We start from the raw sequence: 72089 nt of genomic DNA on the forward strand, positions 1-72089 counted from the left end.
GCGCCATACATCCCTATGGATGTATCCTCCTCTCCCGCTGCCATGTGACCGCCGTGCTACGGTATAGGAGGTCAACCGCAGTGTGCATGTAGCCTTAGGCTGTATTCACACACGTATGGGGGACGTATATACGTCCCCCATAGCAGGCGATTGGCGCACAGTGCCCTACGGGAACGGTACGGTGCAGCACAAGTGCTGTTCTGAAACACACACACACACACAGTGAAAAGATAGGACATGTCCTATCTTTCCCTGTAATACGGGGCCGTCCCCCATGTTCCTCTATGGAGAGGGGCAGGGGTGAGCAGCGCTCCCCTCCTCCTCTCCCCGGCACCGCCATGCTACAGTATGGCAGGCACACGTCAATGTGAACGCAGCCTAAGAAGGATCTGCGCTAAGCTTATTAGGGGCCAGGAAATGAACCCTTTATATAACAATGACAACTACATACGAGCAAAGAAAAGACGCACGGACAATCCACTTTCAAGTAGGGTTATATATATATATATATTTAGTTCAAAAAGCAGAAAATGGCCGGGGCAAAAACATTTGTTTCAGCCAAGAATGTACACAGTTGCTAGAAAACAAAAATGTCATTTAAAGAAAAGCTAAAAATTGCTTGGTGCGTAACAAACAAGCGGTAATAATAATAGATCCCGGAGTTTTATTGTTTTTGATAATTTATACAAATGTACAGCAGTCAGTGACTGAGATACAGCAGTCGTGTAGGATTGGCAGCAGATCTCCCTGTAACAGACTCCACGTCTCCTGTGGTTGTACTGATCCCACAGTCCGCCTTGCACATTATCTGGGTGTCCTGAGGTTAGGGTGGATGGATGGGATAAAGGTCCTAAAGAATGAGGACCCCTCCGCTGATCACTCATCCAGGAGTACGGTGCACAGAGCGTCCCCGCCGTCCATAGATATGGTCACAATCGCTCCGTCGTTGAATTCAAAAGATGTCCCGCCGTCCACCACCATACAAGCGTCCCAGCAGCGAGAGCGCACGGACACCCTGCAGAGCAAGAGGGGGCGGGTTATATACTCTATGGCGGCACTACATGTATTGGGGGGGGGGGGGGGGGGGGGGGGGATGCCAGGCAGTCACATGACTTACTTAGAGGTAAAACCTCGCTGACGGCTGCTGGAAAACACTCTATTGGCGATGGGCTCCCGGACACTGAAGAACATCCTCTGCTCCTCCGGGTTGAAGATTAGAGATTCGTTGTAGTCATTTGTCACTGCAAAATAGGAAATTATTAGTTACGATTGTCACCAATTGTCAAATTAATGAATTTTTGTCTGCTCAGCTCCTCTTATTCTATAACATGCTACCTGCAGATAGGACACTATGTACAATCTGCTCAGCACCTCCTGCTCTATAACATGCTGCCTGCAAATAGGACACTGTGTACAATCTATAAATACACACCGTTCAGTACAACTCTCACCTCTCTCTATTAGGCCTTCGTTTTGGGTCACGTTTGCAATTTTGTGACGTTTCACTGGTAAAAAAAAAAGAAAAAGAAGTAGATCTCATTCACATATAGACTAGGATCTAGGAAACAATGGCTGCATTTCAATGAGAATCAGTCCTGTCTTCAGGTATTAATTAGTTGCATTCTATATTGGGATGAATAATGTCTTATTGAATGGAGCTCACCCCCTCCACCATCATGACATCTACTACACAATCGCTGCCTGGTCAGATGTCAGGGTATGGAATGGCTATTGGTCAATTTCACCCTAACGGGTTGTCCAGTCATAGCAAGTTAGGACCTATCCTGTAGATGGGTTCTAACTTGCTGATCCGCGGGGGACTCAGGTGCGGGTCCTGTTACTATCACGAGAACAGGGGGATCCCTCCATTACACCTGAGAGGATTGGAGCAGCAAGTTGCGCATGTTCATTTCTGTGGAGGTGACAGAGACAGACTAGTGCTGCTCCACCATAGAGCTGAACAGCGTCATCACAGGTGCAACCGGGGTCCCATCACTGAGACCCCCATGAACATGGCTGTGGATAGGCCCTAACTTGCTATGACTGGAGCAGCCCCTTTAGCGGCCAGACTAGTCATTCTGCCCCATCTGAGCAGTCATTAGCTTCCTTTGTAATGATGAGGATATTCTGCAGAGGCCACTCATGGTTGAAGTCACCATTCCATCTAATGATTGGCTGTGGAGACATGTAGTAGAGGGTAAAGCATGTCATTCCCCCTGGCACAACTACTTGAAAAAAGTGACTCCACACTTACCATATTCCTATGGACAAGTGTAACACGTACCATCTCGGGCTATAAGATAACGACTTATAAGCACCCTCCGGACACAACGCCGACTCACCAATGTTCAGGATCTCCTCCACCGTCTGCGGAGCCATCTTGTTTATGTTGTAAGACCTAGAGAATAGAGTGGAGCAGTCACTAGGGTGCTGGGTGCTCACATAGCAGCTCCTGTAGGGTGTTCTCTTTGATGTAGTGTTTGCATCTGAGCCACATTGATGTCTTCAGAGATGTGAAGGTGGAGCCCCTGTAGTAAGGATTCACTCCGTGGGGGAGATTTATTATACGCCCAGCGCTCATGATAAATCAGATACATCAAGACGATTAGACCTTCTGATGTTTCCGGAGGGTCTCTGGGCCGGCAACCAAGACTACACCCGCTGCTAGCTGCTGTCATTTTGCACCTCTAACTATGAACTTTTGCATGGTCTATGAAGTGCGCAGGCCCTTTACTTGAAGGGTAATTACTTGAAAGTAATTGTGATTATTTCCGAGCTTCTACACCAGATTTCTGCCATACAAGCCCTGATACAAGGGTTTCGGGCCGTTTTGTTACAGCCGTGACTTGAATTCGCAGTAAAATAGTTGTGGGTCTGTAGCAATGTGCTAAGTGGCACAAATACGTGTTGTACGGCAAGACCACGAGAAAACCTTTACCGAGATTTCATGTATAGCTGCAGAATATCAAAACTGATAGCAAATGTTATATTTATTCATAGATTAGGGGATAAATGTATGAACTTGAAAGGGACTTGGACAGCGAATCCCCCTGACCACTACAAGCATAACTTCTGGGTTTCCAAATGAATGTAGAAGTCAATGGAGAGTTCTGGATTATATTAAAGGAAACCTACCATTTGATTTGATGCATTATGAAGCAAACATACCTTGAGACTGCTGTAGCTACACTGATGCAGGATCATATCTTAGTTAATTCCTGAGCTGAGTGGTTTTGCTGAAAAACAATTAGAAAATTCAGGACCTTGGGAAAGCTGGGTCAGGCTGGCTGCCTACACACGGAGCTGTTCATTACACATGGGGCTTAGTCAAGACATGACTAACCAACCTGAGCTGGATCACTCATTACACAGCAGCTGGGGGATGGTGCAGCAATTGATTATTCTGCCTTCAGACACAACACAGTGATTACATCACCCTGTGAACAGTGCATAACTAATGTGCTAGGAGAAGTGCTGAGCCAGCCATAGAAGCGAGACAGCTTCATTATCATATTTGTATAATTGTTTTATCAGCAAAACCACTCAGCTCAGGGATTAACCAATATATGATCCTGCATCAGTGTAGCTACAGCAGTCTCGGTGTATGTTTGCTTCATAATGTATCAAATCAGATGGTAGGTTTCTTTAAACCAAAATTCCCTAATAAGGTCTAGGACAATAGGTTTTAGAGCTTTGATGACCTCGAAATCCTACAATTCTCCCAAGACGCTGTAGTGACCCAGCTTTGTTCACACGCGAGTGAACCCAATTATAGAGGCAGAAGTTACCAGGCCTTAGATCCTGTCCCTGTGCAAACATTCAGTCCTGAGCTCTTCTGCTTCTCCCATGGCCCATCATCCACTGAGATCTCGTAATAGGACGCCCTATGAAGCGAGAAGGTAAAACGTGGTTTGCAGAATTTATAGTTCATCCTAAACAAGACAGAACATAAGTGTGTATCAGGGGCGCTAACCTCACAGCATGGGGGGGTCACACGGATATAACAAGTCAATGCAGGAGGCGGCCGAGCGATAGAAAGCACATGGAAAAATATTTGCTTAAGACGGCAACAGTGCGACATGATCCTGGAGATAATGGGGGTAATAGGGTAACGCAACACTCCAGATCCTTGTATACTCTAGTTCTAGCCCAGAAGGGGGTTATTTTTTGATGACACCCTTTAAAAAGATATTCCTGTAGATTAAAGGGGTTTTCCCGCGAACTAAAGTTAGACCCTATCCACAGGGGGTCTCAGTGATGAGATCGCGAAAATGAGGGGTCCGTCTGTCAGACTAATGGAGCAGACAGCAGTGCATGACCATTCTGATCCATTTATCTCTATGGAGCCGACAAATTGCTGAGCGCTGCGCTCACTGATTTCCATCAGCTCCATAAAGATTAATGGAGCATGCACGTCCGCATGCTCTATTAATCTGAAGGAGTGACGATGGGTCCGATGGACACCTTGTTCTCGTGATCCGTGGGGGTCTCAGCACTGACACCTCCACTGATCAGCAAGTTAGGTCCTATCCATGGGATAGGACCTAACTTTAGTTCGTAGGGAAACCTCTTTAAGATCAAACACCAATAATAGTGAAGTGGAGAATGAGGGTGATTGTGGCCTTTAATCTGCATAATAGCTGAAGCAGGTAAAGCATGGCGGAAAACAGAGGTTAGTGACAGAGCCACAGCATCATATTAGGGTGCAGAGCACAGTCAATATTGCACAGTATATACAGCTAAATGTCAGAAAACACTCGACTATAACCACCATCAGAGCCCGCTTACTACTGCTCCATGTATCTACAATGAAGAAGGAAGCAACTTTAAAACAATCTTTCTGTGCCTACAACTCATGGGCATGACTTATCTGTCTCCATGGTTACAGACTACAAAACAAGCCCCCCTGTGTAGTCAGAACCTGTAAAGGACGCCAACTTTTGTGTTAATTTTTCGTTCCCTGTGTAACAAATTGTGTTTTTTAGTGATGGAGTTATTATATGCATTGGGGACGCAGGGAAAAAAAAAATCCAAATGTCGTGAAAAAACGTATTTGCACTATTTTCTTGTGGGTTCAGTTTTTACACCTTTCACTTTACTAATAACACCTCTTTAATCTTTGATTTGGTACGATCACGGGGACACTAAATTAATATAGGTTTTATTGCTTTTTAATACATTTTTTTAAAAAAATGAAAACCTTGTCCCGTTTTTCTGTGATCGGTGCAAGTGGTGGGTGTCTGCTGCAATGTGCAGCAAACTCCAGGACTCTATGAAGCAAAGCTCACTCCTTGAGGAGCTCCTCTTCATATTTTTCTAATGGCAGAGCTTAAAGGGGTTATCCGGGTTTAATTTTTTTTTTTATGGCCGGGCTGGGGAGGGCTAGTTAAACATAATAAACATGGACTTACCTCCTCCGGCGCCGCCGATGTCCCGCGCCGCGGTCCCTTCTATCCGTGCCCCTGTAAACAAACAGGGGCACGGAAGCCGCACACAGGGAGCTTCCGGTCCGCGATGTGGACGGCTCCTCCCATGCGTCCCTATCTCTCAGCGTTGTAAGCGCTGGGAGATGGTGCGCATGGGAGCATCCGGCCGGCCGGAAGCTCCCTGTGCGCCGCTGTAATGAAACCGGCGCACGGAGAAGACGGGCCGCGGCGCGGGACATCGGCAGCACCGGAGGAGGTAAGTACATGTTTATTATGTTTAAATAGCCCTCCCCAGCCCGGCCATAAAAAAAATTTTAAACCCGGATAACCCCTTTAATCTGTGCCATATTTATAACCTATTAACCATATCTTGGCGGCAGATAAAGGGATGGATGACTGCAGAATCAGAATACAAAAGATTGTAGTCTGTTACCATGGAGATACATCGGCCTACACAGCTATTTCCTTGGTCATATTAACTTTTAAAAAGGGTTTTCTATACAGATCAGATACTTTTCACAGCTAAAAAGTCTGTTATAGACAATCCTCCGGACTGAGACATTGTAACAAAATCTGCAGTAGATAGATGAATGCTTCTGATCCTACAGCAATGCTTCATCTTGAGGGCCTATTGATGGTTAGGTCATCCATAGTGATTCCTGGAAAACCCCTTTCCTGGACAACTGCAAAAACCTCTGCAACAATCTGCTCTGTGTGAACATTGCTGCATGATCCATCTTATTGTCCCCAATGGAGATCATGGAGTAAGTGATCATACCTGGAGGACAGGGACTCCCCGATGAATACTTCATTTAATGCTCTTATCGGTAACAGATGGGGCCCCGAAATAGTGGCAGAAGCTGAAAAACACAAAGCAGAAGATCAATGCTGACAGTGCATTACATCACGGCTTACAGCTCCGGGATGCTATGGCTGGAGACACTGTAAGAGGCAAATCTGTAGTGTAGGGTTCAGTCTCTGGACCCCCAAACAATGAGACTGTAGTGTTGTGTAGTGAGGCGCCCCAGGCATCCACTAGGCAAGGAAATGCATCTCCAATCTTATGCATGAGGCTGCGCTGCATCTCCCCGAGTCTCAGGACCAGGGGTCAGTAGCACTTATCATACAGGTATAATAGAGACCTATTAAAGACTTGTGCACAAATAACATACCAAACAAACTTAAAATGTTAATAAACAGGTTGGCAATGTATACATATTCAGGCTCAAGAGACCATGTACCTCCAATAAGGGATAACACTTTTTTAAGGCATCTCAAAATGTCGGATGACACAGAGCCCCTTACAATCTGGAGTTGGACGAGTGCTGCCGTCTCCTCGCTGTAACTACTGTACAGTGGCAGTGCTTGGTATTGCAGCTCAGTCCTATTCCCTTGTCTGGGCCACTTTAGAACATGGCTAAAATGTGCTTTTTTCAATATTGTAAAAATACAAAACATGGCATGTGACCTTTCTAGGGTCTACGCAGTGTTACACATAGTGGGGTCTTCTTCACCTTACTTTGCTCTTGATGACCTCCGGCACTATGGGCCTTGCTGTGCTGCTCCAGGCTTAGCTGCTGCTCGTGTAGGTCTACAGGCGTCAGGTTTATCCCAGTCCCTTCCAGGAACAGTCTGATCCGCTGTCTCCACTGCCACCTGGTGATACAGGAGGAATAACAATTCTGAGATCTCCTTCTTAATACCAGACTAGGTAACACACTGCAACTAGTCCTGCTCTCAGCTGATGCTTTGTTACAACTGTATCCAGACAATGCTCTGCAAGCTAAACAGCCTGGACTCCCGACTGATTCATTGTAGAAAACCAGCAGAGAGATCTGTGCAGCTGCTGCTGATGTGTTTAGCTCACAGAGCATTGTCTAGACTGGATACAATTCAGAGGCTGTATTCAGTCTAGACAATGCTCTGTGAGCTAAACACACCAGCAGCAGCTGCAGTTTTGTTACAATGCATCAGTCTAAAGTCCACCTTACTAAACAGCGATTGCTGGAATCCTTCTCCTTTATACGTCAGGTCTGTTGGTCAGCAAGTCAAATGCACCTAAATCATTTAAACTGATCCTGATCCAGACCTCACTGCACGGTGTAAAAGAGAAACATCCTGGAGATCTCCACTAGGACCGCAACAAGAATCGTACCTGAACTCACCGCGATAAAGCTTGTGCAGAGCCTCTGGGAAGGAATGGGTGTAGCGCACCGGTAAGCAGAGGTGGCCTTCTGACCTGTGGAGGGGGAGGAAACGTAAAAAGTGAGTGTAATGGAAAGAAAAAGCCCAAAACTGATCATTGTAATAGAAGACACAACGTGTGGCTCTATTGGAGGCCGCTGTGGGGGCATTCTGCCTCATTAATGGGGTTTTCCAGGTTTTATAATGTTGGCCCATCCCATCTATAATCTTAGGGAAAATAGATGGGGGTCTTACACCTGGGACCCCTCTGCTCAGTACAGGGACCAGTCACATCACCAGACGCTGCGGGAAGACGTCAGGTTACCTTTCCGGATCAGTGTTCACTCCGATCACAGGCTTGGACTTGTCGAGAACTTTGCTGGCAGCGAGGAGCATCGTCCCGTCCCCTGTCAGGATTGAAAAAGAGGAAAATAAATTTCTATAAAATGGAATAAGGAATTTTCAGTGCATTCACCATTTCCTCTAAATGAAGACGTCTCCGGGCCCCGCCCCTCTAGTCTCTATGCCCCTATTCTCTCTACAACCCCACCTCTTCGTGCCCCCTTATATTAATTAGGAGATTGGGTGGGAGTACAAGGATGGCTTCTGGGAGCTGTACCTATGTTCTCACAGAACCTTCATCAAGCTTTTACACTCTTCCCCGTGGAACTGCAGCCAAAGAACAACCCTTAAAGAGGTTTTTCAGGTCCCATTCTCCCTCCTGTGACCACTAGTCTGAAAAACCCCTTTAATGTTTAAAGGGATGGACACACCTGATCATGGGATTTACAAAGGCTTACAGCCCAACTTCATCTACTTTAATGGAGCTATACAGCAACACCACACACACAGCCTGTGCCCAGGTGAAGCGCAAAGTAAAGCAACCATGTCTTTCAGTCCAGGACCTCCCCTTTAATGCACTTACAGGACCATGGGCCTTTAAAAAACTAAAAATGGCAGCCAGGGAATATATTCTACTCCAGGATTTGACTTTGTCCAGATTACAGCTCTCCTACATGATGTGAAATTCTGTGATACGTTACATATTGTGCAGATCAGAACAAGTTCAGGGACATCGCCAGTCATGTGACTCGTTTTGCAATACAAACCGTCCACAGATCCGAGGGGGGGGGGGGGTTTGATGAGATTTGGATCAAATTCAGAAAAAGAGAAAGAACACTAAACACTGACAAAGCTAGAAAGTGCAATACCGATCTGTACCTCCTGCAGAGATGATGGCGTCGGCCCACCGCACCGTCTCCTCATCGTAGTCTCTCCTCTTCACCACCCGCACATCAATCCCTTCATTCCTGAAGGAGAAGCAGAAAACAAGCGGCGCTGCAGTCAGTCACATAACCCCAGGCTGTTATATCAGGGGGTCCAGGAGGGGCAGGAGAGATGTGTTATCACACCTTTATGTATGATGTTAGGACTGTGGACCATATAGATATATATTCCAGTATTGTAGCTCCAAATGCAGCAGGGACATGTCCTCACACTGCTGTGCTCTGTGCTCTCTGCTGCCAGTGTTAGGTATTGTCTCTGGTGAGATGTGTAATCAGATCTCTGTGTATGTTGTTAGTAACAGCAGCACCGTGAAGTATGGATTTATATTCCAGCATTGTAGCTTCTCCAATTGTACTAGAGGTGTGTCCTAACACTGCTGTGCTCTGTGGCCTCTGCAGCCAGCATGAGGTACTGTGCCTGGAGAGATGTGTAATCAGACCTCTGTGTATGTTGTTAGTAGCAGCAGCGCCGTGAAGTATGGATTTATATTCCAGCTTCTCTAAGTGCACTACGGGGGTATCCTAACACTGCTGTGCTCTGTGGCCTCTGCAGCCAGCGTTAGGTAGTGTGCCTGGAGAGATGTGTAATCATACATTTGTGTCTGTTGTTGGTAGAAACAGCAGCAATACTGTGATGGATTTATATTCCAGGAATGAAGATTCTCCAAGTGCACTGAGTTTGGGGGGTGTCCTCACACTGCTGTGCTCTGTGCTCTCCATTCAGGTGCTCCACAGCCCCGCCCCCCTCTGCAATGAGTACAATCAGTGGCAGGTTTCTGTTTGAATACTACACAGTCTTTACCCAGGTGAGTGAATGAGGCTGTGGATTAGCTTTATGCAGAGTTCTGAGGTCCCAGTTCTGCCTTAACCCATCTTTACCGATAAAAAAAATACAAAAAAACCAGGTCGTTATCCTGTTCAGATTGATCAGCTGACACCCATAAACTCTGGCTCTTTGCTATTGATATATTACAAAGATGAATATGTGCGCTGTCAATGTTTGTATATTTATGCTGTGGATCTTGGGATTATAAGTACATTACATATATGTGATGTAGGATTATACTTGATACTTGTTTTGCATATTTGTGGGTGGCCTTATGTTAATCTGAGTACCTGGATTCTGGCGACTGGGATGAACATCTTGTTGCACCCCCTGCCTATATGCGAGTTACCACTAATTTGTCGGCTGACCGGATGCTGTTTCCACACATAAATTTGCGGACATCACAGTTCTGCTGCTACTAACAACATACAGAAAGACATCATCACAAGGATCTCCAGGCACAGTACCTGACCACTAGCAGCCGGCCGGTATAGTATACAGAGGACACAAGTCTCTTCTCATGGTGCATTGTAGGAGACGGGTGTCTGCAGAGGTTAAACACTACATCTCCCACAATGCAAGGCGGCAATCGCGCTCCCTACTGACATCTATAGGGCTGAACCCTGCTGGGAGGGGAGGCTACAGGACAATGTGATGTTCAATGATAGTGATTATGACCAGATATATAATACAACATCTCCCATGATGCACAGCGGCAGAGCAATGCACCAGACAGACATGAGCTCCCTGCCGAATACTGTGAAAGGGAAGCTAGAAGTTATCAGGATCTGCAGAGATCACCTTCCCCGGCAGCTATTCCTATAGGATAATGGATGTACACGGACACAGGACTGACCTCAGACTCTCCACCACGTGCTCCACGTTCTCCGAGTGGATGTTGTGTCGCTGTAATAGTCCATTGTAGCTGGAGCCTTTCAGTGCGAGCTGCAAAATAACAGAGAGTAGCGTCACCGGACCACCTGCAACCGCAGCATCACCGGACCACCTGCAACCGCAGCATCACCGGACCACCTGCAACCGCAGCATCACCGGACCACCTGCAACCGCAGCATCACCGGACCACCCGCAGCATCACCGGACCACCCGCAGCATCACCGGACCACCCGCAACCGCAGCATCACCGGACCACCCGCAACCGCAGCATCACCGGACCACCCGCAACATCACCGGACCAACCGCAACCGCAGCATCACCGGACCACCCGCAACCGCAGCATCACCGGACCGCCCGCAGCATCACTCATAGAGGAGTATGGGAATGATAAGAAGGGAAGATTTTCATATTCTGTAGTGTCCCTTTAAATGACTGATGTGTTGGTTATCCGGCCGGGATAAGCCGTGACTGACGGGGCTAAACATGGATGAATCGCACATAAGCCACGACTGTGCCGGCAATGTGCCTTTCAGGAGAGATTACCTGATGCACCACGCAGAGCGGCCACTGACACGAGGGGGCGCCTCCTGGAGGAGCTGAGGTCAAAGAGGCCAGGAGGAAGAATAGGGGAGGGGCGGCGGTGGCCGGCGTGGGGCACAGTAGGGCAGGGGAGGCACAGTTGGGGAGGGGCGGCGTGAGGGGAAAGTAGGGGAGGGGCGGCGGGGGGCACAGTAGGGGAGGGGCGGCGGGGGGGGGCACAGTAGGGGAGGGGCGGCGGGGGGGGCACAGTAGGGGAGGGGCGGCGGTGGCCGGCGCGGGGCACAGTAGGGCAGGGGAGGCACAGTTGGGGAGGGGCGGCGTGAGGGGAAAGTAGGGGAGGGGCGGCGGGGGGGCACAGTAGGGGAGGGGCGGCGGGGGGGGCACAGTAGGGGAGGGGCGGCGGGGGCCCGGCGTGGGGCACAGTAGGGGAGGGGCGGCGGGGGCCCGGCGTGGGGCACAGTAGGGGAGGGGCGGCGGGGGCCCGGCGTGGGGCACAGTAGGGGAGGGGCGGCGGGGGCCCGGCGTGGGGCACAGTAGGGGAGGGCCATCAGGGAGCACAGGACACGGCATGAGAGAACACTATAGCGCAGAGTATATGGATGGGCCTGTGTTGGTCAGGAGCTGAGACTATGCAGCAGTCCATCCCATATAGATAACACTATACACAATAGATGCTCTATCATCCTCTCCATCTCCTGGAGGGGTCGGAGCGGCTCCTCACATCTCCGGTCTCCTCCCGCTATCTGGACACAACCAGAACATTCAGTTCCCAGTACTTGGCTTCCTCCCCTCTCTCCTGGCACCGCTCCTGGCATCCCTACAGCAACATCTCTGACCAACACCGGGAATCTCCCACCAGAAGCCGGCCCATCCCCCTGTGGGAACATGCCTTTAAAAACTTGGCTTGCTGTCAGTGAATAAAAACCCCCAAGGAGACATATATCATCCAGGACCATACGTTGAGCACCAGACCCTAGGATGGTAGAAGGGGGTGCGTTGTTGCATATAGTACTGACACAGCAGGAGGGATTGTAAAGAAAACTGGAAATTCTTACAACAACATCCACAAGTCCTACATCACTGCCCTTGAACATAGGATGGAAACAGAGCATGTACCTGCTAAGGGTCTCTGCATCGATTGTGCTCCGAAATCTGGCTGATAATGCGGAGGAGTCTTGCTGATCAGGGTTAGGCTGTGTTCACATTACGTGTTTTTGTACATGCTCAGCGTGTAGATCAGGAAAGCTCCACACATTGACTATATGTAACACAAGTATATGACGCATCCGCTGAAAAGGGCAAGCTACGTCCTTCCATCTTGCTGAACGACGTATACGCTCAGCAGAGGCAATAGAGGCCTATGGGGAATGGATGCAGCGCATCACATCCCGGAGCCTGAGCGCATGCGTCGCTGAGCAGGAGGGAGGACACTGCTGATGTCACTGTCCACTTTATGTTTCCATTTTTCACTTTCCAGCTTCAAAAATCCAGAATGTTATGTTTCCATGTAGAGACCTGTGTGAGGGCTTGTTTTCTGCAGGACACTGAGCACTTTCTAGTGACAGCATTTAATATTCCATGCCGTGCACTGGGAAAGCTGGAAAAAATGGCAAATGAGGTAAAATTGACCCCCCTTTATTTACACCATTTTCTTGTGGCCTTTGTTTTTACTGTGCGCTACAAACGACACCTCTACTTTATTCCTAGGGTTGGTGCGATCCGGGAGATACCAAATTTATATAGGTTTTATTTTGTTTAAAAGATCAGAACCTTTTCTACAAAAAAAAAAAAAAAAAAAAGTTCTTCGTTTCGCCAATCTTCTGACGCCAGTAACTTTTTCAAACTTCGGAGCTGAGTAAGTTGTTTGTTTTTTTAGTGCTGCTATTATGTACGACCTTTTGATCACTTCTCATTCAATTTTGTGTGTTGCGAAATGCCAAAAAGTGACGTTTCGGACATTTGGGTGCAATTTTGGTGAATGGTTAATGGTGAATGAATTACCATTTTTAGATTTTGATAGACCAGGACTATTGGGAAGCAGTAATACCTGGCATGTTTAGGATTTTATTTATTTTTACCATGAACTTTTGTACCTTGAACTTTTCGATTTTTGTAATTTTTATGTTTTGGGCCCCCTAGGGTACTTGAACCCTAGGGGGTCTGATCACACATGTCATATACTTCGATACTATAGTATTGCAGTACATGGCAGTTTTTCTAGTGATCACTGCCATTTACCCATCTGTCTGAACAGCTTGGAGTCTGCTGCAGTCTCTGTGTTAAATCGTGAGGGTCTAACTCCACTGTCCACAAGCACAGGGGGTCCTGATCTCATTATTTGATGGAGCGGCAGGTCAAGCCAGTGTCCTGCTGCTCAATTCAATACTATTGGGTTGCTGGAAGCACAGCACACGGGTATCTCCAGCACTCACATTGACCGTCTATGAGAGCAACAGAGATAACCCAGCGCTGTGCTCTGCAACGTCAACCACACCAACAGCATTGAATGGATTTTTGTTACAGAAATATCCAAAATTTTTTCGGGTGATCAAATCTGATCACATTCACATTTCGATTTTGAAACACAATCCAGACGGAAGGTGTGAACGCAGCCTGATCGGAAGCGCTTACGTCTAAAGTGCTACGGGATCGGGAGTAGCTCCTCCCACTGCGTTCCAATTGCATTTCTAAACGGATCTTGGAAACCTTAAGGATCCTGCGACCTCTAATATCCGTAAGTGGATTTGTTGTTCGCGGCTTTGGATGCGTCTGAACCGGATCACGATATTAGGGTCACCATTATAATACACCTTATGACCCACCCCCCCATGACGGATCCCAATAACTTCCCAACTCACGTCCCATTGGTGACATATTTCCAAAGAAAAGTCACATGACCTACATTAGACGCTGAGAAAGCGGCGGGCGAAAAGGCACGTGCGTTGCCGGTTGTCACGATAACAATTACGATAACTTTTTTAATTAAAAATTACATTTTTAAGTTAGGAAGATGATAAAGTGATAAGTCCCCCCTCTCTCTATGGCGCCCCCTAGTGGCGTCTCCCGGTACTCACCAGCTCCCGGAGCTCGTCCTCGTTCACACCAGTGTAGCGGTACCGCTGCTGCTCGAACTCATAGCGGGTGGTCTTGGTCACCACGGCCACTCTCTCGGGTCTGAAGCCGCTGGGCCGCGTGGACACCCGCCTCGGGCGCAGGCAGGAGGAAGAGGGGGGCGCCCGGCGGGTGAGGAGGAGGCAGCGCCCGCACAGCAGCGCCCGGCACGAGCTCATGGCTCACCGCGGTCACACGGGCGGGTGACAGGAGGACGGGCGAGGGGTGACCCGGGGAGGGCGCTAGTGAGGAGATTATCCCTTCCTGCTGCTGGTGAGTGCTGGGGGCGGGGCATCTCCTCACCCTCTCCCTCCCTGTCCTCTGCACTAATCACCGCTAAAAATGTCTCCGCGCCGCCGCCATTTTCTTGTAGACCTTCAACGGCTTCTATGGAAAGCGAAAGTAGTCACCAGGTCGGTTGTTATGGTGATTGAGACACCTGTAAAATGACTTCTGTGGCTATAAATATACATTAACAGCTCTAAGACAGAGTCTTCTACACATCCATCTCCAGAGCTGCTGAAAGAGGGGCACAAGCTGAGGGGCACCCAAAATATTAAACTAAGGCCCCTTTCACACCTTGCGTTACATGTCAGGTCAGAGTGCAACGCGTAAAAAAACTGCTGTTTTAGCCTGCAGTTTTCATCTGTTTTTGATTTGATTCAGTTTTGCGTTTTTCACACGTGACTTGCAAAAGTAGAGGATGAGGAGAGCCTCACACATTAAAAACACACACGTGAGCGTGAAAAAAACACTGACAAAACCCATTGGATAAAACTTGTGTGTAAAACGCTAGTGTGAAAGGGGCCTAAAAGGACTCAGATCAGACCGCACAACAATAAACTAGCAGCCCCCTCAGGGAGGGATGTAATCGTAATGTCCTTTCTAGAATTCTCTCTTTTATATAAAATCTCAACCGTTTACCTCCTCCAAAGTCATGTGACAATGAGCAGAGAAGAGACAGATTTTACCTAAGAAGAGCCAAGGGGGAGAGTCACTTCAGACATTGGGGCACATTTACTTACCTGTTTGATAGAGTTCACCCAAAGTGCATTGCCCGCCGAGAATGCACTCTGCACTCTGCAATATTCACTAAGATCGTGACCCCCTAGCTTACTTGAACCCAGGGGGTCTTTTAGTTCATATCATATTGTCTCTCGGCTCACACTGGTACCAAAATTGTATCCACATGGCGAATGTGTGCGACTTTAAAGGGAGGATTTATGGGTTGTTGGAGAGAGATTGACTGCAGAGGTAGAGAGAGATTTACTGCAGAGGGGGAGACAACTTTACTGCAGAGGTGAATCGAGCTCGACTGTTGAGGTGGAGACAGTTTTACTGCAGAGGTAAAGAGAGCTTTACTGCCAATGTGAAGAGAGCTTGACTGCAGAGGTGAAGAGAGCTTTACTGCAGAGAAGGAGAGGGCTTGACTGTAATGGGGGACACAGCTTTACTGCATAGGTGGAGAGAGGTTTACTGCAGAAGTGGGGAGAGCTTGACTGCTGGATAAAAGGGGGGATAGAATTCGTTTTTTTACAATATGCAGCAGTGCTGAGCATTGACTTGAGAATTGATTGTAATCTGCTGAAAAGCTGGAGGCAGGGCAGTAGACACATTTTTACATTCTGTTTTACAGGAAGAGGTTTCCTTTTTGAGACTTGTCACCCCTCTCCCCTATTGACAAAACCCATCAAGAGCTTTTCCTCCCAATGACCCCCATACACATAGATTCTGGCCATGGTGAGTGTACTGATGCCCTTAATTGGGAGACGGAAAGAAAATATATATAGTCACCCACGTTGTCCATTGTGATGTACATTACACTATAAGAAGAAAAAATGTCCTTGTTTCCCTTATCAACCATCTGTGACACTTCCTTCATATTTCCAGGCGGTGATTTAGGGAGAGATTAGGGAGTCTCGCCTGACACAATGTCGCTGGGAGCAGAGGCCGTGATACATTTTTTCCAGCAGAGTAAGAATATTCCACTTGAGTATTTTTAGCCGAGGAGGAGGTAGGAATTTGTAGTTATGAAGAGAAATATGTTGCACACATAGGAGGCCGAGTATCACTGTACCCCTCTGCCTCACTGATATCTTCACACCTTGTGCCTAAGGGGCTGTAATGTAGGGAGTAAATAGTTTTAAGTGTAAAACATTTATAGGGGATGAGCTTTTTTGGCTTAAATCTGGATGTCCCTATTCTCTCCATACCCTATTCCAGTGATGGCAAATCTTTTAGACACCGAGTGCCCAAACTACAACCAAAACCCACATATTTTTCGGAAAATTGCCAATGTGACAGTTTAATCAGTAACTTATTACTCCCTGCTCTGTCACAGGTTTAAATTGTATAGGCACCTAAGGACACAAATACGGTAGAAAGAAGGAGAAGAAGCTTGGATTATCATAGTAGCTTCCTTCTAAGGTCCTGGGCTGCCTGGGACTGCAAGAGGCCTTGAGTCCTGTCTGGCGAACCCTGCCCTGGGGTAATGGCAAGGGTGCCCATATAGAGGGCTCCGAGTGCCACCACTGCCCTATTCTCTTCATATGTCCCTTCACTCTACGCCTGTATGTTCATTCCCCCCACACTTATAGGACTCCGACTAGTCTCTATATCACATTGTTGCCCCCTATTTCTTTCTGTATCCTCCCTCTCCCTAAGGGAAGATCAGCTGCCAGGAGCTGGATGGATGAGCTGCCAACTCCGTTTTTAGCCCCTACACACCATCAGTCTTCCCATATCTCTTAAAGAAAATCTACCATCAAAATCCATCATGATAAACCAGGGACATTACTCCTAGACCCAGGCACTGTGACTGTGGTAATCTTCTTATATTTGTTATCCACGGCCTCCTTCCTTCTAAAATCAACTTTTAAAATGATGCTAATGAGCCCCATGCTCTGTCTTCACAGGCACTTTTCCTTCCCACTGTGTGTGGTTACAGCAGGCAGAAGGAGGGGGAGACAGTGTAATAGCCTGTGAAGCTACAGACTGATAGGGCTCTGATAACGTCCCCTATGTGCTACGCAGTGGAGCAAGGTTATGCTTGACTAATAATGTCTATGGCCAGACATGTTGGCTACCAGCTTGTATGATTTATTACCTGCATAATCTTCTGTTGGTTAGAGGCTTCTGCAGCATTTTTCTTCTTATCAATAATTTGCTGCATGTCTCAGAGCAGTTGTTTCCCAAGACCTTGGTGAGCCAGGCAGGAGGAGCTCTTATAAAGAGTCCTTCAGGTATAATTGGAAGCTTGACAAATCAGTCATGAGGGGGCCAGATGAGGTCTATGTCTTGCAGACCCTTATTTCCAACATCTTGGCGAACCAGCCAATGGTTCCAATGGGACCTTAAAGTATTACCAGAAGTTTGGCAAGCCACTCATGAGAGTCTCAGATGAGGCCTACGTCCAGTAGATCCCTGATTTACAACATTTTGGTGAGCCAGCAAGGAGGAGATCTTGTAAACTGTCCTTCAAATATAACTTGAAGCTTGGCAAACTAGACATGGGGGTCTCGGATGTGGCCTACATACAGTAGACCCCCATCTACAACACCTTGGTGAGCCAGCCTGGAGGAGATCTTCTAAACGTTCCTTCAAATATTACTTGAAGTTTGGCAAACTAGTCATGAGTGCTCATGATAAGGACGAGGTCCTGTAGACCTTGATATCCAACACCTTGATGAGCCAGCCAGGAGGAGATCTTGTAATGGTCCTCCAAGCATAACCTAAATGCTTGGGAAGCCAGTCAGGAGGAGCTCTGATGTGGCCTAAGCCCACGATTTACAACATCTTGGCTATCAGTGTTGGACTGGCCCACCAGATTACAAGAAGATCCAATGGTAGGACCATACACTCATTCAATACTGGACCCTACCAAAAGAGGACAACCTAGTTGGGAGACTATTTGGGTCTATTTATAAGGGGTCGATGGAGGTTGATACCTCAAAATTGGGTTGGGCGATTCAAAAGTCCAACACTGATTTGTCCAGGAGAAACTATTTGCAGAGGAACCTGGACGAGCCATGCAGGACTTGCACAAAGTCCCTACATATTAACATAAGAAAACCAGAAGATTTCATAAATATAATGAAATTTTATTGCATTTCCTGTTGGAATAAAGTTAACTCCACCCCCCCAAGAATGGAACAAAAATGTGGAAAAAACAGGATTTTAAGAACTAGAGTCCAATGTATCCCAGTAATTATTACTGATCATTCCAGATTACTGGTGGGGGGGGGGGGGGGGTCATCTACATCCATGGCATGATGACAAGTACAAGATGCAAACAGAATATCTGTCACAATGGCGTCAGGCGCGACCCTGTTAAATTATCAATCTTATATATTACACTAAGAAATGACCTTCAATAAAATAGAAATATATAACTTTATGTATAGGACAATTTTAAATACACATAAGATTAGGATATACACATTATATATATATATATATATATATATATATAGTTTACAGTTAGCCAAAAAAATTAGCCCTAAAAACTTTTAAAGTGAAGCTCCACCTTCAAATCACATCAAATTTGGGGGTTTTGTTACTAGAAATTCTCTAATACTAGAGATGGTATCAATCTCTGATGATAAGCTGAATCGGCTGTGAAAAAACAGCAGCAAGTCTGCAGCGCCCCCGCAGGAGAAATAAAGTATTACACGGTTCTCTCGTCAATTTAATAGATGTCCTTTTAACTTGTGGTTGACATGCTGGGACCTTCAGACAGAGACACCCTCATAGCACGCTAATTGACGGAGGTAATAAACTTGCTAGAGGTCCCTTATTAGGGGAAGGGAAGTGAAGAGGGTCACATAATTTGCCATAAGGAGGATCCAGGGATGCATGTACTCAGATACAGCTAAAGTACTTACGGCCATGGCTACCATGATTTATTGATAGACTTACACTTAAGCTGATGGGGGGGGGGGGGACGGAAGCAAAATTTAAAGGGATTGTCCAGAATATTATAAAATGTTGCCCGAACACAGACACTTTTCCATTGTCATTGTGGTTCCATGAAAAGATATCTGGATGAACTACAACACCAATCACAACCTCTGGAGAGCGGTAGCAGTCATAGTAAACCTCTTTATAGGATAGGGAATGACTAGAATGGTAGAGATTAGGGAGTGGTAGCGGTCTTGAGGAAGTTATTAGTATTAGAGAATTGCTAGTAACATGGCTCTTAGGTAGAGTTCCCCTTTAACTGCTCTCAGCCGTAGCAGCCGAGCAATACACAACGTCAAATGTATCGTCCTATCTTATAATCAAACGTATAGCGACGCTTATAAAAAAGTAAACTCCATCCATCAATATGATGCACAGTTCTTGCTCAATCTGCGGATATTCTTGTAGAATTCACACTCATATGTACCATGAAGCGTGGGCGCATGGTCGCACTAGCGCCACCTGTTGGCAAGGTAAAAACGGATCTGGGGTGGACACCCGCTGACAATAGGAATGCTGAACAAATAGTAAGGTGCATTCAGAGTCGTAGTCCTTGAGGTATTTGTGTTGTCCCAATAACTTAGCAGTCTTGTCTCCGGTGTGGTAGATTATGATGCATGACCCTGGATGATGAAGTTGTCCCTGGTCTTAGTCCATAACTTGGATCCACGCAGCTTTGTAGAATGATGTATTTCCCGGACACGTACACAGTTGCTTTATGTGTCATAAAAGCACGGAGATGCGCGGCGGAGAAACGTGCGGAATGAAGGCTGACTGTCAGGAGTAGAGGACGGGCTGCTGACGGATCCACTGGTGATGGTCTGAAAGGGTTAATGGGTAAATTGTTAGAGAGGGAGAGTGAATCATATAGAGAGGGTGTTTAGGGCAGCACGAGCATGGTGTATAGAGTGGATGCTATATAAAGTTTATTGATGCAATAGGACTAAAATAGACAATATGTAATATAGGAGCGCAGTGTGGAGTGTGTATTTCATAGATGATCATGTCATAGACAATATGTCAAATAGGTGCATGGTGTGGAGAGCATATAACAAAGAGGGGATCATATAAATTAAACTGTAGCCAGCGCATCAAGCAGAGTGTATCACACAGTCACTATAGGAAATAATGTCAATACTGTATCTCGTAGAAAGTTTACTATACCAATGGTCCGGTCCACTGGTGATGGTCTGAAAGGGTTAGGGGGTAAATTGTTAGAGGGTGTATCTTGGAAAGAGCGGTATTAGGCACAGTGTGCATGATGTAGAGAGTGTATGATGTATAATAGACAATGGGGGCCATTTACTAAGGGCCCGATTCGCGTTTTTCCGATGTGTTACTCGAATGTTTCCGATTTGCGCCGATTTTGGCGCACGCGATCGGATTGTGGCGCATCGGCGCTGGCATGCACGCGACGGAAATCGGGGGCGTGGCCGAACGAAAACCCGACCAATTCGGAAAAACCGCCACATTAAAAAAAAAAAAGGTGTCGCGGGACTCGCGCTTACCTTCACCAGGAATAGGCCGGTGGACTTCAGAGCATTCTGGCGGGCCTCGGGGAACTTCAGCACAGCAGCGCCACCTGGTGGACGGCGGAGGAACTGCCTTAGTGAATCCTGGCCGGACCCGAATCCACCGAAGAGAATGCGCAACTGGATCGCGAAGGGACCGGGTAAGTAAATCTGCCCCAATATGTCAAATAGGTGCATAGTGTGGAGTGTCTATTACATAGAGGATCTTATCAGTAGGACTGTCATAGGCTATCATACACAATATATCAAATAGGTGCATAGTGTGGATAGTCTATTACATAGGGAGGGCACCATATAGAGAGAACTGTAGGGAGTGTAACATACAGTACTTACGGTTTAGTGTAGGAAGTTTACAATGCAAATGGTCACAGAGGGTAACAAAGTGTAACATATAAGATATCATGAGTCTATGGCGTAGAAAGTATCATCTAGACCAGCGTTCCTCAGTGTTAGGAAGCCAATTCCTAAAATGACCCCTCATCTCAGCATTAGTGTAAGCACCCCTATTAGACATGTTATGTACCCCCTTTTCTTGCATCTACCATGCTCTGAACACTTACCCGAGATCTTGCTGGGATACAGCATTGTCTCATCATCCTCCTCATCCTCACTGTCGCTGGTCAGTAGCTGTGTACTGGGGTCTTCCTCGGCTTGGGGTTTGGGGCAGGGCTGCTCTTGCTTCTGGACCCTTTGGCTTTTTAGCGCAATCAGACGGTGGTGAATGGCTGCATGTAGACGTCCCGCATCCTTTACGCCCGCCTGAAGGAGACAGCGTGGGGTTAGCAATATCTATAGCATTATGTGCGTTCTAAGGACCTAATGGTGGCCCGTTCGGTAGTGATGGGTGATGCCTTCTAAGGATAGATAGAATACGGCCACCACTCCTATACTAGTAGATCCATGACCCAGGTCCCCAGCCATGACTTATAGATGTCCGCGGGTCCTACCTGCACAAGGAATATCTTGACGCCGTCGTCCACCAGGTCGGTGGCGGTGATGCGCACACACTTGCGATTCGCCCTCTCTATTTTCATTCCATCAAAGATTTTACTGTTCAGGATCAGTTTCAGATTCCCGTGGTTTCTCATCACTAAACCAAAAACAGCACAAAAGACAAAACGCTTAGGGTTTACATAGAAGTTCAAAAATAGTTTAGAACAATTGTGTAATATGTAAAAAGGATACCAGAAGCCACATTCATGATACAGTCAAGTCCTACACATAAGATCGCTTGCCTCCATGATGCAGTGTGTGCAATACTACGACTAGGGGATAGAAGTGACCTGCACCCCACTAAAACACAAGGTCCTCATAGAGGAGGGCATGTTCTCTAGTTGAACTGTCCTGTCTGCAATACAACTCAGCTGGTCCAACTGTCCTGTCTGCAATACAACTCAGCTGGTCCAGCAAACAACATACATTTTCAATTGAGTTTCCTGTGTGTGGTAACAGGGGTTTATTGTCCCTTGTCCTAGGGCAGGAGGTGATATAAAATAGAGTAAAAATATAGTGGCCTAAAGGGGTACGTATAACGGGTAGGCATGTATAGCGTTCCTGTCCCTCAGAAATCAAGGGAATGGAAGCAAAGCCACTCCGAAAATTCATTATACTCATTAAAGTTCAAAACAAAAAAAAAACTTTTTGTATATAAATGTTTTTTTTTCTGCTAATTCATTCCCTCCTGATTCATGTAGGTTGGAGCAGGGAGACACAGGAATGTGCAAACAGAAGATAAGAAACCTACAGGAGGAAGAATGGCAAGATCATGGCCCAAGGACATGAAGCCAGGGGGCGACTGAGCAAAGAAGGTAAAGTCTAGATGAAAAAATGTAATAATAGAAATTGAAACCAGAGAATGGCACCAGTATATAGGCACCATACTATATGGCACTATACAAAGCAGTGTCATAGGTCAGTCCCGGCCGCTACAAGGACAATGGGTCAGCCCGGCAGTGAGGGGTGGGCCTGTCCACAAAATGTTGACTGACTCCAGTAACAACAAACAGAATTTTTACTGCTACTCGGATTTTGAAGACATGAAGAATGTATATTCCCCTTATATGTATAAAGTATGATATAGTCCATCCCAGGGAACTAGGAGCTAAACTAGTTTAGAGTAATGAGACATATGAGACAATGTCATATAACCCCATCAGAAGGATCTCCTTCGTTCCTTACATGCTAAGCCGTATGTACGTGTGGTGTATGTGTACCTCACCCTCATCATTGAACAATCCCGATCCCTCTGGGGTCCTGTGATGTCATGTAGGGCAGGGGCGTAACTACAGTGGTAGTAGCCATAGCAGCTGCTATGGGGCCCACTGTGTCAGGGGCCCCATCATCTGACCTGACAAACTAAAAAGTGGAGGATGTGCACCACTATATACATATTATGCTGCACATTTTACATATATGTGATGTATATATGCTGTATGAGTATGTATACGATGTATGGTGTGTAACTCACACAAGTAAGTATATTTTTGAAGTGGGAAGGGGGGCCCCATTCAGAAGCCTGCTATGGGGCTCTGCCTCTCCTAGTTACGCCGCTGATGTAGGGGGTATTCAGACTGCACTTTATGATTTTCCCCATGTGTTCAAAATAAAAAATGCCTTTTACCTCTCCCTTCGGGGCCGTCAACTTTTTGCTGCTACCTAGCAGGTGTTTTCTGCTGTCACAGAGCCCAAACTTCCCCACCAGGAGTCGAAATGTCTGGTACAGCAGGTCACTGGGAGGAAAAAGCCGACACAGCATTTAAAGAAGCATAAAGAGCATCATGGAGGCTTTGGGGTGCGCCGAATATAAAGATATCATACCGGGAAGAGATCTGAATGGGAAGGGCAGGGATGGAAGACGAATGGCTCCATGAACGGGTCAACATTGGTAGTTGTGCGCCTACTCTTGAATGAACCTTGTGTTCATTGAGTTTTTGTTGTTATTGCTATGATAACCAGGTCCTAATAAAAGTTGCGCATGCACCACCCCAAAGCCATAACATTAAAACCATGAGTGGTGGGATACGTTGGGAGAAAGAGAAAGGTTGGTTCTTGGTGATTTGTCGGAAGGAGGAATAACTGGGTCACAGTAACTCCATAAGGGCAGGTCTTGTAGGATTTCCCCTTTATGTTAGTACCTGTGAAATGGTAAAAGGACCACAGAGAAACCAGTAACCAGTGGATCATGGCTGCCCAAGGCTCATCGATGCACATGGGTAGCGAGTACCGATCCCTATCCATTTCTTTAGGGCCTACAATGGGCATGCAAGCATCGAATCCTTAAGCAAAGGAAGAAGGCAGTGAAGTCACGCGTGTGTGTGTCACCTACATGAGTATGAGATGGCACCGTGGTGTATTATGGGTAGTAAAGATGCCAAGTGGTGGCAGTGGTGCCCCCTAACGGGACTGTCCAGGACCATGTCAAAGTTCACTGTTGTAAGTGCATCTTAAATTCCTGGAGAAGTTGTAGGATATGCTTAAAGATTCCTCAAGATGCCTTTAAAGCCCTTGAGGGTGAAAGCCCAAATAAGGTATTAACCAGGTGGTTATAAGGTTATGGCTGGTTGGGCGCAACTAAAAATCACTGTTTTGGACTCTATAAAGAGTTGTACAGCCCCGATACGTACAGATCAGACAGTTATGGTGACACTACAGCTTTCATGGAGGCTACACCTACAGAATACACCGATGCTTACATTGGGGCACATTTACTAAGGGTCTGGACAGCACATTTTCGTCGTGTTTCGGGTTTATTTTGCGCTGAATTGCCACAGTTTTTTGGCACATGCGATCGGATTTTGCGTCACATGCGACACAAATCGGGGCCCGTGTTTTTTTGACTACCAGAATGATTTGGACAAACCGCGGTATTTAAAAAGCAAATTGTGTCACAAGACTTCCTCAGCGGGGAAGTGACACATGCAGGAAATCGGGCGCACGAATCGCGGCAGGTCTGAATCCTCGTTGGATAACGCACAGCGGGGATCGTGACAGGACAGGTAAGTAAATGTGCCCCATTGTGTTCACCCTTATGACTGTGAATGTGGCTCTGATAGTTTTAGCCCCTTTGATTCAATCCTCTACCTAATCGTGATCTGAAGGGGGCATTGATGCTGGTGGCCGTGTCATTGAGTCGAAGGTATCCATGTCCTCTCTCTGTCCACACTTGCTTCTCCTTGTTGAAAACGAACAGCTTGGCATTAACCTAAAATAGAAAATCATAACGTAAGCGACTCATAGAAAAGGGAAGAGGATGTAGTTTTATAGAAGGAGATTTCAACTCAAAAATGTTAAAAATAATAATAGTAGTTTAATGTATACACTCCAGATCTGTACAGGATAAGTAATGTCATGTATGTACACAGTGACTGCACCAGCAGCAGAATAGTGAGTGCAGCTCTGGAGTATAATACAGGATGTAACTCAGGATCAGTACAGGATAGGTAATGTCATGTATGTACACAGTGACTGCACCAGCAGCAGAATAGTGAGTGCAGCTCTGGAGTATAATACAGGATGTAACTCAGGATCAGTACAGGATAAGTAATGTCATGTATGTACACAGTGACTGCACCAGCAGCAGAATAGTGAGTGCAGCTCTGGAGTATAATACAGGATGTAACTCAGGATCAGTACAGGATAAGTAATGTCATGTATGTACACAGTGACTGCACCAGCAGCAGAATAGTGAGTGCAACTCTGGGGTATAATACAGGATGTAACTCAGGATCAGTACAGGATAAGTAATGTCATGTATGTACACAGTGACTGCACCACCAGCAGAATAGTGAGTGCAGCTCTGGAGTATAATACAGGATGTAACTCTGGATCAGTACAGGATAAGTAATGTCATGTATGTACACAGTGACTGCACCACCAGCAGCTGAATAGTGAGTGCAGCTCTGGAGTATAATACGGGATGTAACTCAGGATCAGTACAGGATAAGGTAATATACAATATTCTACTGTGAATCCTCGGGGTTGGTTTGGGCTGAATACAGATATTGTTCACCCTAAACCAGCAGTTATATTGTCTCACATGACAATCACAGAACTCTGGCCACTGGGTATCAGATACCGGAACATTTACTACAAGATCTGTTTCACTTTGGTCCCTGAATCGTACCTGAAATCGTATCTATTGAAGAAATACAGTGACTCACCTGCAGCACGTTGCGCTCAGCCTCCTCCCCTGTGACCACATCCACCTGGTCCAGTTCATACTTGAGCTTGGGCCTGGATGTGTACGCTGCAGCCGACTCCATAAGGCTTGTGTATGATCTGCGTCCTACAAACAACACAAGGCTATTAGATCAATGGATATCCTATGGCCTATGTACATCCCCATGTGATCATCTGCAACACCCTCGCCGATGCAATGGCGAGAGGGTGCTTGCGAATAAGCCCCATAACATGTCACCACATCACACAGCGGAAATTGCAGTGGTTAATCCTGCCTGGCAAGGCAGAAGTTAATTTGTGATGTAATAATGTCAACCAATGTCTGTGTTACATCCTGTCTCTGTGAACTGAGAGGTAATTGGAGGAGCAGCCACCACCTGACCAAAGGGAGGTAATAAAACCCCCTGGCCAGGAATGTTCTGGGTTCTTAGAGAGAAATCTCTCTCAGGAGAGAGACCGGTCCTAGTCAGGCCCTCTGGGTCTGCAGGACACAAGCAGTGAGTAGTTCGCTGAGCAGTGGCTTAGAGTCTCTAGCATACCAGACCAGTGCAGGAAGAGCCTAGCCCCTGCCTGAAGTGGAGCAATAAGACTAGAGTTAGTGTAGCGAGGAAAGGGGTATCATCCTACCTTCAAGGGTGATACCTGAAGAGATCCAGGACCGAGCTGAAGCATCCTCTAGGACACAGCTGCCTCCCAGCCTGCTCTTACATCCAGGCTGGTGATCTACATCCTGTGGCTCCCTCCAAATACCTCTCCAGTACTCCACCTGTTAAAGGCACGTTTTCTGCAGTTCCTGCCGGTTGCAATAAACGAACTGTAAGTTGTTTCCTTCAACTTCTGCCTCCGTCTGGTCCCTGCTACTACCCCTGCCTGCATCACCGGGCACCCTGTCCATCACCCAGAGACTCACACTCGGGACATTAAGGGGTTGCCCCAGGGAGATCCGCTATAGCAGCCTCTCCCTCATCATTTCTTGCCAACACCACCCTGCTGGAGACCTGCCAGGCTGTAGGACAGCCCTCCGGTTCCCCCGTACCAAGCACCGTGACAATAGCGTGCTTAGGCCGCAACCGCCAGCCACTCCGGTACCGCGGGCCCCGGCTGTCTCCAGGCCTCACCTCAAGGGCTAGGCCCCGGTGGGGGATGTTGCAAGTGGCGTCACAAACAGGATTGATACTTCTGTGCCTTATTACGGCATTAAAGACTTTCCTTTATTAAAAAGACTGTGCTGCCTAACCCTGCTGCCATCCGGGTTTAGGCCCAAGGACTTGTGTGTTTCTGGAATGAACTGTGTTATACTGCTGCCACGTGCTGTCGAGCGCCGCTCCCGCACTCCAGAGGTTAATCCTGGCAAGAACTGTACCAGCTCTGCTACATCCGGCGCTGCCGCGCCTGAAGATTTTTACCTCAGAAACTGTGGCGCAGCAAATAATTCAAGCCCGCCAAAACCTTCACTGGCGGGAAACCCAGATGACGCATCAAGCTCCACCCACGCGCGAAGGGCGCGAACCCCGCCTCCTGTGGCGCAGGAAAAATTAGAGCCCGCCACAGCTCTTGGCGGGAAGGACTTGGACTCCTCCCACTGGCTAGAGGCGGACTTCCTGCCCTGCCTCAGAGAAGCGCCAGAACTTGAGTGGACTTTGGACAGCGAGGACAACGCCATGTGGGGTCCTCAGCCTTTCCCTCCTGTGGAGCGTCCGGAGTTTTATGATGTCCTAGAGACTATGGTGGTGGTCTCTGCGCAGCCCGTCCGAAGACCCTCCGCTGGACATCGGCTGCACCGAGGATTGACTCGGGCCTTCGTCACCAGGACATGCTACCAAACGGTGACGCAATACCAAATCCCACCCGGGCGGTTCCTCGTCCCTATCCCGGCTACCATCCCGGTACCGCGGGTCCACGTGGAGGCGCCACGTGGGGAGGCCCGGACTCCTGCTGAGCCAACGCCTGGGCCTAGTGTTGCCGCTCCACCTGCTTCGAGGCCTACTACTCCTGCTGCGCGGCCTGCTAGCCCCGCTGTGGTGGTTCCTGCTCCTGTTCCGGCACCTACCTGTCGTCCAAGGAGATCCGAGCCTGAACCGGAACCACGAGCCCCAGCACCGAAACCTCCGCAGCCTCAAGGCCGAGGTGAGGCCGCCCGCCGGCGACTCCGAGACGCTGTCTCGGACAAGCGACGCCGAGAGAAGGAGGCCCAGCGGTATATGGCCGGCCGATCTACAGCTGGAGCTTGGGTCGAGAAGAACCGCACCACCGGCATGGTCCGGTTCTTCGACAAGCGGAAGGGCTATGGCTTCGCCACCCAGAACTACACCGGACGGGAAGTATTTATACCCCGCCGGTCCGTCAAGAGGCCTGATCTGCCAGAGAGCCTGCACAACCTGAAGCCGGGAGAGTGCATCGAGTTCTCCCTGCAGGAAGGACCTCGAGGACCCTGGGCGGCTGGCGTGATCCGGATCCCCGACTCCGATGAGGACCGTTACTTCCCGCAGGACGACTGGTATGAGGACGACGAGTGGCCGGAGTCCCCGAACACCTCTTCTTCCTCGGCTGCAAGTCCCCGGGCGGTGACCCACGTGAATGCCCCATCCACAGTAATTGTGAGTACGGGTCCCATTGCCATCCATGGGCCGGGCATGATACAGGGCGCCACCCCCACCGGCTCCCCTGCCGGGAGCATTGCCAGGTCCCACGGCTCTTCGGTGGGAGAAGACATCCCGGCTAGCGAACCTTGTCCGGAGGTTCCATCTAGGCCCCCATCTCCCCTGGCTGGTTACCAATGGGGTGATGACCCGGCCCCGGAAGAACCGGAGCTGGAAGGAGCCGCGGCACGGCCGCTGGGCTCTGTCTATTTCTTCATGGACCCCTCCGTGGTCCCTGGCTCAGTTGAGCCCCCGGCTGGAACAGCCGACACCCCGGGCGACAGCGCTCCTCCCCCTGAAGGTCCGGAGGATGTTGCTGCACCTGCAGTACCCACTGCTGCCACCGGGTGTCCCCAGCCGGCACCTATTCCCGCTGAGGATGCACAGGATTCCCTGCAGGAGCTGGACCCTGTCTTTGCTGAACCCAGCGATGCAGAGTAATCCTTGAAGGGCTGTAGCCCTCTCCAGGTACTATGTCCTTTGTACATATTGTGTGTATTTATCCCCCTATCCCTATAGAGCCAGAGACGTTCCTGAGACTCTTACCCTTATTTATCTCAGTCAAGAGACTCTCCTTGAACTGCCTACTGTCATGTGCTATGATAGCACCCTTCCTCTGCCACAGCAGAGATTTCTTCAAAGGACTCTGTCCCTTTACAAATAGAGGAGACCCTTTGCTTCTACTGCACTTTTCCCCCACATCAAGGGCTGTACCCAGAAGATGGACTTTGTTACTAGAGACCTTCTGAGAGACTTTTGCCAGATACTACCAGGGAAAAGTTGCTATGTCTATTGACTATTATTTTGCACTTAATGCCTTCCTTTTTAGGTACGGACATTCTGCTTGCACTGTTTTATGCCTTTTCTTTGCAGGAAAAGAGACATTTACTACCGTGCTACCCTGAGTAGCCTATCCACCTCTGTAACGTTATGTTATAAGATGTGTACCCATTAGGCTCCTAAGCCAATGTGATTTTTGCCAAATATTTGCACACTGTCATATCTGCCAGTAGTCTGCATTAACCCTTTTATAGGCTTTTCAGGTTGTAGTGTGGCTGTGTCGGACCGTCTTTCTTGTAAAACACTGACCGCTACCTGATCCCTCAAACTGAGGTTTGCACATGGGGGTAGTCCGTAAACTGCGGGTCTTTAGGGGACCGGGGGTGTTACACAGCTAGCACCTGGATGCCACCCATACATGGGTAAGGATGCCAGTCAGGAGGTACTCGTGTCGCATATGCTAACGCTATGCAGATAGACACCTTATATAATTGCCGCCAGGGAAGAAGCGTTGATCAAACAAATATACAGGCCTTGGTGCAAGGAGTGGATTACAGTACATGACACCACACCTTTCCTACTGTACAGTTCGGTTTAATGGCGTCAGCGACCAACTGTCAAACAGCTACATGTTTTGTCTTAGTCCGACACCAACCCAGGTGCCTGTCTCCAGGACCATGGGCGGTTTGTCCCTACACCTCACATAGCCTGCACTTCCCAGAAGTGCCCTTAGCCCCCTCTGTGCCCCAAAACATCTGTAGTCGAGCCGAGGGCGGCTCTTTCAATTGCCCCCGGGGTATGCAACACCCTCGCCGATGCAATGGCGAGAGGGTGCTTGCGAATAAGCCCCATAACATGTCACCACATCACACAGCGGAAATTGCAGTGGTTAATCCTGCCTGGCAAGGCAGAAGTTAATTTGTGATGTAATAATGTCAACCAATGTCTGTGTTACATCCTGTCTCTGTGAACTGAGAGGTAATTGGAGGAGCAGCCACCACCTGACCAAAGGGAGGTAATAAAACCCCCTGGCCAGGAATGTTCTGGGTTCTTAGAGAGAAATCTCTCTCAGGAGAGAGACCGGTCCTAGTCAGGCCCTCTGGGTCTGCAGGACACAAGCAGTGAGTAGTTCGCTGAGCAGTGGCTTAGAGTCTCTAGCATACCAGACCAGTGCAGGAAGAGCCTAGCCCCTGCCTGAAGTGGAGCAATAAGACTAGAGTTAGTGTAGCGAGGAAAGGGGTATCATCCTACCTTCAAGGGTGATACCTGAAGAGATCCAGGACCGAGCTGAAGCATCCTCTAGGACACAGCTGCCTCCCAGCCTGCTCTTACATCCAGGCTGGTGATCTACATCCTGTGGCTCCCTCCAAATACCTCTCCAGTACTCCACCTGTTAAAGGCACGTTTTCTGCAGTTCCTGCCGGTTGCAATAAACGAACTGTAAGTTGTTTCCTTCAACTTCTGCCTCCGTCTGGTCCCTGCTACTACCCCTGCCTGCATCACCGGGCACCCTGTCCATCACCCAGAGACTCACACTCGGGACATTAAGGGGTTGCCCCAGGGAGATCCGCTATAGCAGCCTCTCCCTCATCATTTCTTGCCAACACCACCCTGCTGGAGACCTGCCAGGCTGTAGGACAGCCCTCCGGTTCCCCCGTACCAAGCACCGTGACAATAGCGTGCTTAGGCCGCAACCGCCAGCCACTCCGGTACCGCGGGCCCCGGCTGTCTCCAGGCCTCACCTCAAGGGCTAGGCCCCGGTGGGGGATGTTGCACATTTATGCAGGCAGACATAAGTGCACACACACTTAGATCACCATGTGTATGTTAGTAGCAGCAGGACTGTGATACATGGATTTATATTCCAGGATTGTAGCTTCTTCAAGTGCACTGGGATTTCTCCAAACACTGCTGTGCTCTGTACTGTCAGCAGCCAGTGTTAGGTATTGTCCCTGGAGAAATGTGTAATCATACTTTTGTGAAGGTTGTTAGTAGCTGCAGGACTGTGAAATATGGATTTAAATTTCTAGATTGTATTCTCTCCAAGTACACTTGGGGCGTATCCTCACACTGCTGCGTTCTGTGCTCTCTGCATTGAACTGCTCCACAGCCCATCCCATCTACTATGAATAATAGTTGTAGCAGGCTCCTGAATAATGCTGGAGTAGCTCAGAGCTACAGCTTTTACAGATGAAAGGGGCTGTAGAACAGCTCAATGAAGAGCACTAAGGGAAAAGCAGTGTGAGGACACACCCTCAGTGCACTTGGAACAGCTACAATCCTGGAATATGAATCCATTTTTCACAGTCCTGCTGCCAACAACATACACAAAGTTATGATAACACATCAGGCACAATACGTAACACTGTCTGCAGTCTACATGGTTGCTGCTGCTGACAGGTTCCCTTTCAGAACAGAGTGTTTCCATGCAGAACCTATATAATACACACATAGATGGTATATAGTATATGGAGTATGTCTCACTTTGATAGGGCCAGGTCCTGTTACAGGATACTCTGCTGGGGAGGAATTCCCTCTTGGGTGCTCGGGTCTGTGACGCTGTCGGCCTCTTGGGGCTCTGGAAATAGAGAGAACAGTTTATCTTACAGCGGCTATAAATAAGTGGATATGCTCGGTGCTGTACAACGCTGTGTCCTTATTGGGTCGCCCCCATACAATGCAGATAAAAGGATTCACAACCAGCATGGCTGCCTCTGCGAGGGCTGCCGATTAACTTTCCCAGACCCCTGAATGGCAAATCACAAGAGCAATACAGCAGAGTGGTAATACACCTTCCCAAATGTAGTGAGGGGTGGGGGCCATCGTCACCCAGCTTTCCCAGAAGCAGATACAACTGGAAGGTGAGGACTTCTCAGAGCGGAAGGAGGGAAGGGAAAGGAAGGAAAAGGAGGATGATAAATGATAGATAGAAGTCAGATAGATAAAAAGATAAATTGATGAATACAAAAACAAATAACCGATAAATAAATACATCTATTTCTAAGAGCTGCAGTGTCGTCACAGTGTCTCAGCTCACATGCATCGTGTCTGCCATGTACTCACCATGACTCTCCTCTCCATGTTCTCTCCAAAAACAAAATCGGTGTTGTATTTTTGGGTCAGAAACATTTGTTCAAATGGCTGCATCCTGCATGAGGAGAAGATAACAGGGGATTAATATTTACTTCCTGGAATATCCCTTTAAGCACAACCATTAAAAGGGGAAGGAAGGGCAAAAAACAAGAACAAACTACTCAATCACTGCCCAGATTAAAGGTGCACACTAGCTTGTATGAATGTGCATGGATCAAAGCTCTTAAAGGAGCAGGGGTACCTTAAAGGGGTATTTCCAAAAGTGATTTTTATATGGGGAAAATTCTCCAGTAATAAATACATAATACAATGTGACCCAAGTCCATCCTATAGCATATGTCCTGTCTATTATAGAATGCCTTTGTGTGGTTATATGGAGGGCATGGGGCAGGTAATGGAGGGTTAAAGGGAACCTACCACCACGATTCTACCTATAAAGGTAAATTGAGTGGTAGGTGGATGAATGGGACGGGAGGAGAGCCCTTTTTTGGGCTAATCCTCACGTCCCGGCTATCTTTTGGAAATCTTTAATACCCTAATATGTTAATTTTCTTAAGCGGCTACTGGGGCGTGGAGTAGCTGGACATGAGGCTAGAAGTCGCGGCTACTCCACGCCACAGTAGCCTCCTTTCTCTGCATACCTCTGGATCTTCGGTGCCCAGCTCTTCGTGGTTGCGCAGATGCTGGGTACTCGGATGAGGGTGCGCAGCTACAAGGATCTGCGCGCCGAAGATGCAGTGGTAGGCAGAGAAAGGAGGCTACTGGGGCGTGGAGAAACCACTTAAGAAAATTAACATATTAGGGTATTAAAGTTTTCCAAAACTATCCTCACGTCCCATTCATCCACCTACCACCCGTTCTACCTTTATAGGTAGAATCGTGGTGATAGGTTCCCTTTAAGGTATATTCCTGTATAGACTGCTCAGATAGATCATCACTTTGTGTCTTCTTCCCCACCTTAAAGGGATCACTTGCTCTTCTTACCTTGTTTTAATGGTGGAGGTGCACGCAGATCCCAGGGCTGATTCCTTCTGATTGCCGACGCTTACCGGAGCGTGCGTTTCTTCTTTGTGCACCTGCCAAAAGTAAGATACGACAAACTGTAGTCACATTTATATGTGTGAACTGTGCTGTATATAGCGTCTTTGCAGTTTACATTCAGTGACAACAAGTAGTGGTCCTGACAATCCTCCATTACCTTATTTTCTGGATTGGCGGACACGTCGGCAGCCTCGGTTGTGTCCACATCCCTGTGGGTAGTTACTGGCGGAGGCTGCAGCGTTGCAGGTTTAATCACTGTCCAGGAGTGAACGTTTCCTGTAAAATATCAATAAGTTATCCTGCAATTCTCTCCTCCGCAGGGAACAGACGCTGACAGCGACAGAAAGATAATAAATACCCACAATTCTCATCTGTCCCCCAATGACAGGATTGGTTTGTCTAAAAGGAACCGGTCAACAGATTTTACCCCCATTCAACTAGCAGACCCCTACGATAGAGTAGAATTCCATCTTTTATGTGAATTTTCTTCCATTTACCTAAAAAAAAAAAAAATCTCCTCCAAATTTATATGAAATTGAGCTGAAAAGAGTCACTTTTTGCCTGAGACGAGTCACTTCAGCAGGAGGAGTGTCAGATCCCCCTATCTTGCACTGTATTGCATCTAGAAACATGCTGCTGGTGTCATATTAAGGATAAGAATCTCATCTTTCAGATCACATCAGGCTTGTAGTTCTGTGATCTACAGAACCGGAGATAAACAGCAGTTAAACAAAAAGGCGCAAATAAGATCTTTATTTGCAGTCCACATTCCAAGCTGTCTATAACAGTCTGTATCTCTTGTTCTGTAGATCACACAACCAAAAGATCTGAAAGATGAGATTTGTATCTTTACCATGACGCCAGCAGCATAATACTAGGTGCTATAGAAACCAAGATAAGGATGTCTGATGCTACACTACCCCAGCTTCCTCTAAATGTGACTCATCTCTGCTCATTGTCACATGACTTTGGAAGAGTTTTTCTTAAAAGGAGGTTATTCTAGAAATCCCATACCCTATCTGAGGGGGCTGGTAGTGTAATGGGGTAACATCTTATCTAATCTAAATCTAATACCATCAGCACACTGTTATAGGTTGCAGTTTCTCCAGAATCTGCTGATGGATAGTTCTAGACCAGTTCCATTCTTTTCCTTGGATAACATGTGGGTCAGGGTGGAAGATAAAGGTACAAACCTGCATCTGTGCTGCTCCCCTGCTCCTGCAGAAGTGTTGAAGGCAAAAATACATTGTTCTTTATCACTGCAATAACACAACAGGACAATAATGAGAATTGTTTTTGGTGAAAAAGATCCCAAAAATCAGACTGTCTTCAGCCATCAGCAGTGACTCCTCTGCTAAGCACAGCAGTGTGAGGACACACCCTCAGTGCACTTGGAGAAGCTACAATCCTGGAACATAAATCCATATTTCACAGTTCTGCTGCTACTAACACTGGAAACAAAGAGCACTTAGAGAAGCTACAATCCTTGAATATAAGTAAATATTCCACTGACCTGCTGCTACTAACAACATACACAGAGGTATGATTATACATCTCTCTACAATAACTAACAACTGTCTGCAGAAAACACAGCAGTGTGAGGACACACACTTAGTGCACTTGGAGGAGCTACAATCCTGGAATATAGATCCACATTTCACAGTTCTGCTGCTACTAACACTGGAAAAAAAGAGCACTTGGAGAAGCTACAATCCTGGAATATAAGTAAATATTCCACAGTCCTGCTGCTACTAACAACATACACAGAGGTATGATTACACATCTCTCCAAGTATGAGGTATGATTACACATCTCTCTACAATAACTAACAACTGTCTGCAGAAAACACAGCAGTGTGAGGATACACACCTAGTGCTCTTGGAGAAGCTACAAACCTGGAATATAAATCCATATATCACAGTCCTGCTGCTACTAACCACATACACAAAGGTCTGATTACACATCTCTGTAGGCACACTACCCAACACTGGCTGCAGAGAGCACAGGAGTGTGAGGACACAACCCTTAGTGCACTTGGACAAGATAAAATCAGGGAATATAAATCCATATTTCACAGTCCTGCTGCTACTACAACATATATAAAGGTCTGATTACACATGTCTCCATGGACAATACCTAACAACTGGCTGCAAAGAACACAGAGCACAGCAGTGTGAGGTCATACCCCGAACGCAAATGCCAGAGCTATACCCAACGTAATGCTTACCGGGCTGGTTTGGAGGGAAGCTCGTCAGAACGGTGAAGGAGGAGGAGCGGACACGTTTGTCCAAAACAATACGATCTGGACAGAGAAATATAGCATTGTATTATCAAGTAGGAAGGGAGGGAGGACCACAGCTGAGCATCATATGGGGGGAGGAGGAAGGGGGGGGGCATCATGACCTGCTCTACATTTAAGGATTATGGGGGAATATGTAACAGTTATTCAATGTTACAGAATTCAGCAAGGATCAATACATTGGGGGAAGTCACTATAAAGGGTCTTTGGAAAACTGGATACTTCTACATATTGCATCACACAGTATGATTTCAAAGGGAAATGTGTAATTCATCATTTCTCCTCTGGGGGTGCTGCAGGGTAATTAATCAAATGACACTTATCTAAGGTCTGTGTCTGACATTGCAGCTTGCAGATGGTAATAAGGTTGTGCTGCAATACCAGGCATGACCAGTATACATGTGTGGCGCTGTTTCAATAAAAATCGGAATTTCCCGTATTATAGTGGTCAAATAATTGTCTGATTGTCACATAGACATGAGTTCTGCTACTGGATGGAGCCTTACACAAGGTGGATGAGCTGTACCTGTAGAGGACTGGGTCGGCCTGAATGTGAATGAGGATGAACGGAGCCTCTTCTCAGGACACACACAGAGACCTGCAATGCAAAAGTACAGGTCAAATGTCATGAAAATGTATATAATTAATCCAGTCAGGTCATTCTTAAAGGGGTTGTCCCATGTAAAATCACTTTTTTCTGTTAGTTTAATCAATGGGATCCCAACATTGAGAACAGAGAACTAGTGGCTGTAAGTGACTGTTCACACTCGGGAAAAAGGGCGGCCATGCCTTCTTTATGAATAACATAATATTTACATGACGGCCATCTTGCTGCACCTCAAAGCTGAGAACGGCAGTTAGGGATTTGCTTTACAGCAGTCACATGAACCATGGGAGATCTCAACCAGAGGCCAATCTATACTGTGGGCGGGTGTTGTGGGCATGCTCAGTGGCGTGCAGGGGTAGAGACCGTCCTATATTGGTAATTGTGCCATCCCGTGGGTCAGTAAGTGGTTGTGTATCCTCATCATGTATGATTGGAATATCCCTTTAAGAAAACCATGTATTGCAGGAATCGTGTGCGTTACACTTGACGTTTCAAATAATTTCACTTTTGAAGAAATATTACTTACTATTTTCGGCATCTGCGGTGAGGTCTCCTGCGTGTCTCTATGTAAGAAGAGAAGAATAGAGAAATATTTATTACATTACAGCCCGATAAGACTTGTGATAACATTTAAAGGGGTACTCTGAGTGTTTATCAATATATGAACCTCCGAAAATGTTGATAAATCAAGAATGGAATAGGAAGCGGACAGCGCCGTTATCTGTGTAGTGGTCAGACCAGGTTATAGCAGATGGGTTCCAATGGGATCAGCATTGTAATTGCTTAGCTCGGCCAGAGAAGCAGAATGGCAGGTGTCAGACCCCCCCCCAATCTGATGATCCATCCTAAGGTTATGCTCTGCTCTGATTTGGGATCATTCAGATTTGGACACCTAGCAGGTCAATAACTTACCTTACATGGCCGATCCTTCTTCTCAAACACAAACACCGGCTGGGCGAGCACCGACTTCTCTGCAAAACAAGAGGCACGAGGCGTGTTACCTGCATGACTTGTTATAAAGGGCAAGTGGTAATTAGTCCAGGGCTGGTAATTAATGTTTACTGCAAGGAGGAATGAATTACACACAAAGCTTTATGTAACAACACATACATGGAAATAGAACGTCCCTTTAAGATGCTGCTGTAGAGCAGGTGCAAGCTTTAAGACTGGTCATACACATAAGACACCTTACATAGGAGCCTAGTACTATGTCCACCTATCATCCCCATACATATGAATGCTTGGCTGAGCGTGCATGTGTTCTGGAGATAGGAGAGAAAGCCGATGCCAGAGACCTCTGGAGGCGATTTGTTTCCCTTCAGAATATAAAGATTGGGCATGTCAAAATCTGCCTGTGCGATCCTTATCTCTCATCAGAATATCATTGCCCCATATACATTACATGGTCTCTCGTCCTGCTGAAATGAGCAAATTCAGGCAAGAAACAACTAAGGGCCAGTTCCCATCTGCGTCTCGGATTCCGCTTTGCAGTTTCCGGATCATAATTTAACAGATGTCTGTATGGAGAGAGTAATAGCAAAGTATCGGGTTCTTTAATGGATTCATTTAAAAAAAAAACGATACTTTGTTTTCCGTTAGTGTCAGTTAGTTTCCGATTTTTTTAAATTATTATTATTACAACTACCGGTATATGCTCAAATAATGGAACATCTAATGATACTAATGGACACCAAGTCTTATAAATGGGAATGAGATGGATCCGTTATTCACGTTCTTAAGTAGGGGACCGCCTGTATGTATGTATATATGTATATATATATATACCCCAGCTTAAAGGGATTTCTCTGTGGTTAAAAAAAGTTATGGGAAAGTAGCTAAAAACAAGAATAGAAGCAGACCCCACCCCTCAGACCCTCCTATTCCACCTTCAACTGGGTCCCCCACCAGTGTCTACCTCCCGATCCACTAAACATAAAGGAGGTGGCTGCTGAGCCAATAGCAGAAGGAGGCGGGCCATAGTGGACACAGTGATTGGCTGAGCAGTCACTTCCTGTGTGATCAGTGTGACTAGGATGTACTGAAGGGTTTCCCAGAAGATAATAGAATGAGTACAGCTGCAATGGAATTGGGGTCCAAGAGGTAAGTATTACCCTCCGACAACCCCAGTTAGAACTTTGGCCTAAACTCCAAACTGAAAAAAATAGAAAACTAAAGAGTTCTGGAAAAGTGCCAAATAGAATACCAAAATATATGTGCTCACATATGCGGTTGAACTATTTTTCCTTATTTTTAACCCTTTATTACTGGATTATAGAAAAATACTATTTTCTTTATTAAAAAAACTAAACTAGAAAACACCACCACATCTGTGCTGAGGTTATGAATAGTATAGCAGGTCATTCCTAGTCGGTTCATTAGAACAGACCTGCAATACCAGATGTGACCAGTAGACAGGGTGGCGCTGTTTTTGTTAGAAAAGCTGCCATGTTTTCCTCATACTATATGAAGACACTACTATGATTAGTCCATGGCCTGTGGTGACAGCCTCACAATAGCGCTGTGCATCATTGATGTAATTAGGCGGATTACTACTAGATAAACATCAGTGTGCGGTCGAGGGCAGGGCCGGGGCAGCGCTCACACCGGATCAGGCTGGGCTCGGCTGGTTTTTACGCTCTTGGCTGACGTATAACTGGAACAAATAACAGGATCAAGCGAGAGGATGAGACCTGCACTGTAACTGGCTGCAGAGCTGCACTCCTACCGCTGCCAGCCTCTACTTGACTCCTCGCCCAGTGAGCCGACTGCCAAGAGCGGACACAACTATACTGTAATCGTTCACTAAGCTGCCCGCGCTCTCACCGCAAACCCTGACTGTGCCCCGCCAGGAGGACGAACACATAATCACCCCGGACAGAGATAGTTATCTGGTCAAACACATAATCTTATTTATCATCTACAACTGGACATCGCTACACGTTACACATGAATAAGGAGCCATAGGCATTGCGGCTAGTAGTGTAATGTATACACTCCAGATCTGTACAGGAGAAGTAATGTCATGTATGTAAACAGTGACTGCACCAGCAGCAGAATAGTGAGTGCAGCTCTGGAGTATACAGGATGTAACTCAGGATCAGTACAGGATAAGTAATGTCATGTATGTAAGAGTGACTGCACCAGCAGCAGAATAGTGAGTGCAGCTCTGGAGTATAATACAGGATGTAACTCAGGATCAGTACAGGATAAGTAATGTCATGTATGTAAGAGTGACTGCACCAGCAGCAGAATAGTGAGTGCAGCTCTGGAGTATAATACAGGATGTAACTCAGGATCAGTACAGGATAAGTAATGTCATGTATGTACACAGTGACTGCACCAGCAGCAGAATAGTGAGTGCAGCTCTGGAGTATAATACAGGATGTAACTCAGCATCAGTAAAGGATAAGTAATGTCATGTATGTACACAGTGACTGCACCACCAGCAGAATAGTGAGTGCAGCTCTGGGGTATAATACAGGATGTAACTCAGGATCAGTACAGGATAAGTAATGTCATCTATGTACACAGTGACTCCACCAGCAGCAGAATAGTGAGTGCAGCTCTGGAGTATAATACAGGACATAACTCCAGACTAGTACCAGACATGTAATAGAGCGTGCAATATACAGAATTCTTCTGTGAGCCCTCGGGGTCGTCCTGGGCTGAATGCAGGTATTGTTCACCCTAAACCAGCAATTATATTGTCTTACATACTAATCACAGGAATCCTGCCACAGGGGATATAAGATCAGATACTGTTCACTACAATTCATGACTATGCGGCAGGTACATGAGTACATAGTGTAGGACCTGCGCTCTGCTGCTGACAGTGATTATTTTTGGATATAATCTCATAGCCTTGTAGTAAGTGTGCACAGAGCCCCTGGTGCCCGGCCAAGCACATAGCGTCCCCTGGCATACAGCAGGGAGACTGTACTGTCCAGACCGGTGCCAGGGGTTACCTTGTAGTATCAGTTTATTAGGATACACAACACTGTAGTATGTGCCTTATCCTACCTGCACATAATGCACTGCACAGCTTATCACCTCCTTATGTGTAAGGCCACAGGTATCTAGCGCTTGTGTTCTGCAAATCCAATTAGTGAAATTATAATGTGAACTCAGAATCTCATTGATAGGTAATACTTAGCTGTTCCCAGTGTCAAGAGGAAGTCTATAAAGCTGTGATAGATGGGTAATGGAACTTGTATTTCTGTTATTTCTTCCATCAGCTATGGTAAGCATAAATCCTAGTCTGCAATGCAACTACATGCTAAATTATACAAGTATTCCCTCCTCCGGCTCCGCGGGAACCATCCTCTCCCCAGAGCTGCAAGCGGAGCCACTGGTGGCGCCAGGACAATCAGCCCGGTCCCAGTACAGCAGTTATTACATATGCCAACTGGCAAGCAATATCTTTCCATGCAAATCTACTCCATTCTAAGTCCATTTTTAGCAAGTCATAACCCACATATTATCTTTCATTAGGAGGCCTTAAAGGGAACTCAGGAGATCACTTTATGCTATATATGCAACCACCACTAGGAGGAGCTCAGGAAATTACTACATACTGTATATACACCACCACTAGGAGGAGCTCAGGAGATCACTTTATGCTATATATGCAACCACCACTAGGAGGAGCTCAGGAGATTACTACATACTGTATATACACCACCACTAGGAGGAGCTCAGGAGATCACTTTATGCTATATATGCAACCACCACTAGGAGGAGCTCAGGAGATTACTACATACTGTATATACACCACCACTAGGGGGAGCTCAGGAGATTACTACTTACTGTATATACAGCCACCACTAGGGGGAGCTCAGGAGATTTACTACATACTGTATATACACCACCACTAGGGGGAGCTCAGGAGATTACTATATACTGTATATACAGCCACCACTAGGAGGAGCTCAGGAGATTACTACATACTGTACATACAGTCACCAATAGGAGGAGCTCAGGAGATTACTACATACTGTATATACACCACCACTAAGGGGAGCTCAGGAAATGCTACATACTGGAAATACATCCATCACTAGAGGGAGCCAAGGAAATTGCTACATTCTGTATATACGCGACCACTAGGAGGAGCTCAGGAGATTACTACACACTGTATATAAACCACCACTAGGGGGAGCTCTGGATATTTCTATATACTGTATACACAGCCACCACTAGGGGAAGCTAAGGAGATTACTACATACTCTATATACACCACCACTAGGAGGAGCTTAGGAGATTACTACATACGGTATGTACACCATCACTAGGAGGAGCTCGGGATATTACTTCATACTGTATTTACAGCCACCACTAGGAGGAGCTCAGGAGATTACTATATACTGTATATACAGCCACCACTAGGGGCAGCCCAGGAGATTATTTCATACTGTATATACAGCCACCACTAGGAGTAGCTCAGGAAATTACTACATACTGTATATACAGCCACCTCTAGGAGGAGCTCAGGAGATTACTACATACTGTATATACAGCCACCACTAGGGGGAGCTCAGGAGATTACTACATACTGTATATACAGCCACCACTAGGGGCAGCCCAGGAGATTATTTCATACTGTATATACAGCCACCACTAGGAGTAGCTCAGGAAATTACTACATACTGTATATACACCACCACTAGGGGGAGCTCAGGAGATTACTACATACTGTATATACACCACCACTAGGGGGAGCTCAGGAGATTACTACTTACTGTATATACAGCCACCACTAGGGGGAGCTCAGGAGATTTACTACATACTGTATATACACCACCACTAAGGGGAGCTCAGGAAATGCTACATACTGGAAATACATCCATCACTAGAGGGAGCCAAGGAAATTGCTACATTCTGTATATACGCGACCACTAGGAGGAGCTCAGGAGATTACTACACACTGTATATAAACCACCACTAGGGGGAGCTCTGGATATTTCTATATACTGTATACACAGCCACCACTAGGGGAAGCTAAGGAGATTACTACATACTGTATATACACCACCACTAGGAGGAGCTTAGGAGATTACTACATACGGTATGTACACCATCACTAGGAGGAGCTCAGGATATTACTTCATACTGTATTTACAGCCACCACTAGGAGGAGCTCAGGAGATTACTATATACTGTATATACAGCCACCACTAGGGGCAGCCCAGGAGATTATTTCATACTGTATATACAGCCACCACTAGGAGTAGCTCAGGAAATTACTACATACTGTATATACAGCCACCTCTAGGAGGAGCTCAGGAGATTACTACATACTGTATATACAGCCACCACTAGGGGCAGCCCAGGAGATTATTTCATACTGTATATACAGCCACCACTAGGAGTAGCTCAGGAAATTACTACATACTGTATATACAGCCACCTCTAGGAGGAGCTCAGGAGATTACTACATACTGTATATACAGCCACCACTAGGGGGAGCTCAGGAGATTACTACATACTGTATATACAGCCACCACTAGGGGCAGCCCAGGAGATTATTTCATACTGTATATACAGCCACCACTAGGAGTAGCTCAGGAAATTACTACATACTGTATATACAGCCACCTCTAGGAGGAGCTCAGGAGATTACTACATACTGTATATACAGCCACCACTAGAGGGAGCTCAGGAGATTACTACATACTGTATATACAGCCACCACTAGGGGGAGCTCAGGAGATTACTACATACTGTATATACCGCCGCTACTAGGAGGAGCTGAGGAGATTACTACATACAGTATATACACCACCACTAGGAGGAGCTCAGGAGATTACTACATACTGTATATACACCACCACTAGGGGAGCTCAGGAGATTACTACATACTGTATATACAGTCACCTCTAGGAGGAGCTCAGGAGATTACTACATACTGTATATACAGCCACCACTAGGGGGAGCTCAGGAGATTACTACATACTGTATATACAGTCACCTCTAGGAGGAGCTCAGGAGATTACTACATACTGTATATACAGCCACCACTAGGGGAGCTCAGGAGATTACTACATAATGTATATACAGTCACCTCTAGGAGGAGCTCAGGAGATTACTACATACTGTATATACAGCCACCTCTAGGGGAAGCTCAGTACTGCTATATAATAGCCACATAATAATATCACACAATTGTGTAATACTCAGAGTCTCTTTCTTGAGATGGCCCCTGGTGGGGGTAGGGGCTTGTCTATGGTGTAATTTATGTGCGGTGACCTTCCATAGGTCGGACCCCATCTATCAGGTAATGCTGGCAACTCTTCTCAGCTGGATAACTGCAACACAATGCACTAAACACAAACACAAATATTTGACCCCCCACCAATAGTCACCAGGAGTCAATATTTACCCCTGGATAAGCAGGTAACAATGTGGTTAATCCTTCAGCAATGACTTTATCTTCAGATGTCCCTGCAGCTATCTACGGTCACATTGTGGTTGTTACTTAGCTATTATTGTAACATCAGCAGCAGCTGCACAGATCTCTCTGTTGGTTTGCTACAATGTATCAGTCTGAAAACCAAGGCTGTTTAGCTCACAGAGCATTGTCTAGACTGGATACAATTGTCACCACTTCTCAGCTGAGAGCAGGACGAGCTATGTACAGGGTCACTGCTTCTGAATGGAGACAATTGTATCCAGTCTAGACAATGCTCTGTGAGCTGAGCACATCAGCAGCAGCTGCACAGATCTTTCTGCTGGTTTGTTACAGTGTATATCTTTATCTCCGTATTGTCCAGTAATGATACAATTGTCTGCATTCAGAGGTAGTAACCCTGTACATACCTAGTCCAGAGAAGTGGAGACAATTGTATCCAGTCTAGACAATGCTCTCTGAGCTAAACACATCAGCAGCAGCTGCACAGATCTTTCTACTGGTTTGTTACAGTGTATTTTAAGCTCAGCATTGTCCAGAAAGGATACAATAGACAATTGTATCCAGTCTAGACAATGCTCTGTGAGCTAAACAGCCTGCACTCCAGGCGGATCCATTATAACAAACCAGCAGAGAGATCTGTGCAACTGCTGTGTTTAGTTCAAAGAGCATTGTCTAGATTAGAGGCAATAACCCTGTATATAGAGAGGTGGAGACAATTGTATCCAGTCTAGACAATGCTCTGTGAGCTAAACACATCAGCAGCTGCCACTGGTTTGTTACATAAAGTCTATTAGAAAGTTGGAGAACTTTTCTTACGGCCCTCATGCATATGACTGTAAATGTGTGCTGTACAAGCCGCACAAACGCTGTGGGGCTCATTTACTAAGAACAGTGCAGTGGTATGTGCAGTTACCTGTGTAGTGCAGTGGTATGTGCAGTTACCCGTGTAGTGTGCAGGGGGCGCCTTTAACATGGGGCGTGCAACACATTTCTGTCTGACTTTGCATGATAAATCTGGCGCACGATCAGACAGAGCAGCGGACGTCTCCTTCAGGGCAGAAAACAGTTGCACGGCCTTTAGTGAATGTGCCCCTGTGCAAATTATACAATAGCGCCAATGTCCTAGTGGTCCTAAAATTGCATGCGGTTGTGTACATGAAGCCTTACACTTATTACGTAAAACTAGAGCCAGTAGAAAGCATCAGTTATTGCAGTATTGAGGCAAAGCTGCAATGCCATGCACAGCCTATGGAGAAAGGTGGCGCTATTTTATAGAACAACAGCACATCCTTCGTTTTTCTAACCCCCAGACAACTTTACACGGATGTGGGACAGACAACAAATCTGAAGGCGCCAAGTTATAATAGGAAAGTGTATGTGTGGCGGGGAGGCCTCCGCGCTGACCTTGTAATCTAACGCCATGTAGGTTAATGAGATGTACGGAGACATCATACTGTCAGCTGCCCGTAACCCAACTCCACCAGCTACAGCTTCATGATGACACCGCCAGCTGCCTCCATGTGGCCCCAGCAGGTTTATAGCACAGCCTCCGATCCTGCACGTGTGGAGGGAGATAAGAGATGAAGGAGCTGCCATGTCCTAGTGACACAGTGAACCATACAAGGTTATCATCCCATCTGCCTGGCACGTGAACATGGGAGTGCCCCAACCTCTGTACCAAATGGGGATATCTATAGTGATAGGGAACCTGTCAGCAGGTGACACCATGGACTGCAGCCAGTGCTAGGAGTTGTCCCTGGAGAGATGTGTAATCAGACCTTTGTGTATATTGTTAGTAGCAGCAGAACTGTGAAATATTAATTTATATTCCAGGATTGCAACTTCTCCAAGTGCACTGGAGGTGTGTCCTCACACTGCTGTGCTCTTTGTTCTGCAGACATTTTTAGCTATTGTCCCTGGAGAGATATGTAATAATACATTTGTGTATGTTGTTAGTAGCAGCAGAACTGTGAAATATTGATTTATATTCCAGGATTGCATCTTCTCCATGTGCACTGGAGGTGTGTCCTCACACTGCTGTGCTCTGTGTTCTGCAGACAGTTTAGCTATTGTCCCTGGAGAGATATGTAATCATAAATTTGTGTATGTTGTTAGTAGCAGCAGGACTGTGAAATATGGATATATATTCCAGGATTGTAGCTTTTCTAATTGTGCTGTACACTTGTGGCAGGCTGCTGGTTGGATATTACAGCAGTCAGAGTAGAGAGGATGGGGAACAGTTTAATGTAGAGTGAGGACACTTCCCACAGTGCATTTGAAAAACTACAGTACGGTACTGGAATATAAATCCATATTTCACAGTCCTGCTGCTACTAAAACAGTCATGATTACACATCTCTTCAGGGACAAAACAAGAACAGTGGCGGCAGAGAACACAGAGCACAGCAGTGTGAGGATATGGCCAGTGCACTTGAAAAAGATACAATCCAGGAATATAAATCCATATATCTGACAATATACACAAAGGTCTGATTACACATCTGTCCAGGGCCCATACTTAAAATTGGCTGCAGAGAGAGCACAGCAGTGTGAGAGGTTAGTGGAGGCCTTATGATTTCGGAACTTATGATTTTTATGTACTGCAGATACATAAGTAGGAGTCACACCCTGTCCCAGGGGACATCATGGGGGGTAAGGGGGGCACTTTGGCAGACCAGGACCCATTTAAAGATTTTGCATTGAGGCCCAGGGGCTTCAAGTTCCACCCCTGCCCAGACAGTAGCTCCCTTGTAGTTGCACTTGATGCAGACAATGGCACTTCTGACAAGCAAGAGCTCAAAGATTTTCATATTTGCAACTCCCACCCTCTCGCCTAATCATCACAAGCTGCTGTACAGGACACGGGGGGTCAGTACAGTCACGCGCCACCCGATGACATCACATCGTATGTAAATAAACTGTACATAAATCTGTGCTGTCCCTTTAAGAGAATCCGAAACTTTCTGCTCTATTGTATATGTTTATGGGAAAATCACTTCAATATGTGAGATAGAGGCGTCCCGGGGCCACGCTCATAGCTCAGATACCACATCCAGCTCCCGCATTCCTGCCATTGTAGGCAGTGGCGTAACAATAGCCGTAGCAGCCGTAGCGGTTGCTACGGGGCCCGGGCGGCACAGGGGCCCGGCAGTGGCGTAACAATAGCCGTAGCAGCCGTAGCGGTTGCTACGGGGCCCGGGCGGCACAGGGGCCCGGGATGAAAAGCTAAGATGGGACAGCCCTTGTACAGTCATACGGACCCCTGTGCCGTCCCTCTGTCCCTGTCTGCCCACCTTATCTGCAGGCCGCCGGACTTGGCCTGTAGTCACTCAGCCCGCCCACTTCTTTTGGCGCGACCGCCCCGACGACTCCAGCAGCCCGCCAGCCTAGTCCCCCTCGGTAGCCCGCCCCAGTCTGTTTTCGGCCGCTTGGCCTACTCCTTTTACGGCCGCCCGGCTAACTTGTCCATCTGTGCCCCAGTCGCTGCCCGGCCAGACCTGCAGCCTAATCCATCGGCGGCCGCCCGGCCGTACCGATGCTTCTGCGGCCTCCAGGCCGGCCTTGTCAATCCGCGGCCCAGCCTCGACACGGCCGCCTGGCCGGTCCATTTCCTCCACGGTTGCCCGGCCGGCCGACTCCGTCCGCGCCCGCCGAATGTAAGTCCCTATATATGTAAGATTGTATGTATGCTGTATGTAATATATGTTTGTGCTGTATGTAGGTATGTGCTGTTTGTATGTATGTGCAGTGTGTGCTGTATGTCCCTATGTGCTGTATGTGCAGTGTGTGCTGTATGTCCCTATGTGCTTTATGTGCCTATGTGCTGTATGTGCCTATGTGCTGTATGTCCCTATGTGCTGTATGTCCCTATGTGCTGTATGTGCCTATGTGCTGTATGTGCCTATATGCTGTATGTCCCTATGTGCCATATGTCCCTATGTGCTGTATGTGCAGTGTGTGCTGTATGTCCCTATGTGCTTTATGTGCCTATGTGCTGTATGTGCCTATGTGCTGTATGTGCCTATGTGCTGTATGTCCCTATGTGCTGTATGTCCCTATGTGCTGTATGTCCCTATGTGCTGTATGTCCCTATGTGCTGTATGTGCCTATGTGCTGTATGTCCCTATGTGCTGTATGTGCCTATGTGCTGTATGTGCCTATATGCTGTATGTCCCTATGTGCCATATGTCCCTATGTGCTGTATGTGCAGTGTGTGCTGTATGTCCCTATGTGCTTTATGTGCCTATGTGCTGTATGTGCCTATGTGCTGTATGTCCCTATGTGCTGTATGTCCCTATGTGCTGTATGTCCCTATGTGCTGTATGTGCCTATGTGCTGTATGTCCCTATGTGCTGTATGTGCCTATGTGCTGTATGTGCCTATATGCTGTATGTCCCTATGTGCCGTATGTCCCTATGTGCCGTATGTCCCTATGTGCCGTATGTCCCTATGTGCTGTATGTCCCTATGTGCTGTATGTCCCTATGTGCTGTATGTCCCTATGTGCTGTATGTCCCTATGTGCTGTATGTCCCTATATGCTGTATGTCCCTATGTGCCGTATGTCCCTATGTGCCGTATGTCCCTATGTGCCGTATGTCCCTATGTGCCGTATGTCCCTATGTGCCGTATGTCCCTATGTGCCGTATGTCCCTATGTGCCGTATGTCCCTATGTGCCGTATGTCCCTATGTGCCGTATGTCCCTATGTGCCGTATGTCCCTATGTGCCGTATGTGCCTATATGCCGTATGTGCCTATGTGCTGTATGTCCCTATGTGCTGTATGTCCCTATGTGCTGTATGTGCCTATGTGCTGTATGTGCCTATGTGCTGTATGTGCCTATGTGCTGTATGTGCCTATATGCTGTATGTCCCTATGTGCCATATGTCCCTATGTGCCGTATGTGCCGTATGTCCCTATGTGCCGTATGTCCCTATGTGCCGTATGTCCCTATGTGCCGTATGTGCCTATATGCTGTATGTCCCTATGTGCTGTATGTCCCTATGTGCTGTATGTCCCTATGTGCTGTATGTCCCTATGTGCTGTATGTGCCTATGTGCTGTATGTGCCTATGTGCTGTATGTCCCTATGTGCTGTATGTGCCTATGTGCTGTATGTGCCTATATGCTGTATGTCCCTATGTGCCGTATGTCCCTATGTGCCGTATGTCCCTATGTGCCGTATGTCCCTATGTGCCGTATGTCCCTATGTGCCGTATGTCCCTATGTGCCGTATGTCCCTATGTGCCGTATGTCCCTATGTGCCGTATGTCCCTATGTGCCGTATGTCCCTATGTGCCGTATGTGCCTATATGCCGTATGTCCCTATGTGCCGTATGTCCCTATGTGCTGTATGTCCCTATGTGCTGTATGTCCCTATGTGCTGTATGTCCCTATGTGCTGTATGTGCCTATGTGCTGTATGTCCCTATGTGCTGTATGTCCCTATGTGCTGTATGTGCCTATGTGCTGTATGTCCCTATGTGCTGTATGTGCCTATGTGCCGTATGTCCCTATGTGCCGTATGTCCCTATGTGCCGTATGTCCCTATGTGCCGTATGTCCCTATGTGCCGTATGTCCCTATGTGCCGTATGTGCCTATGTGCCGTATGTGCCTATATGCTGTATGTCCCTATGTGCTGTATGTCCCTATGTGCTGTATGTCCCTATGTGCCGTATGTCCCTATGTGCCGTATGTGCTTATGTGCCGTATGTCCCTATGTGCCGTATGTCCCTATGTGCCGTATGTCCCTATGTGCTGTATGTGCCTATGTGCTGTATGTGCCTATGTGCTGTATGTCCCTATGTGCCGTATGTGCCTATGTGCCGTATGTGCCTATGTGCTGTATGTCCCTATGTGCTGTATGTCCCTATGTGCTGTATGTCCCTATGTGCCGTATGTGCCTATGTGCCGTATGTCCCTATGTGCCGTATGTCCCTATGTGCCGTATGTCCCTATGTGCCGTATGCGCCTATGTGCCGTATGCGCCTATGTGCCGTATGCGCCTATGTGCCGTATGCGCCTATGTGCCGTATGCGCCTATGTGCCGTATGCGCCTATGTGCCGTATGTCCCTATGTGCCGTATGCCCCTATGTGCCGTATGCCCCTATGTGCCGTATGCCCCTATGTGCCGTATGCCCCTATGTGCCGTATGCCCCTATGTGCCGTATGCCCCTATGTGCCGTATGTCCCTATGTGCCGTATGTCCCTATGTGCCGTATGTCCCTATGTGCCGTATGTGCTTATGTGCCGTATGTCCCTATGTGCCGTATGTGCCTATGTGCCGTATGTCCCTATGTGCAGTATGTGCCTATGTGCCGTATGTGCCTATGTGCCGTATGTGCCTATGTGCCGTATGTCCCTATGTGCCGTATGTCCCTATGTGCCGTATGCGCCTATGTGCCGTATGCGCCTATGTGCCGTATGCGCCTATGTGCCGTATGCGCCTATGTGCCGTATGTCCCTATGTGCCGTATGTCCCTATGTGCCGTATGTCCCTATGTGCCGTATGTCCCTATGTGCCGTATGTCCCTATGTGCCGTATGTCCCTATGTGCCGTATGTCCCTATGTGCCGTATGTCCCTATGTGCCGTATGTCCCTATGTGCTGTATGTCCCTATGTGCTGTATGTCCCTATGTGCTGTATGCCCCTATGTGCTGTATGTCCCTATGTGCTGTATGTGCCTATGTGCTGTATGTGCCTATGTGCTGTATGTGCCTATGTGCTGTATGCCCCTATGTGCTGTATGTCCCTATGTGCTGTATGTCCCTATGTGCTGTATGTCCCTATGTGCTGTATGTGCGTATGTATGTGCTGTATTTATGTATATGCTGTAAAGTATATACTGTATGTGTGTGTATATACCATATGTATTTGTGTATATACTGCATGTATATGCAGTATGTGTATACTGTGTGTGTATATGCTGTATATAGTGTATGTGTGGTAATATGCTGTATGTAGACACATGCATTTAAATAAGTATATGTATATGGTGTATGTGTGTATATGCTGTATGTATATGCATTATGTATGTATACACTGTATATACTGTATGTATGTGTGTATGCTGTATATAGATTCAGTATGTGTATATGGTGTTTCTATAGTGCATGTATGTGTATACACAGTGGGTATATGTAAAAGAATGTGATGTATGTATATAAATAATATGTATGAAACTTTGATGCATATAAACTGTATGTATTAGTGTATAAATGTATATATGAGTACCTAAATGTGTGCATATGAGTGTATACGTATGTATGTGTGAATGAGTACATAAAAGTGAATGTAGAATGTTATGTGTGTGTCATTGTATAAACGTCTGTGTATGTATAAATATTTTTAAGAGGGAGGGGGGCCCCATGCAGAAATCTGCTATGGGGCCCTGCCTCTCCTAGTTACGCCACTGATTGTAGGTCACTGCTCCACAAAACATCTGAAGTTACATTTTTTTTTCCCCTGTCTGACAAGTTTCACTTCTTTCTGCCGTCCTCCTGGTTACACCCCCTGGCACAGATCACTAGCGTCCTCACCTAGGCCCAGCACAGGTGTGGTCTATAGGCACCAGCAGCCGCCAACTAGATGATTCCACAAATCGATACATTGTTGCAATTGAACAATCAGTCACATAACTGAGGGTTCTACTATAGAGAGCCTGAAGGGGGCGCTCTGTGATTTGTTGATTTCAGCAAAGGGGCCTAAATTTTCTTCATGCACAGGGCCCTGTAATTTATTTTCACTCCCCCCCCACCGATGGGATAAGGTATCCGGGTGTAAATTTATAGCAGATAGGTCGTCATTCTAGAACTTTCTCAGTGCTTCCTCATATCCGCTGTTATATATAGTACAGCTATATAGAGCTGGGACTTGTAGTCCTACTAGGCCTAACCTAACACTGCACATATAGATTATTCTACCCCGTGTAACCCATAGGGATCTTATACTTTAGGATCAACACCCATTGTGCAAAGTCAAATCCTGTTTGCGTTAAATCAACGCTTTCGGCGCATATTGGTCGCATTACACGTAAGTCGTATCGTGTGATTGGATCCCGTGTCACCACTGATTATGCGCCCCCTCCTCACTTGGGTTGGCCCTTCTTTCATTTTATCATATTACTTGACTAATTTTTGGGGTGCAAATTGCACAATAATTGACACAGTTTTTGCATTTATAGTAAAAATGTTGCTATTTTTTGGGGGTGATGGGATGTTACAAATGTATGGCATTTAGGGTTCGACAGGTAAGATCACAAGCCATCCGAACCCCCGAAAAATCCTGTATCCAAATTATTACTTTGTCAACCTTATCAGCTATAACAATACATTAAATTTGATGGTCGGCACAGCCTTATGGGTCCTAGTTGCGCACCCTTCGCCTTACGACAATCGTTCCTATATGTTATTCCAAAATCAATACACCCTTTGCAACGGCAGTCGCATTGCACGTTAGTCGCGTCCCATATAGGACCCCGCTGTTGTCACGCTCCTTTTCCCCATAAGGTTTTTTATATATTTAAATTTTTGGTTATAATTTGGACACTCAGCCTCAGCCTCAGGAAGCCTAAAGCAAACCCAATAGCCACAAAAAACTTTTCGAAACTTTTTGATAAATCGGATCAATCCATTCGGATATGGGTGCACTCACCTCGGTCTCGCAGGTTCTCTAAGCAGCGTTCATCGATTTGGACGCCCCCGACTTGCAGCGGGATGCACGTCGGCTGTCGTCGTCCGTTATTGATGATACACATCGCGGCTTTATCCGAATCGCTCTTTTCGGAACGCCTGGAAGTGGCCTCGGGGTCGTCGCACAGGGGCTCTATCTCTGGGTAGAAGACATTCTCTCTGATTGTAGGAGTTTTCTGGTTTCTCATACCGACCTATTCGGACCTTTTGGAGAAATCGAAGTTTTTGTTGCAGCAGAGACTATGGCGCGGTGAACGCAGAATAGCAGATTGCTTCCAAGCCTGCACAGGGACAAAGCAATCCAGTCTTCTGACTCATTCCCCTGCTCCGGTCACTAGTAATTCACCCCTGTAGGGTTAGCTACACTCAGCAGGCTACGTGCAGATCTAGTGAGTGGAGTCAGGCTGACGGAGAGCTAAACAAGAGTTGGTGTGTGGGCGGGGATATGCTAATGAGGCCCGCCTCCCCCGGATGCCGTCTGTAGGGATATCAGGTTACTGCAGCTCCTCAACCAGATCGTCCTGGTATTCCCCGGTCCCTTCTCCGCAGCACTGTCACAAGTCGTCATCACGGATCCAGGACTAATGCAAAAACATCCGTCGTATCATATCAAAAATATTAGGGCTTATTCAAACAACGGATTTTGATGTAGAATTTTTAACTAAAAAATCCCCCTCTAATTATTTTTTCTAGAAGGGAGATGGAAATGAACCCTCCCCGTGCAATAATGGCAGATGCATTTTTTTTAATAAGGATTGTTCGGTAAAATATCCATGGTCAGACCCCTCCCTGTCCCGGGGGTCTCCCCTATAAAGGTGGTGGTGTTCCATTCACATCTATGGGGCTGTGCGAGAACAATGATCAGTGAATGGAGCGCGGTCACGTGTGCGATTCATTGACAGGGAGGATTCAGGGGTCTTTCAGTCGCCAAATTCTATAATTATTATTATAATTATTATTTATTATTATTTTATTTGTTATTATTTTATTTATTATCTTCAAATCACCATAGTCTATTATTTTTTTTTAATGATTTATTATTATTATTATATTTTTCTTCGATCTTTTTCTTTCAATCGCCATATTCTATTATTTAATTATTATTATTATTTATCATTATTTTATTTGTTATTGTTGTATTTATTATCTTTCAGTCGCCATTCTATTATTATTTTTTTATTAAGTATTTATTATTATTGTTTATTATTATTTTATTTGTTATTATTTTAGTATCTTTCAATCGCCATATTCTATTATTATTTATTTATTATCTTTCAATCACCCTATTCTATTATTTTATATTTATAGTATTATATTATTGGATATTATTTTATTTATTATCTTTAATTTGCCGTATTCTATTATTTTATTATTATTATTATTTATTTTATGTATTTCATTTATTTTGTTATTTTACATTTATTTTATTTATTAAACTTATACGTCTCTATCCTATGGATAAGGGGATAAGCGTCTTTGGTGGGACAAACCCTTCCTCTCCAAATCACAGAAACATTGCCAGGGAAATCAGTGTCTGCAAAGTGTTGTAGAATAAGTGCAGACCCCCAGCTAAAGATCCCCCCCCCCCCCTTTGTTAACCAGAAACAGCCATACAAAGTCCAGATACAGCAGGACCTCTGCTAAATTGTTTTGCTAGGACTGTTTGTCATTTGCTGGAGAAACAGGGGAGAACCAGCAGCAAATGAGTCTCATCTAGTTCTAAACAAACACCAAGGTGACGGCAGAGTGAAGGGTGTAGTAGTGAATAGAAGGAATTGTAGCACCTAGTGGTGAACGGGGGCGTATAGAAGAGGGTGGGTCTACAACGGTGAATAGAGGAAAGGTAGTAAATGGGGTAGTAGCTAGTGGGGTCAATAGTACTGATTTGGGATATAGTATTGAATGGGTTGATGGAGTAGTGAAAGAGGGTGTACTAGTGAGTAAATGGGGTGGTGTAGGATTCAAAGGGGTATAGTAGTGTATGGGGAATTCAGTAGAGTATGGAGTTGTAGTCAATGAGGTGAAAAGTGGGGAATAGGGTCGGATGGCATGTGTGAATTAGTGAACTGGGGTGTAGCAATAAATGGGTTAATGAATTGTGTACAAGTAGCAAATGGGTCGGTGGTGAAATAAAAAGCAGGGGTGTAGTAATGATTGGGATTCTTGTAGCTAATGGTGGGGTGTAGTAGTTAAAGGGTTTCTGTAGTAGTAATTGGGGTAGCAGTAACAAAAGGGATGGCGGAATAGTGAATGTGGTGTTGTAGCAGTAGAATGGGTGTATAGTAATGAAATGGGTGAATAGTAGTGAATGGGGAGTGTATAGTAGTGAAATGGGTGAATATTAGTGAATGGGGGGTATATAGTAGTGAAATGGGTATCGAGTAGTGAATGGGGAGTGTATAGTGGTGAAATGGGTGAATAGTAGTGAAATGGGTGAATAGTAGAGAATGGTGAGTGTATAGTAGTGAAATGGGGGTATAGTGGTTAATGGGGAGTGTATAGTAGTGAAATGCGTGTATAGTAGTGAATGGGGGGTGTATAGTAGTGAAATGTGTGTATAGTAGTGAATGGGGAGAGTATAGTACTGACATTGGTGTATAGTGGTTAATGGGGAGTGTATAGTAGTGAATGGGTAGTGTATAGTAGTGAATAGGGGTGTATAATAGTGAATGGGGAGTGTATAGTAGTGAATGGGGAGTGTATAGTAGTGAATGGGGAGTGTATAGTAGTGAATGGGTAGTGTATAGTAGTGAATAGGGGTGTATAATAGTGAATGGGGAGTGTATAGTAGTGAATGGGGGTGTATAGGAGTGAATGGGGGGTTTATAGCAGAGAAATGGGTGTATAGTAGTGAATGGGGAGTGTATAGTAGTGAATGGGAAGTGTTCTAGTGAATTGGGTGTATAGCAGTGAAATGGGTGAAAAGTAGTGAATGGGAAGTGTATAGCAGTGAATGGGGGATGTATAGTAGTGAAATGGGTGTATAGGAGTGAATGGGGAGCGTATAGCAGTGAAATGGGTGTATAGTAGGGAATGGGGGTGTATAGTAGTGAATGGGGAGTATATAGTAGTGAATGGGGGTGTATACTAGTGAATGGGGAGTGTATAGTAGTGAATGGGGGTGTATAGTAGTGAATGGGGGTGTATAGTAGTGAATGGGGGTGTATAATAGTGAATGGGGAGTGTATAGTAGTGAATGGGGGGTGTATAGTAGTGAATGGGTGTATAGTAGTGAATGGGGGGTGTATAGTAGTGAATGGGTGTATAGTAGTGAATGGGGGGTGTATAGCAGTGAATGGGGGGTGTATAGTAGTGAATCGGGGGTGTATAGTAGTGAATGGGGGGTGTATAGTAGTGAATGGGGAGTGTATAGTAGTGAATGGGGGTGTATAGTAGTGAATGGGGGGTGTATAGTAGTGAATGGGGAGTGTATAGTAGTGAATGGGGAGTGTATAGTAGTGAATGGGGGTGTATAGTAGTGAATGGGGAGTGTATAGTAGTGAATGGGGGGTGTATAGTAGTGAATCGGGGCTGTATAGTAGTGAATGGGGGGTGTATAGTAGTGAATCGGGGGTGTATAGTAGTGATTGGGGGGTGTATAGTAGTGAATGGGGAGTGTATAGTAGTGAATGGGGGGTGTATAGTAGTGAATGGGGGGTGTATAGTAGTGAATGGGGGGTGTATAGTAGTGAATGAGGGGTGTATAGGAGTGAATCGGAGTGTATAGGAGTGAATGGGGGGGTGTATAGTAGTGAATGGGGGGTGTATAGTGAATCGGGGGTGTATAGTAGTGAATCGGGGGTGTATAGTAGTGAATGGGGAGTGTATAGTAGTGAATGGGGAGTGTATAGTAGTGAATGGGGGTGTATAGTAGTGAATGGGGAGTGTATAGTAGTGAATGGGGGTGTATAGTAGTGAATGGGGGTATATAGTAATGAATGGGGGTGTATAGTAGTGAATGGGGGGTGTATAGTAGTGAATCGGGAGTGTATAGTAGTGAATGGGGAGTGTATAGTAGTGAATGGGGAGTGTATAGTAGTGAATGGGGAGTGTATAGTAGTGAATGGGGGTGTATAGTAGTGAATGGGGAGTGTATAGTAGTGAATCGGGGGTGTATAGTAGTGAAAGGGGAGTGTATAGTAGTGAATGGGGGTGTATAGTAGTGAATGGGGAGTGTATAGTAGTGAATGGGGAGTGTATAGTAGTGAATGGGGGTGTATAGTAGTGAATGGGGGGTGTATAGTAGTGAATGGGGGTGTATAGTAGTGAATGGGGGGTGTATAGTAGTGAATCGGGAGTGTATAGTAGTGAATCGGGAGTGTATAGTAGTGAATGGGGAGTGTATAGTAGTGAATGGGGGTGTATAGTAATGAATGGGGGTGTATAGTAGTGAATGGGGCGTGTATAGTAGTGAATCGGGAGTGTATAGTAGTGAATGGGGAGTGTATAGTAGTGAATGGGGGGTGTATAGTAGTGAATGGGGAGTGTATAGTAGTGAATGGGGGGTGTATAGTAGTGAATGGGGAGTGTATAGTAGTGAATGGGGGTGTATAGTAGTGAATGGGGAGTGTATAGTAGTGAATCGGGGGTGTATAGTAGTGAATGGGGAGTGTATAGTAGTGAATGGGGGGTGTATAGTAGTAAATGGGGGGTGTATAGTAGTGAATGGGGAGTGTATAGTAGTGAATGGGGAGTGTATAGTAGTGAATGGGGGTGTATAGTAGTGAATGGGGGTGTATAGTAGTGAATGGGGAGTGTATAGTAGTGAATGGGGGGTGTATAGTAGTGAATGGGGGGTGTATAGTAGTGAATGGGGGGTGTATAGTAGTGAATGGGGAGTGTATAGTAGTGAATGGGGAGTGTATAGTAGTGAATGGGGAGTGTATAGTAGTGAATGGGGGGTGTATAGTAGTGAATGGGGGGTGTATAGTAGTGAATGGGGGGTGTATAGTAGTGAATGGGGAGTGTATAGTAGTGAATGGGGGTGTATAGTAGTGAATGGGGGTGTATAGTAGTGAATCGGGGGGTGTATAGTAGTGAATGGGGGGTGTATAGTAGTGAATGAGGGGTGTATAGTAGTGAATGGGGAGTGTATAGTAGTGAATGGGGGGTGTATAGTAGTGAATGGGGGGTGTATAGTAGTGAATGGGGGATGTATAGTAGTGAATCGGAGTGTATAGTAGTGAATCGGAGTGTATAGGAGTGAATGGGGGGTGTATAGTAGTGAATGGGGGGTGTATAGTAGTGAATGGGGGGTGTATAGTAGTGAATGGGGAGTGTATAGTAGTGAATAGGGGGTGTATAGTAGTGAATGGGGAGTGTATAGTAGTGAATGGGGGTGTATAGTAGTGAATGGGGAGTGTATAGTAGTGAATCGGGGGTGTATAGTAGTGAATGGGGAGTGTATAGTAGTGAATGGGGAGTGTATAGTAGTGAATGGGGGGTGTATAGTAGTGAATGGGGGGTGTATAGTAGTGAATGGGGGGTGTATAGTAGTGAATGGGGGGTGTATAGTAGTGAATGGGGAGTGTATAGTAGTGAATGGGGGTGTATAGTAGTGAATGGGGGGTGTATAGTAGTGAATGGGGGTGTATAGTAGTGAATGGGGAGTGTATAGTAGTGAATGGGGGGTGTATAGTAGTGAATGGGGGGTGTATAGTAGTGAATGGGGAGTGTATAGTAGTGAATGGGGGGTGTATAGTAGTGAATGGGGAGTGTATAGTAGTGAATGGGGGGTGTATAGTAGTGAATGGGGGGTGTATAGTAGTGAATGGGGAGTGTATAGTAGTGAATGGGGAGTGTATAGTAGTGAATGGGGAGTGTATAGTAGTGAATGGGGGGTGTATAGTAGTGAATGGGGAGTGTATAGTAGTGAATGGGGAGTGTATAGTAGTGAATGGGGAGTGTATAGTAGTGAATGGGGGTGTATAGTAGTGAATCGGGGGGTGTATAGTAGTGAATCGGGGGGTGTATAGTAGTGAATCGAGGGGTGTATAGTAGTGAATGGGGAGTGTATAGTAGTGAATGGGGAGTGTATAGTAGTGAATCGGAGTGTATAGGAGTGAATGGGGGGTGTATAGTAGTGAATGGGGGGTGTATAGTAGTGAATGGGGGGTGTATAGTAGTGAATGGGGGTGTATAGTAGTGAATGGGGGTGTATAGTAGTGAATGGGGGGTGTATAGTAGTGAATGGGGGGTGTATAGTAGTGAATGGGGGGTGTATAGTAGTGAATGGGGGTGTATAGTAGTGAATGGGGGGTGTATAGTAGTGAATGGGGGTGTATAGTAGTGAATGGGGGTGTATAGTAGTGAATGGGGGGTTTATAGTAGTGAATGGGGGTGTATAGTAGTGAATCGGGGGTGTATAGTAGTGAATCGGGGGTGTATAGTAGTGAATCGGGGGTGTATAGTGGTGAATAGCGGGTGTGTAGTAGACAATGGTCTACGTATTAGTGAATAGGGTGTGTAGTGGTAAAAGGAGTGAATAGTAGAGAATGAGGTGTATCGTAGTGAATATGTGGTGGTAGTTTATGGGGTCTAAAGTAGTGAATGAGGCCTTCTGTAGTATGGAGGGAGTGTAGTAGTGTGTGGGGTGTTTTGTAGAGATTGGGGAGCAGTAGCTGATGATGTGTGTAGTATTGGCCCCATATGTCCTGAGCACAGGTGTACACAGGGCCCCGGCTCATGTTCACATATACATAACACTTGTAAAAGTTATAATAAGTTCCTACATTAACCAGTTATGTGTCGCTATATATATACCACCATATGCAGCCATACAGTCTGTAATCCTCCCTGTGTGTACATTACACGGGGTCTGCTCAGGACTTTGTTATATTACACCCATATTACTACCGGCTCGTTAAGACACAGCAGTCTTCCCCTTTAATAAGTCTCTCCCTTCATATCACATATTTGACAATGAATATAACACAATACAGGTTTATTATATAAAAAGACATAGCCGTATATGATATTTTTCTCACTGAACTGAAATCAGAATAATGACGGAGATTTTTAAAGGCATTTTTATGACTGTCTGCAAAGTCAAAAGTTTACATGCACTAAGATTACTATGCCTTTAAATAATTTGGGACAGCCATGATGTCTTTGGAAGCTTTTGATTGATGGGTATTTGAAGACACAACCTAAAACACACACTGCTGCTTTGTGTAATATCACAGGAAAGTTTAAAAAAATCAGCCAAAATATTAGGAAGAGACTTGTGGATCTATCTATCTATCTATCTATCTATCTATCTATCTATCTATCTATCTATCGATCTATCTATCATCTATCGATCTATCTCATATCTATCTATCTCATATCTATCTATCTATCTATCTATCTCATATCTATCTATCTCATATCTATCTATCTCATATCTATCTATCTATCTATCTATCTCATATCTATCTATCTATCTCATATCTATCTATCATCTATCTATCTATCTATCTATCTATCTATCTCATATCTATCTATCTCATATCTATCTATCTCATATCTATCTATCTATCTATCTCATATCTATCTATCTAATATCTATCTATCTAATATCTATCTATCTCATATCTATCTATCTATCTATCTATCTATCTCATATCTATCTATCTCATATCTATCTATCTATCTCATATCTATATATCTATCTATCTATTTCATATCTACCTACCTCATATATATCTGTTCATATACACCTGAAACCTCCCCAAGTTTATAGCCTCCTGGTACCAGCAGATTCCTTCTATTATTCCGCCCATGCCGCGCTCGTATTGTCAGCCAGGTGACAGGAGGAGACACAGGACAGACTTCCACCTGTAGCTATAAATTACCTGCCAGGAAGTCAGTAGATTTCCATTCCCCTGTGATGCAGCCGTGTCGTAACTCATATCTATCTATCTATCTATCTATCTATCTATCTATCTCCTATCTATCTATCTATCTCATATCTATCTATCTATCTATCTCATATCTATCTATCTATCTATCTATCTATCTAATATCTATCTCATATCTATCTATCTATCTAATATCTATCTCATATCTATCTATCTATCTAATATCTATCTCATATCTATCTATCTATCTAATATCTATCTCATATCTATCTATCTATCTATCTATCTAATATCTATCTATCTAATATCTATCTATCTAATATCTATCTATCTCATATCTATCTATCTATCTATCTATCTAATATCTATCTATCTATCTCCTATCTATCTATCTCATATCTATCTATCTCCTATCTATCTATCTCATATCTATCTATCTCCTATCTATCTATCTCATATCTATCTATCTCACATCTCATATCTATCTATCTATCTATCTCATATCTATCTATCTATCTATCTATCTAATATCTATCTATCTCCTATCTATCTATCTCCTATCTATCTATCTCATATCTATCTATCTCATATCTATCTATCTATCTATCTCATATCTATCTATCTATCTAATATCTATCTATCTATCTCATATCTATCTCATATCTATCTATCTATCTAATATCTATGTATCTCCTATCTATCTATCTATCTATCTAGTATAAAGAAAGCGGGCAGCACTCCGTTGTAGATAAAAGTAAAAAAGTGTCTTTATTCCATAGTGAGCAACTGTGACAGCGACGTTTCGGCTCTGCAAGAGCCTTTCTCAAGCCATTCAAACAGTGAAATGGTGGCCATATTTAAATACAACAGGTGATCACATGACAAATTGGGATACTCCCACCATTTTTGTATAACTGTGATATAATGCTTATTACATAGTCAAATTACATATCGTGAACATTAAACATAGTGCACAATGTAAAATACATGTATATGTATGTGATAGACATTAAAATTGTGTTATATATAACAAACAGCTTTATTAGTGACACAGATTAGTCCAGCCATTGGTCTTGTCTGTGTAAAGGTGCTCAAGTGCTTCTGTGTTGACAGCAATGCTTCCCAGTTGTTTCCACGTGTCGACCTTCCCTGATCAGCAACAATGTTCTCCGATACATGTAAAAAAAATTTTTTTGAAAAAAGAAAAAAAGGAAGAAAAATGCTACATGGAACGCAAGCTGAGCGCCAAAATGTGCGCATAAAAAATATGTCGCATGGTGGGACACACACTATGCGCCTGGTTCTGCGCATGTGTATTATGCCCCAGCAAGAGCGTCTGGTGCTATGGAAACCAAAAATGAAAATTTATCAGATAAAACATAGATGATTCTGGAATGCAGTATTCATGCAATTTACATAAAGGAAAAGTCCACGATGTGTCAGCCATAAATCAGGACCAATTGGCTGTGATAACAACCATGTTGGATGCACGTTGATATTGATTCACCAACGATTGTATAACTCGCAAATATAAGGGACGACCTTGCTGAATATACCCCTAATAATAAACGGGGCAGACGGCATCATCAATCCCCTAAGTTTTTGACTGTACTTGTATAAAAGACAGTGTGGTCCCTGGCTAGACACACCAACCGTAACCTATGAAAGAACAACAATATGCAAAATATAGGGCAATGGATGTAAATACGTTTACCATAGCACTTGACAATTGCATGAACGGCGCATCAATTTGCGCTCTTGAAGCACCAAATGACAAAAGAATATTTTGGGAGTTGTGTAGGGAGGCTTCCACGAGGAGACATCTGGGATAGGCTCATATTCTAAAAGAAAAAAAAGACATATAATGTCAAAATTATTATATCACAGAAAGTTACTCATTGCTACTCTGATGATGGACTATAGAAAGGGAACTACAGCTGGATCAACAGGATCATAGGGACCAAAGTTTAAAATCCACATTGAGACCCTGTGGTCTCAGTGTGTCAAGGGTATAGATCCAATGTAACTCACGCTTTTTTAAAATAGCTACTCTATCACCACCACGTATAGGAGGTGGCACGTGATCAATGAGACGGAAACTGAGATGTTTCTCTAGATGTCCAGCTTCTGAAAAGTGTTTCGATACCGGGAGATCTTTGCGGTTGGATCGTATCGTATATCTGTGTTGGTTGAGGCGCGTCTTAAATTCAAGTGTCGTTTCTCCCACATATAATAGCCCACATCCATTTATTACGCTTGGTAAGTTCTTGTTCAGATTTGCCAGTTTTCACATGCGTCTGAACCGTAGCAAAAAAACGTTATACTCATCTGTGGTCAAAATCGACTTCAATTGTGTGTCCATCTCAGGAAGATTAGTTTCCAATGCAGTGATCTCCTTAATGTGATGAGATGCAACTGTAAGCTGGTGAGTCTTTTGGATTCATTTTCAAATTTACGTATGAGTTCAGCCGTTCCAGGCGTAGTGAGGAAAGTGGAATCACCTGTTAGACCATGTAGAATCCTTTCGCCGTCGGCATCAGTGTAAGCAAAACTCTGGAATCCATAGCTGTGGGTAGACTGTTCCATTGTGATGAAACCGAAGAAAACAAAGAAAAAAGTTCTAGGGTGCACGCTTTTAGTAGCCAAAAAATACAAAAAGAAAGTCCAAGCAGCACAAACCTTCAGAGAAAAAGAAAATTGGGTGCAGGCAACCTAGGACCGGGCCTCAGGTCCTCCAGTAATAGTATAAAGAAAGCGGGCAGCACTCCGTTGTAGATAAAAGTAAAAAAGTGTCTTTATTCCATAGTGAGCAACTGTGACAGCGACGTTTCGGCTCTGCAAGAGCCTTTCTCAAGCCATTCAAACAGTGAAATGGTGGCCATATTTAAATACAACAGGTGATCACATGACAAATTGGGATACTCCCACCATTTTTGTATAACTGTGATATAATGCTTATTACATAGTCAAATTACATATCGTGAACATTAAACATAGTGCACAATGTAAAATACATGTATATGTATGTGATAGACATTAAAATTGTGTTATATATAACAAACAGCTTTATTAGTGACACAGATTAGTCCAGCCATTGGTCTTGTCTGTGTAAAGGTGCTCAAGTGCTTCTGTGTTGACAGCAATGCTTCCCAGTTGTTTCCACGTGTCGACCTTCCCTGATCAGCAACAATGTTCTCCGATACATGTAAAAAAATTTTTTTGAAAAAAGAAAAAAAGGAAGAAAAATGCTACATGGAACGCAAGCTGAGCGCCAAAATGTGCGCATAAAAAATATGTCGCATGGTGGGACACACACTATGCGCCTGGTTCTGCGCATGTGTATTATGCCCCAGCAAGAGCGTCTGGTGCTATGGAAACCAAAAATGAAAATTTATCAGATAAAACATAGATGATTCTGGAATGCAGTATTCATGCAATTTACATAAAGGAAAAGTCCACGATGTGTCAGCCATAAATCAGGACCAATTGGCTGTGATAACAACCATGTTGGATGCACGTTGATATTGATTCACCAACGATTGTATAACTCGCAAATATAAGGGACGACCTTGCTGAATATACCCCTACACAACTCCCAAAATATTCTTTTGTCATTTGGTGCTTCAAGAGCGCAAATTGATGCGCCGTTCATGCAATTGTCAAGTGCTATGGTAAACGTATTTACATCCATTGCCCTATATTTTGCATATTGTTGTTCTTTCATAGGTTACGGTTGGTGTGTCTAGCCAGGGACCACACTGTCTTTTATACAAGTACAGTCAAAAACTTAGGGGATTGATGATGCCGTCTGCCCCGTTTATTATTAGGGGTATATTCAGCAAGGTCGTCCCTTATATTTGCGAGTTATACAATCGTTGGTGAATCAATATCAACGTGCATCCAACATGGTTGTTATCACAGCCAATTGGTCCTGATTTATGGCTGACACATCGTGGACTTTTCCTTTATGTAAATTGCATGAATACTGCATTCCAGAATCATCTATGTTTTATCTGATAAATTTTCATTTTTGGTTTCCATAGCACCAGACGCTCTTGCTGGGGCATAATACACATGCGCAGAACCAGGCGCATAGTGTGTGTCCCACCATGCGACATATTTTTTATGCGCACATTTTGGCGCTCAGCTTGCGTTCCATGTAGCATTTTTCTTCCTTTTTTTCTTTTTTCAAAAAAATTTTTTTTACATGTATCGGAGAACATTGTTGCTGATCAGGGAAGGTCGACACGTGGAAACAACTGGGAAGCATTGCTGTCAACACAGAAGCACTTGAGCACCTTTACACAGACAAGACCAATGGCTGGACTAATCTGTGTCACTAATAAAGCTGTTTGTTATATATAACACAATTTTAATGTCTATCACATACATATACATGTATTTTACATTGTGCACTATGTTTAATGTTCACGATATGTAATTTGACTATGTAATAAGCATTATATCACAGTTATACAAAAATGGTGGGAGTATCCCAATTTGTCATGTGATCACCTGTTGTATTTAAATATGGCCACCATTTCACTGTTTGAATGGCTTGAGAAAGGCTCTTGCAGAGCCGAAACGTCGCTGTCACAGTTGCTCACTATGGAATAAAGACACTTTTTTACTTTTATCTACAACGGAGTGCTGCCCGCTTTCTTTATACTATTACTGGAGGACCTGAGGCCCGGTCCTAGGTTGCCTGCACCCAATTTTCTTTTTCTCTGAAGGTTTGTGCTGCTTGGACTTTCTTTTTGTATCTATCTATCTATCTATCTCCTATCTATCTATCTATCTATCTATCTATCTATCTATGTATCTCCTATCTATCTATCTATCTATCTATCTATCTATCTATCTATCTCCTATCTATCTATCTAATATCTATCTAATATCTATCTATCTATCTATCTATCTATCTATCTCATATCTATCTCATATCTATCTATCTCCTATCTATCTATCTCCTATCTATCTATCTCCTATCTATCTATCTCCTATCTATCTATCTATCTATCTATCTATCTATCTATCTATCTATCTCATATCTATCTCATATCTATCTATCTCCTATCTATCTATCTCATATCTATCTATCTCCTATCTATCTATCTATCTATCTATCTATCTATCTCATATCTATCTCATATCTATCTATCTCCTATCTATCTATCTCCTATCTATCTATCTCCTATCTATCTATCTCCTATCTATCTATCTATCTATCTATCTATCTATCTATCTATCTATCTATCTCCTATCTATCTATCTATCTATCTATCTATCTATCTATCTATCTATCTCATATCTATCTATCTATCTATCTCCTCTATCTATCTATCTATCTCATCTATCTATCTCATATCTATCTATCTCATATCTATCTATCTCATATCTATCTATCTCATATCTATCTATCTATCTATCTATCTATCTCCTATCTATCTATCTATCTATCTCATATCTATCTATCTATCTATCTATCTATCTCATATCTATCTATCTATCTATCTATCTATCTCATATCTATCTATCTCATATCTATCTATCTATCTATCTATCTATCTATCTATCTATCTATCTCATATCTATGAGTCCAAAACAAAATCAAAGTTGAAATTGTAGGCATTTTATTTGCAGTTCTACGCCAGGCCGGACCTGGTGTAGCGCACAAGCCTCCATTTTCAAGGAATAAAGGTTTTACTGTGATTTGATTTGGACCCTGGAGTGCGGTCTCTTCTGTGATTCTATACTTACTGGGTTTGTGTGAAGAACCTTATGGATTGGCGCCCACCTTGAAGAGGGTTTATGCAGCAGATCTCAGACACCTCCGATAGATTTACATGAAATTCTCTAATTTGAGTCCTTATAAGACCTCAGTGAGATTGTGAAATGTTCTGCCCTGCAGTGGAATTCTCTCTTCTCCAGGTCTCACTGCAGCGCGAATATTATCACTACATCTACCCCGAAATAATGGCGTAACCTGCCCCCAGATACATGTAACACCTCATAGAGGAAGCAGAGAGATGTCTATCTATCTATCTATCTATCTATCTATCTCCTATCTATCTCATATCTATCTATCTCATATCTATCTATCTATCTCATATCTATCTATCTATCTATCTATCTATCTATCTCATATCTATCTATCTATCTATCTATCTATCTATATCCTATCTATCTATCTATCTATCTCATATCTATCTATCTATCTCATATCTATCTATCTATCTATCTATCTATCTATCTATCTATCTCTCATATCTATCTATCTATCTATCTATCTATCTCATATCTATCTATCTATCTATCTATCTATCTATCTATCTATCTATCTCATATCTATCTATCTATCTATCTATCTATCTAATATCTATCTATCTATCTCATATCTATCTATCTCATATCTATCTATCTATCTATCTCATATCTATCTATCTATCTCATATCTATATCTATCTATCTCATATCTATCTATCTATCTATCTATCTATCTATCTATCTATCTTTCTATCTATCTCATATCTATCTATCTATCTATCTATCTATCTATCTATCTCATATCTTTATCTATCTATCTATCTATCTATCTATCTATCTATCTATCTGCCCTCTGCTCTCCTGTGTTGTGTTCTCGGTTCTTTGACATGTCAGATTAGAACATTTTCTGGATTACTGGATGTCAGATTATCGGGCTGTGTCCCCCGGCAGTTCCCATCCTCCTGGTACCAGCAGATTCCTTCTATTATTCCGCCCATGGTGTGCGCTCGGATCGGTGACAGGAGGAGCCGTAGGACAGACTTCCACCTGCAGTAGATTTCCATTCCCGTGACGCTACGTGTCCCCTGGCTCTTATCTGTGAGCGCCATCACTCGGCTCTCTCTGCGCTCTCACATCTATAGGATGATGGTAGCAATTACACCAAATACTTCACCTCATTCACACACAGAGGATCACAATAGGTGCGATTCCAACTCATTTTTTTGATACGGAGCACCAAATCCTCTGCTCAGACAAGTAATGACATCATAAAGTCCGACCACTACTAGAGGGAGCCCAGAAGGTTACTGCATACTGCCCTAATAAATGGGAGCGCCCCCTAGTGGTGGCTGCAGGTAGACAGAATTTTATAATTAAAAGGAAACAGTTATCAGATGCAGCCAGTGTCAGGTATTGTCCCTGGTGAGATGTATAACCATACCTTTGTGTATGTTAGCAGCAGGACTGTGAAATATAGATTTATGTTCCAGGATTGTAGTTTTTCTAAGTGCTCTGGGGGTCTATTCACACTGATGTGCTATGTGCTCTACACAGGCAGTGTAAGGTATTGTCCCCGAAGAGATGTGTAGCAGCAGGACTGTGAAAAATGGATTTATATTCCCGTATTGGGCCGGGGGGTCCTCACACTGCTTTGCTCTGTGATCTCTGCAGCCAGTTTTATGCATTGTCCCTGAAGAGATGTGTAATCAGACCTTTGTGTATGTTAGTGGCAGCAGGACTGTGAAATATGGATTACATTCCAGGGTTATAGATTTTCTAATTGCACTGGGTGCTTATCCTCACACTGCTGTGCTCTATACTTTTTGCAGACAGTGTTAGGTATTGTTCCTGTAAAGATGTGTAATCAGACCTTTGTGTATGTTGTTAGTAGCAGCAGGACTGTGAAATATTGATTCATATTCCAGGATTGTAATTCCTTCAAGTGCACTGGGGGTTTATCCTCACACTGCTGTGCTCTGTGCTCTCTGCAGCTAGTGTTAGGTATTGTCCCTGGAAAGATGTGTAATCAGACCTTTGTGTAAGTTGTAAGTAGCAGGAGGACTGTGAAATATGGATTACATTCCATGATTATACATTTTCTAGTGCATTGGGCATTTATCCTCACACTGCTCTTCTCTGTACTTTTGCAGACAGTGTTAGGTATTGTCCCTGGAGAGATGTGTAATCAGACCTTTGCGTATGTTGTTAGTAGCAGCAGGACTGTGATGTATGGATTATACACAGTAACTTCTTCAAGTGCACTGGAGGCTTATCCTCACACTGCTGTGCTCTGTGCTCTCTGCAGCTAGTGTTAGGTATTGTCCCTGGAGAGATGTGTAATCTTCAGGGGAGAAAACTGCTAAACACTGCAGGATACAAGTCATAGAATGACCAGATCTAAGTTTTAGTTTGATCTGCTCTAAGTTCTCCTGCAATCTCTTGAGTCTTGAGGGGTTAAACTACTTTTTATTTCAGGGTAGTTTTTTTTCTGTACAAGAGACCAGTTTTGTGCCAAGACCATGAGAGTCCATTCCCAGGCCCCCAGGGGGCGGCCAGTGCCAGACAACAGCGTCCAAGCCTTCTGCAAATAAATAGACGGGCACGGAAAGAACTTGTCGTACTGCGGGGAGAGGTGTCATGTTTGGCCTCGCACGCAGACTGTCAAAAATACTAACTTTCACAATAATTTTCTAACCAAAAATATTTTGACAAAGATTAAATCGGCGCCACCCCCCTCCCCATGTAGAATCAATGCACTTTTGGTATCTTATAAATTGACACAATATAAAACAATGGGGGGGGGGGGTATTTTTGTCAGTTGGATGCAGTTTTTCTGACGGTCATTTTGGCATTTATTGGCCCATAAGATTTTTTGCATTTTTTTGTGACTTTTTAAAGAACACTCATGAGTTCTCTGCATATTGGGAATCCTGGTTTGCGCCATATTTGTCTTAAAGGAAATTTACCATGAAAATCCATCCTAATAAACCAGGGACACTTACCCACAGATAAACCAGGGACACTTACCCACAGATCCAGGCACCATGGGCCACATTTATCACTTGTTTTTTCTGTTGTTTTTGCGCCTTTTCGTTTAGGCGCACCGTTTTTGCGCCCGTTTTGCGATTAAACGTCAAATTAGCCGCGCAGCTAAAATAACCACCTTTCCCTCATCTATCGTTCAATTCCAGATGTTTTGCTGCGCCTAATGATATTCATCACGTGCGACTTTTGCATTTAGGCGCAAAAACGGGCGCAAAAACACTCCAGCCCGAAGGTGGCGTTATCTGAGAAGTAAGCACTGAGCCCCTTTGCAGAAGAGCTCATTTCTAGCAGCAGAGCTCAGCCAGACACTGGAACATATAATAGATACATGAGATACTCTGCAGACAGGAGCTGCAGACTCTATTTACAGTTCATCACCTTCTATTTACAAAATATTCTGCAAAACGCTGAGCTCACAGCAAGAGAGAAGAGAAGTTTGCACAAGTTTGCAGAATGTTGCAGATACAACATACAAGTGTCCCCCATGTCATTCTGCACAGTATCACCAGTGTGTCTGAGGGGGATACTGTGCAGAATTACAGGGGTGCAGCAGGAGACCAGCACTGGGGGATCCCCTCCAGGAGAAGCCACTGCTGAGGAGGTCACTGGGTGCAGGGTGTCACACACCTGGGTGCTGCTGTGAGTGTTATTCTCATTCTGGGCTGTGGGAGAAGCAGAGAGGAGCTTGTAGCAGGATCACATGTAAGTGCCCGAATCTAACATTGCGCCTAAACTGCGCCTAAACTGTGTTAAAGGAAAGTGATTAATAAGAGGCAGAAAATATACTTATCACAGATGGTTGTAGCTTGTGATAATTCTGGCAAAACAGTGCGCCTGAATTTAGGCGCAACTACTACACTTAGGCGCACAAAAGTGATAAATGTGGCCCCATGACTGTGGTAATCTTCCTATATGAGTTATTCATGGTATCCTTCAGCTTTTAAAATTATGCTAATTAGCCAGAAGGGTTCTGAGGGTGTAACCAGAGCCCCTCCACGCTGTAGCTCCAAAGGCTGTTACACTGACTCCCCCACACCCTCTGCTCCCTCACAGTGCGCCATATTTCCTTAAAAGAAATTTACCATGAAAATCCATCCTGATAAAGCAGGGACATTACTCATAGATCCAGGCACCGGGACTGTGGGAATCTTCTTATATTTGTTATCCATGGCCTCCTTTCTTGTTTTACTGAGCCAGAAAGGCTTCTGGGGGTGTTACCAGAGCCCCTCCATGCTGCAGCTTCACAAGCTGTAACACTGTCTCCCCTCTCCCATGCTTTTACAGCACTTCCTTCTTCCTCTGCCTGATGTAATCTCACACAGTGAAAGGGGGGAAGTGCTTGTGAAGTGTAACAGCCTGTGAAGCTGTAGCCTAGAGGGGTTCTGGTGATTCCAGTCAAAGCTCTTCAGACTCGATAACAAATATAAGAAGTCTCTGGTTTATCATGCTGGATTTTCATGGTAGATTTCCCTTTAAGGTTTCACCTTCTTCCAAATGTTGGCACTGGAATTACTATTGAATGTCACCAAAAAAGTTGGAAAAAAATGCACAAAAAATTCCTTACCAGGTGTAGATTACAGATCGGAATGGGTTAAAGAAAAAAAAATTGATACTAAAAAGTCACAAATGTCATTTTATGTCACTGCAGGACGTAGCGGAATGGCAGAATAGCGCCGCCCTAGGGGTGTATCCACCTGCCGCATGTATATGGAAGCTGAACCCTATTGATAAATCCAGGGCGGCGATTACACCTACTGCCTCTGTATGATAAATCACCCCCAAAATATTTTTTTTTTTTTAAATTTATAAAAATTTCTCCCGTTTTGCGTTTACAGCTCCCATGCAGATTGTTTGGGGTGCGTAATGTAGTGATGAGGTGATACAAATAATATATTCAAAAATTTAAAAAAAATATTGAAAAAATTAATGTATAAATAAATTTTGTATTAAAAATAAATCTAAAATAAAAAGAAATATTGTTTGTCTGGTTTCAGCGGTTTTTTTCCCCACATCGTCCTACGTGATGATAATTCCGCTACAATCCCAGGTATTTTGGCCGGCAGCTCTCTCACCCTGTGAGTGACAGGTCGCCATCTTGAAATCTAGTGATGGAACCTGCCATGACTGGTGCAGCGCAGCCCCGCTCCATTGTCCTGGATGATTGTGCCCCCGGGCCCAGCAGGGATCACTGTCCTGCTGACACCAGGGTGTTATGGAATCTTTATGCGTTTCATATCTTGTCAGGGAAGAATGTGGACTGAAGGTGACACCGCACTCCACACGCTCAGCGAGTGCACTCACAGGATCACACTCTGCCGAGCCCTGAACTATTCCTAGAAAGCTCATTACTACCAGACTGCAAACACAAGTCACCTATTCTATCAACACCTTCTATACCAGTGCACAGTGATGTCACAGTATAGAGATAATACACACAGTGATGTCACAGTACAGGGATATTACACACAGTGATTTCACAGTACAGGGATAATACACACAGTGATGTCACAGTACAGGGATAATACACACAGTGATGTCACAGTATAGAGATAATACACACAGTGATGTCACAGTACAGGGATATTACAAACAGTGATTTCACAGTGCAGGGATAATGCACACAGTGATGTCACAGTACAGGGATAATACACACAGTGATGTCACAGTACAGGGATAATATACACAGTGATGTCACCATACAGGGATAATACACACAGTGATGTCACCATACAGGGTTAATACACACAGTGATGTCACAGTAAAGAGATAATACACACAGTGATGTCACAGTACAGGGATAATATACACAGGGATGTCACAGTACAGGGATAGTACACACAGTGATGTCACAGTACAGGGATAATACACACAGCGATGTCACAGTACAGGGATAATACACACAGTGATGTCACAGTACAGGGATAATACACACAGTGATGTCACA

The 72089-nt window shown here is 45.1% G+C and overlaps 2 protein-coding genes and 1 long non-coding RNA gene across 8 annotated transcripts; 1 reads left to right on the forward strand and 2 right to left on the reverse strand.

Moving 5' to 3' along the window:
* Nucleotides 1–481: 481 nt before the first annotated feature.
* NADK2 (NAD kinase 2, mitochondrial) lies at nt 482–14585 on the reverse strand. Of its 3 annotated transcripts, none has more exons than XM_072135066.1 (12): nt 14231–14585; nt 10579–10667; nt 8832–8920; nt 7936–8017; nt 7582–7665; nt 6946–7082; nt 6205–6286; nt 3789–3932; nt 2343–2398; nt 1452–1505; nt 1118–1241; nt 482–1015 (listed from the first exon to the last, which is right to left on the reverse strand). In XM_072135066.1, the coding sequence occupies exons 1-12, from the start codon at nt 14444–14446 to the stop codon at nt 877–879; spliced, it is 1296 nt and encodes a 431-aa protein (XP_071991167.1). In that variant the 5' UTR covers nt 14447–14585; the 3' UTR covers nt 482–876. The 3 variants fall into 3 exon arrangements, with proteins under 3 accessions (XP_071991167.1, XP_071991176.1, XP_071991185.1); XM_072135075.1 differs by having other exon boundaries at nt 3789–3884; nt 14231–14583; XM_072135084.1 differs by lacking the exon at nt 14231–14585 and having other exon boundaries at nt 7936–8021; nt 10579–10672.
* Nucleotides 14474–23740, forward strand: LOC140117895 (uncharacterized). Of its 2 annotated transcripts, XR_011853098.1 has the most exons (5): nt 14474–14680; nt 15904–16007; nt 16158–16281; nt 22453–22566; nt 23440–23740. It is a non-coding gene; the product is annotated as an uncharacterized lncRNA (long non-coding RNA). The 2 variants fall into 2 exon arrangements; XR_011853099.1 differs by lacking the exon at nt 15904–16007.
* Nucleotides 18379–52898, reverse strand: RANBP3L (RAN binding protein 3 like). Of its 3 annotated transcripts, none has more exons than XM_072135036.1 (15): nt 52456–52895; nt 37308–37366; nt 36922–36958; nt 36315–36386; nt 35717–35791; nt 34683–34748; nt 33647–33765; nt 33433–33524; nt 32419–32503; nt 31840–31933; nt 25918–26042; nt 24839–24959; nt 21706–21848; nt 21319–21517; nt 18379–20047 (listed from the first exon to the last, which is right to left on the reverse strand). In XM_072135036.1, exons 1-15 carry the CDS (start codon nt 52679–52681, stop codon nt 20004–20006), a joined length of 1557 nt encoding a protein of 518 aa, XP_071991137.1. In that variant the 5' UTR covers nt 52682–52895; the 3' UTR covers nt 18379–20003. The 3 variants fall into 3 exon arrangements, with proteins under 3 accessions (XP_071991137.1, XP_071991146.1, XP_071991155.1); XM_072135045.1 differs by lacking the exon at nt 18379–20047 and adding an exon at nt 20370–20416 and having other exon boundaries at nt 52456–52896; XM_072135054.1 differs by lacking the exons at nt 18379–20047; nt 21319–21517 and adding an exon at nt 23379–23487 and having other exon boundaries at nt 21726–21848; nt 52456–52898.
* Between the last annotated feature and the right edge of the window lie 19191 nt (nt 52899–72089).

The sequence above is a fragment of the Engystomops pustulosus genome, chromosome 1 (assembly GCF_040894005.1).
Source record: "Engystomops pustulosus chromosome 1, aEngPut4.maternal, whole genome shotgun sequence".
Taxonomy (NCBI): domain Eukaryota; kingdom Metazoa; phylum Chordata; class Amphibia; order Anura; family Leptodactylidae; genus Engystomops; species Engystomops pustulosus.

Excerpts from the sequence above, each read along its gene's own strand:
- NADK2 (XM_072135066.1), bottom strand. The coding sequence starts at position 14,446 with ATGAGCTCGTGCCGGGCGCTGCTGTGCGGGCGCTGCCTCCTCCTCACC. Across the intron at positions 10,668-14,230 it reads AGGACGAGCTCCGGGAGCTG|CTCGCACTGAAAGGCTCCAG; the intron begins GTGAGTACCGGG and ends GTTATTTTGCAG. Across the intron at positions 1,506-2,342 it reads GGAGGAGATCCTGAACATTG|TGAAACGTCACAAAATTGCA; the intron begins GTGAGTCGGCGT and ends TTTTTTTACCAG.
- RANBP3L (XM_072135036.1), bottom strand. The coding sequence starts at position 52,681 with ATGAGAAACCAGAAAACTCCTACAATCAGAGAGAATGTCTTCTACCCA. Across the intron at positions 36,387-36,921 it reads CACCGCAGATGCCGAAAATA|GTCTCTGTGTGTGTCCTGAG; the intron begins GTAAGTAATATT and ends TTTGCATTGCAG. Across the intron at positions 31,934-32,418 it reads ACATGGAGAGGAGAGTCATG|AGCCCCAAGAGGCCGACAGC; the intron begins GTGAGTACATGG and ends CTCTATTTCCAG.